Source organism: Bufo bufo, chromosome 3 (genome assembly GCF_905171765.1).
Source record: "Bufo bufo chromosome 3, aBufBuf1.1, whole genome shotgun sequence".
Taxonomy (NCBI): Eukaryota; Metazoa; Chordata; class Amphibia; order Anura; family Bufonidae; genus Bufo; species Bufo bufo.
Window position 1 is genome coordinate 318,748,334 of NC_053391.1, and position 72,089 is coordinate 318,820,422.

The 72,089-nt window shown below is 43.3% G+C and overlaps 1 protein-coding gene across 2 annotated transcripts; it reads left to right on the forward strand.

Annotated features, from left to right (window-relative positions):
• The first annotated feature begins 1,592 nt into the window (after window positions 1-1,592).
• On the forward strand, window positions 1,593-55,899 carry NKAIN1 (sodium/potassium transporting ATPase interacting 1). 2 transcript variants are annotated; one of them, XM_040421900.1, is made up of 7 exons: window positions 1,593-1,836; window positions 45,775-45,912; window positions 48,258-48,338; window positions 48,549-48,746; window positions 51,176-51,236; window positions 52,483-52,564; window positions 54,682-55,899. In XM_040421900.1, exons 1-7 carry the CDS (start codon window positions 1,783-1,785, stop codon window positions 54,689-54,691), a joined length of 624 nt encoding a protein of 207 aa, XP_040277834.1. In that variant the 5' UTR covers window positions 1,593-1,782; the 3' UTR covers window positions 54,692-55,899. The 2 variants fall into 2 exon arrangements, with proteins under 2 accessions (XP_040277834.1, XP_040277835.1); XM_040421901.1 differs by having other exon boundaries at window positions 1,784-1,836; window positions 45,779-45,912.
• The last annotated feature ends 16,190 nt before the right edge of the window (window positions 55,900-72,089 follow it).

Sequence of the window (72,089 nt, forward strand, 5' to 3'; positions counted from 1 at the left end):
ATATTTTTGATCAATATATAGTTGTACAGCACCTCATGTTTATATGTATACTTAATGCGGTATTAGTTTATATACAGGTTATATACTTTATGTTTATAGACTGCTCATATATATTGTTTTCCTTTTTAAATATGGCCACATGCACATGTGTCTTTACTTTATCTTGCAGGATGTGCTGATTAATTTAGTTTTTGTTCTTTCTTTTTGGCATATGCAGCCAACATTTTTATGGACAAGTTGGAAAGCCGAGTATGAATTATATATATGTAACATTTAAGGCTAGTTGCACACTAGCGTTAGAGATTTGGCAGGCTGTTTCGGCAGGGAATAGCCTGCTGGACCTCTGCGCACTCTGGCATTGCTGGGGGTTTGTAAGGCTCCGTCTGGCCCCATTCACTATAATGGAGACCAGCGGATATCCGGCCACATTCTGGCAAATATGCAGAGAATCAGCCGGAAGAAAACTGCTGCGTGGTTCTCCTCCGGCCGATTCTCAGCATATTTGCCGGAATTTCGGGCTCCTCTATTTTTTATTATGAACACTGAGAAAAGTCCCACTGTCTATTGATTTATGAATGGTGGGCAACCCTGACTGTGCTTTCATGGTGAGGCATGTATAAGTTTAGATTCCATAGGAGTGGGAACATCTCATATGAAATATGGCAATCATCTAACTTCAGTGATTGCTGCTATAAGTAGTGTAACCAGGTATTAGATTGAATTGGGCAGTTACTATCTTACATGGTGATGTAAAGGCTGAATAATTAGTTTGTTGTTCCACAATGCTTCAATAATTGAAAGACAATGTTTTGCGTTGACTCTGGTCCCATATACCTAATATTACATGTCTGAAAAGCGCTCATATAGTAGAAGGTGGCATCTAAATGTATACAACAGACTTGGTTAAGAGCTTGTTAAGATTTATTGCAGACACAAAACTGGTAAAAGGTGAAAAGGGGTAAGAAAAAAGTCTCAGTCAGTGGTCTGAAAATAAGTGCCCCTTCTTTCTGATATAAAACAGAGGAAGGGAGAATAATAGACTAAACCGACCTTAATAGATGACAGAAAAGCCTTGTGAAAAAAAGGTCGGGGGTTACTGAGCCATTGCCATTGTATAGAACAAAGCAATTCATGGATAAGATCATATGCTGAGAGATCAGCTCATCCAATGCGATGCTGATGTGAATTTGGGAGAGGGTAAGGACCAATACTCATGTTCTGTATAATGCTGCACTCAATGCACTGAATGGATCTGCTTTTCTTCTGCAATGTAACAAAAGAGCTATTGCAGCTGGCACTCGTTCTCTTGTGGGTATTAAAAAGGGGGGTGGCAAATGGTGTTTTCTGGTCTGCACCCCCCTCTCTGGCTGTCGTCTACCTCCTCCTCCTCCTCCTCTCTCCACACCCAGGGACTGGCCAGGAAGGAGTGAATAGCATGCTCCCTACTATCCAAGAGCAGGGGAGGGTGAATCCTTATAGGGTGGGTGGGTGTGTGGCTTGTCCTCACTGACTGCCACTCCTATCCTCCCCCCTCTTATACACAAAACACACAATAGACCAACACAAAGAGGACATAAGGTTGATTGCTCCTCCTCTCCTATATGGCATGTAGATTTGTAGGGTGGCATTGCTAAACATGGTCCTGTAAGCCATCAGGCCTTTTCGTTACAGGGAAAATGACGAATATCCTAGGCTGAGGAGCTGACATTTGTAGGATTACGCTATCGGATCAGGATTGTCTACACCAAAGCCTGCTGTTTGTGGGATCGCAAGCTGTCCACTATGGGCAAATGTACTGGGAGATGTACCTTGGTTGGAATCTGCTGCCTGCAGCTGGTGAGTTAAAACAATAACCGGTTTGATGGGATTCTGGGAAACATTCACAAAATGAACACATTATTCCTTAATTTATAATAATTATGCTACCCAAATGACTCCACATCATCCGATCATATCCATATTCCCATTGTAAGATTGCAAGCACTCTATATTCATCCTGTAAGGCAAAGTCTCCCTGTCATCATTTGCATTTGCATTATAGACGCCTAGACTTTTATTAATATTTAGATGATTTTAGACACATTCAATAAATACTTATGTTCTGAATGTACATGAATCCCATTGTCACGTGTAAAATACTTGTCTTCAGACTGTATGCTATTTCTATTACTGTATATATGCTATAATGTGTCCACTGACTAGGCACAGATTCATCACAGAAATGGTTATTTTACACAATGAAATGTGCATATTTAACCAATAAAAAAGATTTAATCTGTGTATATCAATTACAATATTTATGATATCACAATAATGACTCTTGGCAGACGCCATCTAATATCCTATGCTAAGTTTGGAGTTTTATGCAGTGCCATTTGTTATAGAGTAGACTGTGCACTAACTTGTCTATATAGACTTTTATATGTTTTTCATGTGGAGTGTATTATTGCAGCTATTACAACCTATATAAAAATACATCTCCAGGTTGGAAATCTGAATCATGGGAGATTTGCAGTTTTGTTACCTGATAATAAGGACAGATTATTTCATCCTACAGAAATGGGATGCATACAGTCTAGAACTTTATTATCAATGTCATGCACCTGCCTTGTTCAATTTATTAGTATCTGAGTTTGTTCCAAGGCTTTTCTTCACCTGGCTTGTTGGCGCCCCCCTGACACTCAGGGCACATGCTCCATCAGCTTCTCTTAGTTACAACAATGCCTAGTCAGATGGAAATCTTGGTCAGGCAATTGTTTGGGTCAACCATTTACACGTGGATGTTTTTTTCAAATGTGAACAATGTTAAAAAAAGGTCTTTCCCATGTTGTAAGATAAAACCCAGCTCTTCCCTCAAAATCAGTGACGATGGCAGTCAAATGCTTTAGCAGATTTCTTTTTTTCTCATCTATTTTCAGTTTAATTCTAGCAAAAGTAGTATTTTATGGACCATGCCTATTCTTCCGAGCCATATAAATGAATAAATTTTGCAGGGCTTCAGCTAACATTTGAAGGCCACACAACCACATCAGTATTTTGGAGATGCCACCATCATGTATGGGACAACATGTCGGTGGGGTCAGGTTGATTCAACCAAATTGATACATACAATATGTGTTGAATAAATGTGTCCCAACATAGAGTGGTGGCTTCTAGGGAGGACCGATATGTGGCAGATACCATTCCCTCTAAGATGTGTGGTAGCACAACTGCACAGCTCAGTAGCTATCCCTGATAATGGAATTTTTGGGCCGACTCTGTAAAGTGTCCACTGTCCACAGTGCTCTTGAATTGCTCTGCCCAAATATACAGAGAACTGTGCAACTGTAGAGTTACAGGTGCACAGTTGTCACTATATCTTCCCTACACTCATCTATAGGACCATTGCAGGGATGAAACAGGAAGCAAAACCATCAGTGTTAATCCTCCTGTTACAACCAGGACTACACTGGAGCTTGGAGGGGTGAGTAACCACTGGACCCCAGGTATGCAACATAATGACATAAATGAAATGTGTATAGGTGGCTTTAGACCTTATAGGCCTTGTATGTAACTAGTTATTTTTAATGGTGGTAGCAGTAGATTTTGCATGTGAATTAAAGGGGTTTTCCAAGATCTTCTGGATAGGTCATCAGTATCTGATCGGTGGGGTCCGACACCTGGGACACCCACTGATTAGCTGTTTGAGAATGCAGCAGTGCTCACGGTATTGCTGCAGTCTTCTCGCAGCTTTCCCTAGGTCATGTGACATTAATTGGTCACATGGCCTAGGCGCAGCTCAGCCCCATTCACTTCAATGCCAAGCACAACCGCTATGAAATGGACGGCGCTGTGGTGAGCAGGGGAAAGGGCGCAGAGCTACTGGGTCCGCAAATGGGTCCGCATCCGTTCCGCAATTTTGCGGAACGGGTGCGGACCCATTCATTTTCTATGGGGACGGAATGGATGCGGACAGCACACAGTGTGCTGTCCGCATCCGCATTTGCGGAGCGCGGCCCCGATCTTCAGGTCCGCAGCTCCGCAAAAGATAGAACATGTCCTATTCTTGTCCGCAGCTTGCGGACAAGAATAGGCATTTCTATAGGGGTGCCGGGCGGGTGTGTTGCGGATCCGACGTGTGAATGGAGCTCATGCACAGGAATGTATTTTCTTTCCGCATCCGTTCCGTATTTTTTTTTTTTAGGACAATGTGCAGAACCATTCATTTCAATGGGTCCGCAAAAACAGTTACTCCGTGTGCATTCCGTTACTGTATGTCAGTTCCGCAAAAAGATTGAACATGTCCTATTATTGTCCACATTATGGACTAGGATAGGAATATTAGATTATAGATAGGACTATTAGCAATTCTATTAGGCCCCTTTCACACGGGCGAGTTTTCCACGCGGGTGCAATGCGTGAGGTGAACGCATTGCCCCCGCACTGAATCCGGGCCCATAAATGGGGCTGTGCAGATGAGCGGTGATTTTCATGGATCACTTGTGCGTTGCGTGAAAATCGCAGCATGTTCTATAATCTGCGTTTTTCACGCAACGGAGGCACCATAGAAATGAATGGGGCTGCGTGAAAATCGCAGGCATCCCCAAGCAAGTGCAGATGCGGTGCGATTTTAACACATGGTTGCTAGGAGATGATAGGGATGAGCAACCCCGGACCCCATTAAAGTAAATTTACTGTATTATTTCCCCTTATAACATGGTTATAAGGGAAAATAATAGCATTCTGAATACAGAATGCTTACTAAAATGTGCCTTGAGGGGTTAAAAAATAAATAAAAAATTAACTCACCTCATCCACTTGATCGCGCAGCCGGCATCGTCTTCTTTCAGGACCTGCAAAAGGACCTTTGATGACATAATCGTGCTCACTACGTGGTGAGCGCGGTGACGTCAACGCAGGTCCTGCTGAATGAAGATAGAAGGATCTTCTGTCTTCATTCAGCAGGACCTGCGCTGACGTCACGTGGTGAGCGTGATTACATCATAAAAGGTCCTTTTGCAGGTCCTGAATGAAGAAGAAAGAAGACGATACCGGCTGCGCAAACAAGTGGATGGGGTGAGTTAATTGTTTTTATTTTTTAACCCCTCAAGCAACATTTTAGTAAGCATTCTGTATTAAGAATGCTATTATTTTCCCTTATAACCATGTTATAAGGGAAAATAATTACATCTACACAGCACCGAACCCAAACCCGAACTTCAGTGAAGAAGTTCGGGTCTGGGTACCACATTCAGTTTTTTATCACGCACGTGCAAAACGCATTGGACCCGCGCGATAAAAACTGAACAACACAACGCAATCGCAGTCAAAACTGACTGAAATTGTGTGCGCACACACGACGCATCCGGAGCAAATCCAGAACGCCCGTGTGAAAGAGGCCTTAGAGTCCAGCTTTCCGTTCCGCAAAATGCACACGGACGTCATCCATATTTTTGGCAGATTTGAGTTTTGTGGACTGCAAAATACATTTGTGCATGAGCCCTAACATGCATAGTTGAGATAATAATGTACAGGTGTCTGTGATTCACAACTTATATGTTGGGGTGTGCCTTACTGATTTCAGTTCAGAATGCATCATTTAATGTGCACCTAATACAATACTGTACTGGATGTTTAATGAAAGTAGCACACAATAAAGAAAACCATATTACTGGGGCTATTCAGCATTAAGGGGACAGCAAGTTATAGAGCAGAAGGAGCTGAGCATATTGCTTTACAGTTTTGTGGGAAAAAGATCAGTATAGCCTGTATTTTAGTCACTATTTTTTTCTGATTAGGAGTCCAGTGGGCGGTCCAATTTAGTAATAGTTACTTAGTGACACAATCTCATTCATGCACAGTTATACAGAGATAGCTGTCAATCACTGATAGGACCCCTCGCTGGATTCCTAATCATAGAATGATCAGAGATTTTAAAGGGCTTGTCTTATCTTGACGTTACTAAGATGAGATGAGACATAGTCCCCGCTGCACTCCGCTGTTTCCTGGCCAGCAGGTGGTCGGGACTGTGTCTCATCTCTCCTTGGTACCAGTGAGATGAGACAAGCCCTTTACTGAATAACATAAAATGTATACTGAATCTTTTCCCATAGCACTATATATCAATCTGCTCAGCTCCTCCTGCTCTATAACCTGCTCCCTGCAGCTCAGACACCATATTCAACATGATAGGTGCATTTTAAGTGTATTTCATGTACAGATGCTAAAGGGGTTTTGCAGGACTTATTGATGACCTATCCTCATTATTGGTCAGTATCAGATCAATGGGGGTCTAACATCCGATACTCCCGCAGATCCGCCAGTGCCAGAAACTATACAGTGTATGGCAGGGCTGGGACAAGGCCATTTGGTGCCCAGGGCGAAGATGGCAAACTGCGCCCCCCCCCCCACCCCCCCCCCCCGTTTTTAAGAAAGAATCAATGTTGTTTCAAAACAAGAATATACTTAAAGCAATAGAACAAAGGACTGTGGGACTTTGAAAGTCACAGACACTATAAAGTTCCCCCCCATCATCATGTGCCAGTATAAAGTCCCCCCCATCATCATGTGCCAGTTTTGTAATAAGCCCCCCCAATGTGCCAGTAACACTATTGTAAAAAAAAACACTTATACTTACCTAAGTGTCAGCGATGCGATGCAGCCTCTTCCTGTGTCCCACGCTGTAATGTAAGGCTCAGGCGGCACGATGACGTCATTGCGCCGGCCTCTGATAGGCTGCCGGCCTAGTGCCTGCAGCCAGGGGCGTACATAAAAATCACTGGGCCCCATAGCAGGAATCTAAATTGGGCCCCCATTCCCCTTTTATAGCCCCTCCCTTTGTTCCATGAACTATTCTTGCTGCTGCGTTTTATAATTTATGCCATCAGGGCCGGAATGGGATTACAAAACAGCCCTGGCACACAAAAGAGGTATAATAGATGCAGATGTATATTATATACAGCAGTGTACAGTTATGTGAGGTACGCGGTATAATAGATGCAGTGTGTACAGGTATATAGTATATTCCCTAGTGTTCTGATATGTGAGGTACAGGGTATAATAGATGCAGTGTGTACAGGTATATAGTATATACAGCAGTGTACTGATATGTGAGGTACGGGGTATAATATATGCAGTGTATACAGTATATACAGTAGTGTAATATGTGAGGTACGAGGTATAATAGATGCAGTGTGTACAGGTATATAGTAAATACAGCAGTGTATTTACACCTCGTACCTCACATATCAGTACACTGCTGTATATACTATATATCTGTACACACTGCATCTATTATACCTCGTACCTCACATATATAGTATATACAGAAGTGTACTGATATCTGTACACACAGCATCTATTATACCTCATACCTCACATATCAGTGCACTGCGGTATATACTATATATCTGTACATATTGCATGTATAATACTGTGTAATATATGCAGTGTGTGTGCATGTATGTGTGTGTGTATATATATATATATATATATATATATATACACAGAGCAGTGTATTGATGTGACACATAGAAGGTATAATACTGTAGATGCAGTGTTTATAGAAATATGTGGTCAGTTATGCATTATAGTCACTGTGAGATACATGAGGTAGTGGTAACTGTCTGAAGTAGTATACATGAGTGAGCAATGAGTAAAAACAGGGCATGGAGGGGGGGGGGGGGTAAATGATGAAAAGTGGAGGACCTCCTCTTACCTCTCCATTCCAGTCTGTATGGATCAATACAGAGCTGCTTGTGAACTTTTAATACTTGCTGTTAGGGGTTGAAGGACCTGTGATGATGTCATCACAGGTCCTGGCAGATGTACCTTTGAAACCTAGGAACTACACCATTTTTGGTGCAGTTACTTTGCTAGATTCTGCAGGACCTGTGATGTTGAAGATGATGTCATCACAGGTCCTGGCAGATGCACTGTTCTAACCTGGGAACTACACTTTACACTGTGCAGTTCCCTTACAGGACCTGTGATGACATCATCAAAGGTCCTTTAGCTTTAGAAAGGTAAACAGGAGTAATTAGGGGGCGGGGCCTCTCCTCCACTTCGGTGCCTGCCTGCAGCCTATCAGAGGAAAGGGAAGGGACACGCCTCTCCCTCCCCTGCACCTCCGCTAGCACAGACAGTTTACAATGGAGATGAGCGCAATGGAAGCGCTCATCTCCCTGTGCCCGGCGGCGGCGGCTCACTTGGGGGGGGGGGGGGTCATTTTAGTTGGGGGGACACATGGGGGGGCACAGCATGATGTAGGGGGGGCCGTGGCTGGCACTTCACCTGCGCCCCCCTCCTGTCCGCAAATGGTAGCGCCCAGGGCACCCGCTCCTTCGGCCCCTGCCTTGTACCGGCCCTGGTGTATGGAGCGGAAGCAAAAGGCCCAGTACACTGTGTGGTTTCCAGTGCTAGTGTATTTCAGCTCAGCTCTCAGTCACTTGAATGTGACCTGCGCTGCAGTTTACTGGCACCAGCACTACACAGTGTACAAAGCGTTCTGCTTCCGGCTCCTTACACTGTGTAGTTTCCGGTGGTTCCCAAAACAGCTGATCATTGGGGTGTCAGACCCCCTGTGATTTGATATTGACTGATGGTCATCAATATCTATGTCCTGAAACCCCCCCCCCCCCCCTTCCCCCCTTAGCTGTAAAATAGTGTTCATAGGTGAGTTTACACTTAGACCTATGGATGGGACTAATACTGAATAAAATGGATTGTCCAAGTTTTTTAAAATCTTGCAAAAATTGTAAAAAATAGAAAATATCCTATACAAACCTGTTTCTTCCATGCCACCTCCTGCACCTCCTCCCGTTCTTAGTATACAAGACTGCAGCAATGACATTGAGGTATATGGCATGAGACTGCTGCAGTCAGTGGCGTAACTAGACCTGACTGGGTCCCACAGCACATTTTTGAATGAGGCCCCTACCTAGCAACCCCCTCCTCCCGTGCAACCCTCACTCCTGCGGCTAGTCAAGATAACTCTCTCAGGGGCGGGCCCCTTCTGAGTTTAGGCCCCTGCTTCCACTATAGCTACTCCCCTGTCTGCAGCAGTCACATTCGTACACCTCAACATCACTGCTACAGTCTTGCATCCAAACAACAGGAAGAGAAAGACCGGAGGTGCGGTGCTGAGAATGGCCTGGAAAAAAAACTGGTGAGCATAGGATTATTTTTTATTTTATACATTTTACTTGCGAGAGGTATATTTTAAACAACTTGGGCAACCACTTTAAATAGAATTCCCTTTGTTCAAGGGGTATGTCCCTACACCATGACACTGTTAGATCAATGCGAACAGTGTCCATGGTATGGTAAAGCCCAGTTCTCAATTTATTCCTACTTTTCTATCAAAGGTGCTCCAGAATTGTTTCATGGGAAATGCAAATATTTCCTAAAACAGGCCTGTTAGTAAAGACGACTGGTGGTGTTACCAGTACAGGGATTTCGCTTCTTATTGGGATTGTCTGACAAGTTATTATGTATGGAGTTAGACCCTTGACGTCTGCCATTGGGGGAAAAAGGGATCGGAGATTTTAGATTTCAACATGGCCAATGCTTTATTTCTCTTTGAGATGCCATGTTTCTGATGCCTTATTCCCAAATATAGATGAGCGAATTTCCTATTTTGAAATTCGTTCACGCTTCGTTTGGTGGTAAAAGCAGATATGCGTTATGGATTCCGTTACCACTGACCATAATGCAATTCTATGACGGAATGCATAGCGGAATGCCATTAGAGGCATTCAGTTATTCATTCCGTCATAATAGAAGTCTATTGGCTGCAAAGCGGATCCGTCCTGTTTCCGTTATGCAGGCCATCGACTTCTATTATGACGGAATGAATAACTGAATGCCTCTAAAGGCATTCCGTTATGCATTCCGTCATAGAATTGCGTTATGGTCCGTGGTAACGGAATCCATTGTTGGGGATGCAACAGCATGTAACATATACAGTATTGTGTATTATTATCACTTGACCAGTAGATGGCGCTGTACATTAAGGTTACCAGTTGTGTATATCTATAAAACTTGTTGGTTTCTCTATCGCTCTCTCTCTTTCTCTCTTTATACCAAGATGGCTGCTCTTACAGTTTGTTAAATAGTTTTGTATGTTTGGAACTTAATCCACACAAGTAAACCAAGTTCTGCCTCATCACAAGCTACTAGTGTCTTCTCTAATACATAACCAACATCCATAACGCAATTCTAATTTTACCACCAAACGAAGCATGAATGAATTTCATAACATGAAATTCGCTCATCTCTATTCCCAAAATTAGGCTTGTTATAATGTGCGAGATAAGATTGGGATCCACTAAGTGCATTTATAATACTGGTGTCTTCTCCTGCCTCAGGCAGCAGGTGACCTCTCATCCACTCTATAGATTCCAGCACTGGCAGGTGCTTGAAACAGCTGATTGGTTGGGGTACCGTGTTTCAGACCACCACCGATCTGATATCGTTGACCTATCCTGAAGATAGATAATCAGTATCTAAGTGCAATATATTATAGTAATGCTTTTCGTCATACTCATGTTGACAGTCTTACATTTTTAAAGCATTTGGCTTTCCCCCTTAACGCAAAAGATTTATGAAATATTCATTGTGCAGGGATGGCTGATTGAGTCGTTCTGGGAATTCTCATTCTATGTAATACTGACATCCCCAGTCTGTCTGTGACCTTAGGCCTTTGCATTCTCTTAAATCCCTTCTCCATTTCATGTCTGACCCCGGAAATAACAGTGGTTAATTTCACTTTTAACAATGTGAAAATAAGCAAAGCAGTCCAGGTCACTGCCCCTCTCCTGGACAGCCTCAAAGTGCACAGGGGATCCAGATAAAATCTCTGAACTCCATACGATAAAGCATCCAACAGACCAGTATAGAAGTCTCCTTATTCATAAGATACCTTCCTACTATACAGAAGCTCATTCAAATACAGGTGTGTTGATGAGATGCTCAAGGACTCCACCTTGCGAGTAGCCCAGCAAACAAAATTCTGAAAAAACAAGACCCCTATAGATGACAGGAATTGTGACTAAATCAGAGCACGGTGACATAATTCAGTACTAAGCAGATCCCATATCAATAAATCAAATTTAACTGTCCAAGAACCCTTGCATTGAAAACAAAAATCCAAAAGGATTCTCTGTTCAGGAATTTCCTGGAGTGGTCACCTCTCCAAACAGGTTTGAAAACCTTTTCAATACCAATCAAAGAAAAATTAGATGAAGAGACTATACCCATTATGGCGTTCCCTAATATGTATAAAAAGCACTGGGCCCCATAGCAATTTTTTTTTAATGGGCACCACCCTCCCCCTGCAACTTCTTCACAACCCTCTTCTCCCATGCAACCCCCACTGCTGTGGCTAGTCAAGATCTTTCTCTCAGACCAGGCCAGCAGCTGCTCCGTCCATATATATATATACGGTATATATATATATATATATATATATAAAATGTCCATATATGTATATATCGTTATTTTATAATACCGTTGAGGGGACCTTGACAATAAAATCTTTTCGTCTCCTCCTGGGTGGGCCCCTTCTGAGTTCTGGCCCCAAAGCGGCGGCTTCCCCTGCAGCCCCACTCCAGATAAAAAGCATTAATACATTTACCACATTTTTATGTTTAAATGTATCACTTTTTAAATGTATCTAGTATAGTATATAGTCCCTTAAAGGGGTTGTCCCACAAAAAATATTCTACAGTTTTCAAACCAGCACCTGGATTTGAATACTTTTGTAATTGTATGTAATTAAAATTTTTGCATAGTCACTGAGTTGTTCAATAAAATGTATCTGTACAGCGCCACCTGCTGTTTGTTTTTTTATTTCTTTGACCTGCTCACTGAGATGGCCGCACGTGCTCAGTTTCATCCTTTAACTGCCTCTTGAGCTGTTATAGGTAGATCTGAGACACGCCCCCTGAGCTGCAGCAGAAAGGACACTCCCCTTGAGCTGTCGGCTTGATATAAATCTAGCAGAGCACTGAATGGGGAGATCTCTGGATCCATGTGAGGTACAGGGCTGGTTCTAGCTTTGTTAGAAAGAGGTTGTCATGTACTATATAACGTCTGATTTTCATTTTTTACATTAGTCATGGGATAACCCCTTTAAGAATCCTTCAAGCATTTTTCCCACAATAGAAGTTAAGCTTACTTGTAACGGTCACGTCCACACACACACAGGGGGAAGGGTAGTGACCACTGCGCTCCACCCTCACCCCTGGCCCTGCCTACTTGCCTCACGAGTCCTGATGACAGGGGACAACTGGACGGCAGTCCCTAACTTAGGATATGTGCAGGGAAGACAGACAAGACAAAATACGGAACATGAACGGACCGGGTCAGAACCAAGAGAGCTACGCAGTACAACTGATTAAGCAAAGAATGGTCAGGAGAAGCCGGGTCAAATACCAGGAGAGTAGCGAAGTACAAGAGGAGTCCAAAGAGAGTAGTCAGGTGGGAGCCGAGGTCACAATACCAGGATGTATGCGCAGTACAGGAGGAGCAGGCAGAGGATCGTCAGGGAACAGGATCAGGTAAATATTCAGTAGTCCAACAAATAGCCAGGAACCTAGAAATTAACAGGCAACCTGTAGCCAGCAGGCTGCCTGTATTTATAGTGGGGAGTGAGGGTCATGTGACGTGGCCAGCGTCACATGACCGACAGACCAACCAGTCGAGCACCGAGTGATCAGCTCGGCGCTCAAGGCAGACTAAGAGCAGGGAGCCACTCAGCTAGTAAAGCCGCCCTGGGAATGAGGTCAAACACAGAACCTCATTCCAAAAGCTAAGCAACAGTTCTGCGGGCAATGGGGGACCGAGTGCACCTTCGGAACCCCGTGACAGTACCCCCCCTTTTACGAGGGGCCACCGGACCCAAGACTTCAGGCGATGGCTTTTCAGGGTGTTCTAAATGAAATTTACGAACAAGTCTAGGAGCATGAACCTCCCTGGCAGGTACCCAAGATCTCTCTTCAGGTCGATACCCCTTCCAGTGAATCAGGTACTGCAAGGAATTACGCACCTTCCTGACATCCACTATTTTAGACACCACATACTCGACAGCATCATTAACAAGAACTGGCGGAGGCGAGGCTTTTGATGGTACTACCGGTTCAAAATATTTTTTAAGCAGAGATTTATGGAACACATTATGAATGTGGAATGACTCAGGCAGCTCCAACCTAAAAGATACCGGGTTAATCACTTCCGTGATCTTATATGGTCCAATAAAACGAGGAGCAAATTTTTTAGAAGTTACCTTGAGAGATAGATTCTTGGAGGACAACCATACTTTATCCCCAACCTGAAAGTTTACCCCCCTTGAACGTCTCCTATCGGCCTTGAGTTTTTGAGAATATTGAGCCTTTTCTAGGTTCGATTGAACCCGGGCCCAAACTGTTCACAGTTCGGAGGAGAGTTTATCAGCTTCAGGGTTAGAGGAGGAGACGGACGACCCAGAATGAAAACCATGGTTACAAAAGAAAGGGGAGACCCCAGCAGAAGAATTGACACGGTTATTCAGAGCAAATTCAGCCAACGGAAGGAATTTGACCCATAATTGCTGGTCATCAGCAACATACAACCTCAGGAACTGTTCCACAGACTGATTAAGGCGTTCAGTCTGCCCATTACTCTCAGGATGGTAGGCGGAAGAAAAAGACAACGAAATTTTGCATCTTTGACAGAAGGCCCTCCAGAATTTGGACACAAACTGCACACCCCTGTCCGAAACAATATTTTCCGGGATGCCATGTAAGCGAACAATCTCTTTCACAAAAATAGATCCCAGGGTTTTAGCATTCGGAAGTTTAGACAGGGGAATGAAATGAACCATCTTGCTAAACCTATCGACCACTACCCAAACCACAGTCTTACCCTCCGCCAGCAGTAGGTCAGTTATAAAGTCCATCGAGATATGGGACCAGGGTCTACTGGGAATGGGTAGGGGTCGTAGGTTACCAGCAGGGCGAGTCCTAGGTGTCTTAGACCTGGCACAAACCTCACAGGCTGACACGTAGGACTTGACATCCCTGGTCAGAGTGGGCCACCAATAAGATCTAGAAACCAGATCCTTAGTGCCCTCAATACCGGATGTCCACAAAAGGCAGAATCGTGACACTCACCCAACAGCTGGAGACGAAATTGTACGGGAACAAACAACTTATCTGTTGGGGTGGATGCCGGTGCCAGATGTTGTTCAGCCTTAATGCGAGCCGAGATATCCTGGGTTAGAGCCGCTAAGAAGATGTTTGCTGGTAGGATGGATTCAGGCGGCGTCTCAGTGGGTTGAAAAGCATGGAAGCTCCGCGATAATGCGCCTGCCTTCACATTTTTACTTCCCGGCCTGAACGTATGGAGAAATCAAAACGGGTAAAAAACAGAGCCCATCGGGCTTGTCGAGGATTCAACCTCTTAGCGGACTCGAGAAACATTAGGTTTTTATGGTCAGTGACAACAGTTACTCGATGCCTTGCCCCCTCCAAAAAATGTCTCCACTCCTCAAATGCCATTTAATGGCCAACAGCTCCCTATTCCCTATGTCGTAGTTTCTCTCCGTGGGAGAGAATTTCCTAGAGAGAAAGCACACGGTCTCAGGTTAGTGAGGCTAGCAGGACCTTGTGAAAGGACTGCTCCTGCGCCGTCCTCGGACGCATCCACCTCCACAATAAAGGGTCTCTCCTGAGCAGGCTGGATCAGAATGGGAGCGCTACTAAATGCCTTTTTTAATGTTTCAAATGAAGAAATGGCCTTGGTAGACCAATTCTCCAAATCCGCCCCTTTCTTAGTAAGGTCGGTCAATGGCTTAGCAATTACAGAAAAATTCATGATAAATTTACGGTAGTAATTAGCGAAACCCAAAAACCGTTGTAAAGCCTTTAAGGATGAAGGCCTTACCCATTCCTTAATTGCTAAAACCTTACCAGGATCCATCTTAAAGGCGTGAGGAGTCAAAACATGCCCTAGAAACAGTGTCTCCTGTACACCAAAGACACATTTCTCTTGCTTAGCGGATAGCTGGTTCTCCCTCAACACCTCTAATACTTGTTTGACATGGGACACATGAGATTCGAAATCAGGAGAGAATATCAAAATGTCGTCAAGATAGACAATAATAAATCTACCTAAGAACTCCCTAAGAATTCGTTCATTAAGTTTTGGAACACAGCTGGGCATTGCTGAGTCCATAAGGCATCACCTGATATTCAAAGTGTCCTACTGGAGTATTGAACGCTGTCTTCCATTCGTCTCTCTCCTTGATTCGGATTAGATTGTATACTTATTAACCCCCAGAGAAATTGTTATGGGTACCAAAAGCTTACCTTTAGAAAAATCAGGATGTACCTGGCTTTAGGTTGTCTTGCCTTAGAAGACTTGTCAGAGAGAACCCTCTTAGGACACTTGTTGATCCAATGGCCAGGATCTCCACAGTAGAAGCACTCTCCGCGTCTGCGACGAAGATTACCCCGGGTCATGCCAACCTGCATGGGTTCCTCGGTGGAGACCTCAGTGTTGTCCCTGGAAAAGGCCTCTGGCTGGACCACCATCTGAGAACAGAACTGTCGTTCTTGTCGTCTCTCTCTAACTCGTCTGTCAAGTCGGGACAACTAGGGTCATCATCTCCTCTAAGGTCTCAGGAATTTGGTAATTGACCAATAGATCTTTTAAATTATCAGATAGACCAGACCTAAACTGACTCTTCAGGGCTGGTTCATTCCATCCTGAGGGGACACACCATCGTCTGAATTGGGTGCAATACTCCTCCGCAGGGAGATGGCCCTGAACCAGTGCCCTAAGAGCTGTCTCGGCTACCAGGGCCCTGTCTGGTTCGTCATAGAGGGTACCCAGGGCCTGAAAAAAAAACCTCCACAGAAGTTAGACAACTGGCCCCAGGAGGTAACGAAAATGCCCAGTCCTGGGGATCACCCTGTAGTAGAGAAATGATAATCCCCACGCGTTGGCTCTCGGGACCGGAGGACACGGGGCGCAAACGGAAGTAGAGTTTGCAATTCTCCTTAAAGGAGAGAAACCTCTTCCGGTCTCCAGAAAAGGGTTCTGGGAGCTTGATCTGGGGTTCAAAATATGGACTGGAGGACAGAGGAGTGGAAGAACCTTGCCCTAACTCACAAGAACGGAGTTTCTCTCCTAGCTCCTGCACCCTCTGTGTCAAATTAGAGACTTGGTCAGTCAGGGTAGTAAGAGGATTCATGATACAGTGGTTATTGGGGCCTGTTAATCTGTAACGGTCACGTCCACACACACACAGGGGGAAGGGGTAGTGACCACTGCGCTCCACCCTCACCCCTGGCCCTGCCTACTTGCCTCACGAGTCCTGATGACAGGGGACAACTGGACGGCAGGCCCTAACTTAGGATATGTGCAGGGAAGACAGACAAGACAAAATACGGAACATGAACGGACCGGGTCAGAGAACCAAGAGAGCTACGCAGTACAACGGGATTAAGCAAAGAATGGTCAGGAGATGCCGGTGTCAAATACCAGGAGAGTAGCGAAGTACAAGAGGAGTCCAAAGAGAGTAGTCAGGTGGAGCCGAGGTCACAATATCAGGATGTATGCGCAGTACAGGAGGAGCAGGCAGAGGATCGTCAGGGAACAGGATCAGGTAAATATCAGTAGTCCAACCAAATAGCCAGGAACCTAGAAATTAACAGGCAACCTGTAGCCAGCAGGCTGCCTGTATTTATAGTGGGAGTGAGGGTCATGTGACGTGGCCAGCGTCACATGACCGACAGACCAACCAGTCGAGCACCGAGTGATCAGCTCGGCGCTCAAGGCAGACTAAGAGCAGGAGCCACTCAGCTAGTAAAGCCGCCCTGGGAATGAGTCAAACACAGAACCTCATTCCAAAAGCTAAGCAACAGGTTCTGCGGGGCAATGGGGACCGAGTGCACCTTCGGAACCCCGTGACATTACTGTCTAATTACCTGGGAAAGCCCTAGATTAGAGCCCTTGTTTTTACATTTACCCTTATTTAACTTAGCATGCAATATATCCCTGTAGATCCCTTTTTAATTAGCCCCGTTATTCTATACAAACATTTACCTTCATGTAATATGGAGACAAATATGGGTAATGAGGTCTTCACCATAAAGCTCAGGATTTGTAGGAATGGGTGGGTGCAATGGCGTGATGTTTTTTCACGCATCAGTTCTGCATGTGTGAAAAACGCAGCATGTTCTATATTCTGCAATTTTCACGCAGCCCTGCCCCATAGAAGTGAATAGGCCTTCAGTGAAAAACGCATTGCGTCCGAAGCAAGTGCGGATGCAATGCGTTTTTCACTGATGGTTGCTAGGAGATGTTGTTTGTAAACCTTCAGTTTTTTATCAACGCGGTTGAAAAACGCATCAAAACGCCTTGCCCCCGCATGGAAAAAAACCTGAAAACTGAACGAATCGCAGACAAAACTGACTGAACTTGCTTGCAAAATGGTGCGAGTTTCACTGAACTCATTCGGACCTAATCCGTCTCGTGTGAAAGAGGCCTATGGGTATATGTATTGCTAAATAAACCTCACATATTAATTTACAGAAGGGTCTACTATGTCATGAAGGGAGGATTTATGGCATAGGGGAATGTACTGGGCATTATACAGTCCTGATCAAAGTTAAAGGGTTTCTACCACCAGAAATACTGTTATGTAGCTGACTGACATTAGCGATGGCGCTAATGTCCGCACTACATAACAGTATGTTTCTAACATTAGTCCCTGCAGCCGTTTTTGTTAAAAAAGCACTTTTATAGATATGCTACTGAGCCTCTAGGTGCTATGTGGGCTCATTAGCACCTAGAGGGCTCCGTCCACTAACCATTTCAGCTGCCCATCGCGTCCCTCCAGCCCGCCCCCGCTCCTGTTGATTGAGGGTGAAACTTCTCAGTATCTCGACCAATTCCCGCGCCTGCGCCGTGCGCTTCTGTATTCGGCGCAGGCGCAGTGAGTGAATGCTGCGCTCCTGGTGCCGGCTTCCTCATTGGTAACGTAGTTGGCGCAGGCGCAGTGAGGAAGCCGGCGCCGGGAGAATACAGAAGCGCACGGCGCAGGCCGCGGGAATTGGTACGAGATACTGAGAAGTTTCACGTCAATCAAGCAGGAGCGGGGCGGGCTGGAGGGATGCGATGGGCCCCCTGGAAATGGTTAGTGGACGGAGCCCTCTAGGTGCTAATGACGCCCACATAGCACCTAGAGGCTCATTAGCATATCTATAAAAGTGCTTTTTTAACAAAAACGCTGCAGGACTAACGTTAGAAACATACTGTTATTTAGTGCTGACATTAGCGCATCGCTAATGTCAGTCAGCTACATAACAGTATTTCTGGTGGTAGAAACCCTTTAAGACCACTTGAAAAATGGCTCAAATCATATTTAGCATGGCTGGATCTTAACAAGGTTCCAAGTGGAGCTTCAACATGCACCAAGAAGAAATGGGAGGTGAGAAAAAACTTTTTTTGAGCATTCAATTTAATGAAAACAACGAATAAACTGAAACAGGCTGTTTTTCAGCTGATCAAAAGTTGAGGACCACACCTCCAAAAAAACAAACGAAACCCCCCCCAAAACAGAAATCCAACTTCCAAACATGAACTCAGTAATGAAGCAGCTCCGCCGTTATTGTTTATCACTTCAAAAATTTGTTTCGGCATGCTTGATGCAAGTGTTTCCATGAGGTGAGTGGAACATTTCTCCAAGTGGTGAAGACGCCGCACGAAGGCCATCTACTGTCTGGAACTGTTGTCCATTTTTGTAAACTTCCCTTGCCATCCATCCCCAAAGGTTCTCACTTGGATTTAGATCAGGGGAACACGCAGGATGGCAAAAAAGTGATGTTATTCTCCTGGAAGAAGTCCTTTCTTTGTCGGCGGGCATGGTGTACTGTAGCGTTTGGTGTCCTGTTTAAAAACCCAGTCGTTACACACAGTCGAGGGCCCTCAGTCATGAGGAATGCTCTCTGCAACATCTGGACATAGCCAGCGGCCGTTGGACGCCCCTACACTTCCTGAAGCTCCAGTGTTCCACTGAAGGAAAAAGCACCCAGACCATTATGGCGCCCCTCCACTGTGGCGTGTAGAAAACATTCTCAGGTGGGATCTGCTTGTCAATGCCAGTAACGTTGGAAACCATCAGGACCATCAAGGGTTACATTTTTTCTCATCAGAGAATAAAACTTTCTTCCACCTTTGATGTCCCATGTTTGGTGCTCTCTTGCAATCGTAAACGAGCAGTTCTGTGGCGTTCATGGGAGACGAGGTCTTTGAAGACGTTTTTTGTTTTTGAAGCCCTTCAGTTTCAGATGCCGTCTGATGGTTATGGGACTGCAAAGTCAGCACCAGTAAGGGCCTTAATTTTGGGTCGAGGGTTCGTCCAGTGTCCTTATGGACAGCCAATTGGATCCTCCGCTCAGTGCTGATGAAATTTTTTTGGGTCTTCCACTTAAATATTGTTCATAACCCTCAGGATCATTTAAGAATTTAAGAAATTCCAATGACTCTTTACTGCGTCCCACCTCAGCAGTATGGCGCGCTGTGAGAGACCCTGCTTATGCAGTACAACAAACCCGACCACGTTCAAAAAGGGAGAGTTTTTTTGCCTTTGCCATCACAAACGTGTGACTACCTGACAGAAAATGACAATGAATCCACATCTTTGCACAGATTTGATCTGCTGAAAAAACACTTTTGATCAGCTGAAAAACAGCCTGTTTCAGTTTATTCGTTGTTTTCATTAAATTGAATGCTCAAACAATGTTTTGTCTCACTCCCATTTCTTCTTGTTGCATGTTGAAGCTCTACTTGGAACCTTGTTAAGATCCAGCCATGCTAAATAGGATTTTTTGCCATTTTGCAAGTGGTCTTAAACTTTTGATCAGGACTGTATAAACAGTCTTTACTGCCTAGGAGTATTTATTGGCTTTATATTATTGTGGCATTTTAAGGCTTCAATGTCACTTAGTTTTCAGAGATTTTACTGCTACATCAGTGTCCTAAAATAGAAACAAACACCCAATTGTTAGGTTTATTCCTGTTAATAGCCAAGAAGAAATAGAATGAAAGAACCAGTAAAGGCAAGTAAAGCAAATGCCAAAAAGCCTGCTCTGGGTGGGATGGCATATAAAATATAAATTGTGAGACGCTAGTGTGCACAGCATGAAATGAACAATCATTTGGAGGAAGTAAGTGACATTGCTGACATTTGCTTGCATCGCTCTTGAGTAAAATGATATAGTTAAGCTATGGGTACCTATATACAGTATATATAAATATAGTCATTTTAATTTAATATAAAGCGCCGTTTATTGCATTTTAACGATAGACGCCACAGTGGTTACAACCATCTGCAATGGAGTCTATATGTTCTCCCTGTGTTTCCTCCGACATTTAAAAAAAAATACGGATAGATAAATCAGCCCCAGCAATGTGTGAGCCCAGGAACTGATGTGATCGATGAAAATATACTTGTATAGTGCTGCAGTATATGTTGGTGATATATAAACAAGGGAAATAATTCAATAGAAGTTCAATAAATGTCAGCTGAAAGAGGTTTTAGAACACTCCTTTCAAAACTTATACATTTGCAACATGCAGCCTGCAGGACAGAGTGCTGTGAGGAGAATGGAAGTGGCACTGATAGGAGTGAAAAGTGGTCCACGGTGGCTGTCCTCACTCTGGTGCTCCCTGGGGCCATGCAGCAGTGAATAGAGGGCACACCCTTCTTCCTCAGGACACACCCTGGTATCGGGAGGCTCCTGCTTGGTGTTAGTGGGTGCCCTTGATGTTAGGTAGATGGGTGCAATGCAAGGCTCCCTTGGGATGCTTGTGAGGCAGAGAAGGTGGTGAATGCAATAATAATAAAAGGCAACAGAGGCCAGTTTTGGTAAACAGGTAGCTTAGGCAGTTCATAACACAGGCAATGATAATATCCAGTTCAGTCTCTCCAAGATAGATACACAAAACTTAAAAAGCTGAACATGGGATAACTGGCAGTGGAGATGGCTGACTCTGAGTTTCTCTCTTTCACATCCAGACTACTTTAAAAATCAACAGAGGGGTGCTTGTTCACAATATGTACTACAATTCCTGTAGCAGGGTGTAATAAAAATGTTATTCTCTGCAATGTTACATGATGTAAACTGTAGTGAAGGTAATGTTCTTACCAATGACTGTATTTGTGAGTTATCCCCTCACTTCTGATCCTCAGCTGTGTCATGTGACTGAAAATTTGACTCTCCAAATAAAGCCTCATGCACACGTCCGTGGAAACATGGACCTTGTGATACCGGCCTGGATTTCTTCTGAGTGCAGGAGCGCACGGCGTCATTGGTTGCTATGACGCCGTGCGCTTCCTGCTGCCGCCGCAGTACAGTAATACACTGTTATAGGTCATACCAGTGTATTACCTGTACTGCGGCGGCAGCAGGAAGCGCACGGGCATCATAGCAACCATGTTTCACGGACGTGTGCATGAGGCTTTATTTGGAGAGTCAAATTTTCTGTCACATGACACAGCTTAGGATCAGAAGTGAGGGGATAACTCACAAATAGTCACACACTGCCTGTCCAAAAAAAAGTTGCCATCTGGATTAAATAAGCAAATAGGTAGAGCCTCCTATTGGATAATTACTGCATGGGCGATTATCTTCCAGCTGGCAATGTTATTTAACCCCAACTGGTGCAATGAGTTGTTTCTCCTTTCCCTAAACAACCATGTCGAAAGACACATCTCGTGGGTTGTGGAAAAGATGTTAGTCTGTTTGAGAAGGGTCAAATCATTGGCATGCATCAAGCAGAGAAAACATCTAAGGAGATTGCGGAAACTACAAAAATTGGGTTAAGAACTGTCCAACGCATTATTAAAAACTGGAAGGATATTGGGACCCATTGTATTCGAGAAGAAATGTGGCGGGGAAAAAATCCTGAATGATCGTGATCGGCGATCACTTAATCGTTTGGTGAAATCAAATAGAAGAAAAACAGTAAAACTCAGGGCTATGTTTAATAGTGAAAGTAAGAGCATTTCTATAACGGGGCGCCAAAGGCGCACTCGGTCTCCATCAGCCGCAGACCTGCTGCTTAGCTTCGGGAGCGAGGATCTGTGTTCAGCCTCGTTCCCAGGGCTGCTTTTGCTAGCTGGCAGGCTCCCTGCTCCTAGGGTCTGCCTTGAGCGCCGAGCTGATCACTCGGTGCTCGACTTGTTTTGTCTGTCGGTTATGTGACGCTGGCCACGTCACATGACCCTCACTCCCCACTATAATACAGGCAACCTGCTGGCTACAGGTTGCCTGTGATTTTGGTCCCTTAGGCTGTGTATATTATTGTTATTTAGCTTACCTTTGGGATTTGACCCTGATCTGCTTCCTGACACCCTCTTCTGCCTGCTCCCTGAACTTGACGCTAACTCTCGGATTTTGACCTCGGCTTGCTTTTGGATTTTGTCTTTGCCTCTTCTTTTGTACTGACGTGACCTCCTGGACTGACCCCGGCTAGTTGATCCGCCTCGCCCTTCCATTTTTGGTGGTACCTTGCTTGTTCCACTTCTCTGTCCGCTCTAGTGCTACCTCTCTTTGGCTGTGCCGCTTCCCTTCTGTCTCTATCTCTCTGCTTGCACTTACTCAGGTCAGGGGACTGTCGCCCAGTTGCCCCCCATCACCTAGGGCGGGTGGTGCAAGTAGGCAGGGACAGGGGACCGGGGTGGCAGCTCAGGGGTGGGGGGTTGCACCTCCGCTCTATCTTTATACCCGCGACTCTACCTCGTGACAATTTCCACATGCATAATGCGAAGGGAACTCAAGGGATTGGACTGAACAGCTGTGTAGTCGTAAGAAAACCACTAATCAGTGAGGAAAACCAGGGAAAAAAAGCTTCAATTTGCTAGGGAGCATAAAGATTGGACTCTGGAGCAATGGAAGAAGGTCATTGTGGTCTGATGAGTCCAGATTTACCCTGTTCCAGAGTGATGGGCGCATCAGGGTAAGAAGAGAGGCAGATGAAGTGATGCACCCATCATGCCTAGTGCCTACTGTACAAGCCTGTGGGGCAAGTGCTATGATCTGGGGTTGCTGCAGTTGGTCAGGTCTAGGTTCAGCAACAGTATGTGCTCCAGGAATGAGGTCAGCTGACTACCTGAACATACTGAATGACCAGGTATTCCATCATGGATTTTTTCTTCCCTGATGGCACGGGCATATTCCAAGATGACAATACCAGAATTCATCGGGCTCAAATTGTGAAAGAGTGGTTCAGGGAGCATGAGACATCATTTTTACACATGGATTGGCCACCACAGAGTCCAGACCTTAACCCCATTGAGAATTTTTGGGATGTGCTGGAGAAGGCTTTGCGTAGCAGTCAGACTCTACCATCATCAATGTAAGATCTCGGTGAAAAATTAATGCAACACTGATGGAAATAAATCTTGTGACATTGCAGAAGCTTATCGAAACAATGCCACAGCTAAAGGCTTTTTTGTTGGCGGACTTTTTTTTTGGACAGGCAGTGTAAATGTGGGTCAGGAGCCAGTCTCTCTATGTATTCCTATGGAAGCCTCAAAGTCAGTCTCATAAGAATGAATAGAGAAGTAACTGACTTCCTGTCCTGTGTCAGTTGGAGATCAGAGTGTCGATCACATGACACAGCTATGGATCAGAAGGAGGATATAACTCACAAATACAGTCACCGGTAAGAAGATTACCTTCACTACAATTGACATCATGTACCTTTCTAATGGCCAAAGAAAAAAGATTTTTGTGGGAGTGCTTATTTAACATTAACAATGGACTTTAACCCATTAGTACAAACACATTTTATATTTTTTTTCAGTATCCCTCGGAACAATTATTTTTTTTGCAGTATCCCTCGGGAGTACTGCACATTGTGCTATGGCCTTGTACAGGGCCAGAGTCCTTGACACAGCCATTCAGGGAAAAACACAAGTGATAATCCCTGTGTTTCATGCCATAACATGATATATCTATGTTGCCCAGAGTGTGACCAATTTCACCATCAGAATGCAAGATTGACTCTAATGTAGTCTAATGTGCATGTTCATTTTGTGCATGGGGGAAAAGTGGTTGTCAGAAGCATCTGGTACCATTAAAGGGAACCTGTCATGTGGATATTTGATTATAATCTAACTAATTATATACAATCATAAACTACTAAAAAGTACCTTAGATGTATTCACTTACTGGTGTGACAGATGGTTATCTCATAATATACACACAAAGATGCCGCATGCTGCATGCTAATGAGCTGATTTGGGTCTGTGTGATGTCATTGAGTCCACGTTTATTTAATTAACAGCTATAGCCACTCCCCGGCCCACCTGCTGCTGATTCATATGGAAAATACTGTCATCAGCAGCAGGTGGGCAGGGGAGAGTCAGGAGCTCATGAATATTCATGACTCATCATTATCAGCTGGAGCTTTTCAATACAAGATGTTGGCAGATGACTGGGTCAATTAAAGAAAGTGACCCAGCATTGTGCTAAGAGAATCAGTCACTTATTTATGTTGCCGCCCGTAGTAGGACACCAGAAAACGGTGACAGGTTTCCCGTAAGTAGCTCTCCACAAATTTTCAAGCATAGACTATTATTGAAAAATAATGCTGGGGGATCCGTGTTATGTCTGGTAATACCCAGTTTTAAGAGTGCCCTGTTGGCCATGTATAGGTAGTCAGCCATATTGTTGCGTCCTTCAGCTCTGATTATTGTCCCCGAATGCATCCTATATTTCCAAACCTAAAGGATGCAAGTGATAGATTAGGCATATAGAACTTCTGTACCCCTAATTCACTCTGCAGTCCCAGTATTTCTAGTGATTCAGCTTCAGCCGTGTCTCCCTTGCCATCTGCTTGTGATAGGATTCTACTTGTCAGGCTCTTACAAGCAGGAGGTAGAGGAGAGAAGTGGGACGCTGCGTCTTATAGAAATACAGTGGGAGAGTAGACCCACAGCACACACAGATAGTACAGACATTTAGGGACCTTTTACACAGGCTTGATGATCAGGAACTTTCATTTGCCCAATCAGTACTCCATTTAAACTTGCTGCTTATGATCCAACAAATGAGCCAAGCGCCATTATTTCATGCAGGCATTATAAATGCGTATTTGTCAGCAGAAGGGCTGCTCCATGGTAAACAGGGGGCATATACTGCTGACGATCAATGAAAAAAACTGGGGAAAAACAATGTTACCAATTATTAATCCCCATACTGAAGATATCTGCCACACATAAATGGCATGTAACAAGCGTCAATGAATATGCTGTTATCATTACTGTATTTGCAGCTAATTTTATTAGACTCACTTACTATAGTATTGCACTCCTGGTTTCTTAGATAGGGCAGACATTATAAGCTTCAGTAGCACTCCATGGGCCAGATTATCATTACTCTGACAGCTCACTCCACTTTCACATATGGCTAATGTCAGTTTTTGCCAAGTCAGATATAGATCGGCCCTTTAAGACTGTAATAAATGTGGTTTGACGGTAGCAGTTTATCCGTCAGTAAGCAGCTTTACAAAAGGTCGCACATCTTTACGAAAAGTCGCACGTCTTTACCAAAAAGTCACATGTTCTATTAAAAAGTCTCATAGATAAGCAGGTCCTCACTGGAGTGAAATTGCGCATTTTTTTGCGACTTTTTGTCCGACTTTTTAATAGCCCAATAGTAAATCTGTCTAGAGATTAATTTACATAGAAAAACACTCCCACTTTCAGAAAACTGGCGAGCATAGTGCAGAGCAAATTTGTGCGCAGTTTTATGCGTTTGCGCATTTTTTTGGCGACTTTTTCACTCCATTATTCTGACTTGAGCTATGATAGAATCTGGCCCTATGTATGCAGTAAAGACTAGAGTGTATGGTGTTTTAGGTCATGTAAAGAGGGTATGTGACGTAGATTGGTAGTGGTAATAGTAGCATTTAGGAAAGTGCTGAGCTTGCAGAGGCTATGAGGCTTGTTAAAGGGGTGTTCCGACAGGGGTTTTTTTGTACTGATGACCTATCCTCAGCATATTCATCAGTCACATGGCCTAGCACAGCTTAGCCCCATTGATGTGAATAGAGCTGAGCTCAATACCAAGCAACAGCCTTTATACAATGTACAGTGCCTGGTAAGCTTAGAGAAGCCCGCGGCGCTAGCGCGAGCGACCGTGCTTTCTCCAAACGAGCTGATCCAGAGGATAATCATCATTAATAAACTGTGGAAAACCCCTTTATTGGGGGGGGGGGGGGGGGGGGGGGGGCTTCTGTGTGGTTCTTGTATGTGTTAGGATCAGTATTGGTGTAGGATCTTTACATACATCTCCTGTGAGGTTTATTTTTTGGGCTGGTGGACATGGACTCTGAAGATTATTGGGGGTGTCTGATTCAAGTAGGGGCCCATACATTCTAGACACAACCATGGTGGCCCATACTGAAGAACAAGGAGGCTGGAGCTTGGGTGAGGAGGAAGGTGTCTCAGCACCCCCAGGAAGGATTTATAAGTTATGCACTCCTGCATTCACAGTAAAGTCCTGCACACAGTAGAAATTGATCTTCTGTTTACATAGGACAGTAAGCTCTGAACTCTTGGTCAGATTAGCTATCAGATGACACAGCTGGCCAAAATCTATGGATGGTGATTGAGCTGGAAGAAAAATGTACACTCTAAAATAATGCTGGTGAGGTATAGTATATGCAAAAGCAAATCCTAAGTGTTCCGTAATCTTAAAATAATATACTTTGACAGGACTGACACAGACAAAACACAAACTATATGTGATCACCTTAACTCTAATTATATTTGCATTTTCATATTAATGTGCTAACAGGATTGGGTAAAAAGTGCAAAATTCCAATGTGTGTCACAGTGTTATGTATATCAATTACTTAGTTCCATATGTCCTCATTTTGGCCGACTGACCAAGCAATTTGGGCTGTCCCTGGCCAAAAATACAAACCGGAGTCCAAAAAAGTTGGGACACAAAACAAATTGTGAATAAAAACTGAATGCAATGATGTGGAGATGGCAAATGTCTATATTTTATATGTAATAGAACGTAGATGACAGATCAAACGTTTAATACGAGTAAATGTAGTCATTTTAAAGGAAAAATACTTGATTCCAAGTTTCTCACGGTGTCAACATATCCCCAAAAAGTTGGACAAGTAGCAATAAGAGGCTGAAAAAGTTAAATTTGAGCATAACGAAGAGCTGGAAGACCAATTAACACTAATTAGGTCAATTGGCAACATGATTGGGTATAAAAAGAGCTTCTCAGAGTGGGCAGGTCTCTCAAAGCCAAGATGGGTAGAGGATCACCAATTCCCACAATGTTGTGCAGACAGATAGTGGAGCAATATCAGAAAGGTGTTACCCTCGAAAAATTGCAAAGACTTTGCATCTATCATCATCAACTGTGCATAACATTATCCGAAGATTCAGGAGGAATCTGGAACAATCTCTGTGCGTACGGGTCAAGGCCGTAAAACCATACTGGACGCCCGTGATCTCCGGGCCCTTAAACGACACTGCAACCGCAAACAGGAATGCTACTGTAAAGGAAATCACAGAATGGGCTCAGGAATACTTCCAGAAACCATTGTCAGTAAACACACAATCCACCGTGCCATCCGCCATTGCCAGCTGAAACTCTACAGTGCAAAGGAAGAAGCCATTTCTAAGCAAGATCCACAAGCTCAGGCGTTTTCACTGGGCCAGGGATCATTTAAAATGGAGTGTGGCAAAATGGGAAGACTGTTCTGTGGTCAGACGAGTCACGATTCGAAGTTCTTTTTGGAAATCTGGGATGCCATGTCATCCGGAGCAAAGAGGACAAGGACAACCCAAGTTGTTATCAACGCTCAGTTCAGAAGCCTGCATCTCTGATGGTAAGGGGTTGCATGAGTGCGTGTGGCATGGGCAGCTTGCATGTCTGGAAAGGCACCATCAATGCAGATAAATATATTCAGGTTCTAGAACAACATATGCTCCCATCCAGACGTCATCTCTTTCGGGGAAGACCCTGCATTTGTCAACAAGATAATGCCAGACCACATTCTGCATCAATCACAACATCATGGCTGCGTAGGATAAGGATCCGGGTACTGAAATGGCCAGTCTGCAGTCCAGATCTTCAGCCTATAGAGAACATTTGGCGCATCATAAAGAGAAGGTGCAACAAAGAAGGCCCAAGACGATTGAACGAGTTAGAGGCCTGTAGTAGACAAGAATGGGAGGAGCATTCCTATTTTCTAAACTTGAGAAACTGGTCTCCTCAGTCCCAGACGTCTGTTGAGTGTTGTAAGAAGAAGGGGGGAGATGGCCACACAGTGGTGTAAATGGCCTTGTCCCAACTTTTGGGGATTTGTTGACACCATGAAATTCAGATTCAACATATTTTTCCCTTAAAATGGTACATTTTCTCTGTTTAAACTTTTGTTCCGTGATTTATGGTTCTATTCTGAATAAAATATTAGAAGTTGGCAACCTCCACATCATTGCATTCAGTTTTTATTCACGATTTGTATAGTGTCCCAACTTTTTGGGAATCCGGTTTGTAACTGGGGTTAACAATAACCTTGCCCCATTAGTGGGCATTCCTGGGCGGGTGTCAATGTCCCCGAATTTACCAGCTTAAATGTTGCTAAGTATGCAGTTAGAGGGGAGCTGTTTGTGGTGTAAAACCGATCTTGTAGTAATAGTCCAAATGAAAAGTAGAGCTATAGCTACAAATTTACCTCCTAAATGCATATACAGTAGTTTGCTTCAAGGTTCACTCTGGAATACAAAAGATGATAACTTTATGATGTGCAGTGTCAATAAATAAAGTGTTTCTTTAAAGTGTAAGAGCAGGGGTGGTACAAGATGAGTAAGGCTGTCCTAGCCACTGCTATGCCTTTGTATGGCTTGGATGAAGGACATTTTGTTTTTCCCCTCTGAATCTTAATTCTATAATAACACATCACACTAATAGGCAGTGGCGTTAGAGCTTAGAGCCCCAGCACCCCCTTTCCCCCCTGCTGGCAGCAGCTCACCTAGGTCAGGTGCACCCCACTTTCGCTGGCTGACCGAGACACCAAATGCTGTTCAATTTCTTCTGGTGACCGCTTCTTCGTGTGGTCATCGTGTTCTGACCTGTGCGGATGAGTCCATGTAGGGGACGTCCATCAAGCTCCGCCCTGCCGCCGCTGACGTCCCTTCAGTCTCCTTCACTGAGCCCTGCCGACCGACCCAAGCGGTAACGGTGGTGGGGGGGTTTGGGTAGTAAACAGACCGCTGACGTGGGGGGGGCTAAGCAGACAGATCGCCCGATGGGGCGCGCGGGGGGGGGGGGGGGGGGGGGGCGTCTCATTACACCACATTCTCAGTACTATATAGCTGGCATATATGTACCATCTTGTCTATTGATCAGCACGGGGCCTGATTTCAACGGAAACAGCCGGCATACATGCTATAGGAATTACCTGGGACAGGTGCATTGATATAACGGACTCATTGCCCTATTCTTTATTAGAGGTCTTATATTGTCATTTATGTACATTGATTTTAGGGGATGTGTTTTTTAGGTCAAGATAAATTGTACATCATTGCTTTTTCAAGTGAGCCCTGTGGGAGGTTAAAATACCCCTATATAGTGCCCCCAGTTAATTCCCCCATATGTCTCCTCTCCCCCCTTCCTCCTAGTGCCCCCCATAATGTAACAGTATAAAATGCCCCATATATAGTGCCCCAGTAGATGCCCTCAGTGTCCCCATAATTTGCAAGTAGTAAGATATCCCTTCTTAGTGTCTTGATGACCCCCATAGTACTCCTCTCCCCCCTTCCCCACAGTACCCACCATAAGTGTCCCAGTATAAAATGCTACTGTACAGCACACCCCATATAAAATACCCCGTCGTTGTGCCTCAGTAGATGCCCCTATAGTGGCCCACCAATAATGTGCCAGTAAGAAGTACCCCCAATAATGTGCCGGAGTAATAAGTACCCCCAAAAATGTGCCAGGTAAAATGTGCCTCCATAGATGACCCCAATCATGTGCCAGTAACAAGAGCCCCCAATCATGTGCCAGTAACAAGAGCCCCCCCCCAATCATGTGCCAGTAACAAGAGCCCCCCCCAATCCATGTGCCAGTAACAAAGGGACCCCCCCAATCATGTGCCAGTACGAGGCACGCCCCATCATGTGCCAGTAATAAGAGCACCCCCCCATCAGTGCCAGTAATAAGGCACCCCCCCTCCTTCATGTGCCAGTAATGAGAGCCCCCCCATCATGTGGCAGTAACAAGAGCCCCCCCATCGATGTGGCCAGTACATGAGCCCCCCCACATCATGTGCCAGTAACAAGAGCCCCCCACATCATGTGCCAGTAACAAGAGCCCCCCACATCATGTGCCAGTAACAAGAGCCCCCCACATCATGTGCCAGTAACAAGAGGCCCCCCACATAATATGCCAATAAAAGTATTCTACATATATAACAAAAAAAAGTTTACTTACCTCCATGTCAGCGCCGCACCCCCCTTTTGCAACACCACTGCTAATAGGGGTTCAGATACTTTATTCATATCTGCATAAAAAAGACTAATGCAGATTACTATTTATTTACTGCTTTTATAGGTCTGCCCTATTAGGTCTTTAATAGCCTAAACATACATATCCTGTGTCATTATTGGCTCAGGCTGCAACGCTATCCCTCCTCTATATCCCTCATGTAGGGGTGTGGAGTGGTTATGGTCCACTGTTTTCTGGTACTTCTTGGCGCAAAGTCACGACCTCAGGAGGTTATGAATAAATCCTTTATTGTTCGTATATGACAACGACTTTCGGAGTTGTAGACACTCCTTTCCCAAGTCTGAATTCTAACAACGAACACAAACAATAAAGGATTTATTCATAACCTCCTGAGGTCGTGTCTTAGCACCAAGAAGCACCAAAAAAACTGTGGACCATAACCACTTCACACCCCTACATTGTTTCTCCATTGCTGCTCCAGAGGACTGGCAACCCTACAAACGAGAGGCGAACTGTACTGGCAGCAGCAACCACCTTATAATTATAACTAAACGCCTACACTAGTGTTGTGCATATGCATGCACAACACGAAAAGGTGAGTACAACTGATTATATTTACTCTTTCAGTCATCCACAACGAAACTATTACTGAGCGCCTCTCCCTTTTCTGCCACAATTGCTATATGCCTCATGGCTGCCATGGATAAGCACAAGCTCTGCACATGTACCACAGGATGGCAGTGAATAGAGAAATAAATTAAAGATTTTGTCTCACTTCAGAAAAAAAAAAATTAAATTTTATGTAGAGAAAGTTAATACAAAGCAATTACTAATGTATTGCCTCCTTTGCTGGCTAATTATTTTTCCATTGCATTATACACTTTCCATGGTTACGACCTTGCAATCTAGCAGCGGTGGACGTGCTTGCACAATATAGGCAAAGCACAGGCTGCGACCTAGGGAGTGCCCATAGTCCAGCACTTTTTTCTATAGTGTACAAGCACGGCCACTGCTGCTGGATTACAGGGTGGTCATAACCATCAAAACGAGCAGTGTAAAATGCAATGGAAAAAATGAATTCCATAATTTAGTGCCTTATATTAACTTTGTCTACATGGTAGACAACCCCTTTAACCTAGCAAGGTATATAATAAGGTTACTACTGAGAAAAAGTAGTACCTGCCACACATATACAGAGCCAAAATGTATATCATTAGGTGTTGGGGGAGGGGAGAGATGGTGTGCTTGAATTAATAAATATATAACAATATATAACAATTTACAAATATAGAAATCTCTTTGTTCCAATTGGCATTAAGGAGTTATCACCTGCCACCACCATGTGTAAATGGGCAGTGGACCCACTGTACAAACCAAGCAATTTTAACTTGGGGCTAGTCCTAAGGGCATTATCCTGGTGCTCCCTGATTTCACCCTTAGCCCTATGCAGGATCTGTCCTTCGCTGCAGGTGACCCATCAGGCTGCTACCTCTTGGAATAGTTCTGGTATGTAGTTGACAGCTGACCCATATGGGATTAGGGACACCAATGCGTAGCACCAAGGGGTTAGGCAATACTCATAGTCAAGTAAACAAGACAGAGGGTCAGGGTAGTAGTTTGTACAATTCCACTAAAACAATTTGAGGTCAGGGCCAAGACAGCAAAGGGTCAGTATGTAGAAAGGTAAGGAAACCTGCTCACCTGGGATTTAGTGTATAGGCTGGGGACATGGGCTGTAGATGCCGCATAGCACATCCGCAATACCCAGTCCCCATAGCTCTTGTGTGCTTTTATTATGTTAAAAACCGTTTTGATCAATATGCAAATGACCTGATATCAGTCCTGTATCCGGAGATGAGTCAAGCGGAAAGGAGCCCAGCACCGCCCCGCGTCATCCGAATCTCCTCCTTGCTAGCTGACGTCACAGAGCTGGAGCGCCGAAATCTCGCGATGCGCGAGCTAGCTCTGCGCAGTGTTCGGCATCATGTTCATTCCTGTGCTGGCATCAGCACAGGGAACGAACTAAGCATGCGCTAGCTCGCACATCGCGAGGATTTCGGCGCTCCAGCTCTGTGACGTCAGCCAGCAAGGAGGAGATTCGATGACGCGGGGCGGTGCTGGGCTCCTTTCCGCTTGACTCATCTCCGGACACAGGGACTCATATCAGGTCTTTGCATATTGATCAAAAAGGTTTTTTAACACAATAAAAGCACACAGAGCTATGGGGACTGGGTATTGCAGAGTGCTTAGCGGCATCTAGCAGCCCATGTCCCCAGCTCTATGCAACAAAATCCTGGTGACAGGTTCCCTTTAAGGCCAGGGCAGGCAGCGAAGAATTAGTCAGTTTAAAGGGTCCATTCACACGTCCGCAAATGGGGTCCGCATCCGTTCCGCAATATCGAGAACGAGTGCTGACCCATTCATTCTCTATGGAGCCGGAGAGATTGCGGGAGAGCACACTATGTGCTTTCCTCATCCGCATTTCCCGGAGCGCGGCCCGAACCTCCGGGCCGCGGGCACGGCAAAAAAAATAGAACATGTCCTATTCTTGGTCCACAATTGCGGACAAGAATAGGCAGTTCTATGGGGGGTGCCGGCCGGGTGTATTGCGGATCCGTAATACACACGATGTGTGAATGGACCCTAACAGGCAGAAGTTCGGTACAGGGGGCAATCAGGAGGATTGAGACGGGTCAGTACAGTATTTATAGCAAGAGCTGATTAACAATTAGAAGCAGCCTTGCAACTGCACACAGAGCAAGGGAGAGGGAGGGGAGTGGTGGTGAAGGCAAAAATGGGGAGTACTAGTAGTTCAATGAATAATGTTCCTAATAGAAGTAGCGGGCCAGCAACAGACACAGGTTTCCGATGTAACACCCAGTCTGCATTTCTCACATTCCCTGTGACCAGATTTCTCTCTCTGTGTACAATTCTCAGCCTCTTTCATTTTTCAGTCAATTGAGTTTTTTTTGTTCTTTTTTTAATTCCAAAGATTTTTTATTGTTTTCAACATAGCAGTTGCAACCATCCAACAGTCTCATATTGTTCAGCATGAGAATCATCAAGGTTACACAGGTTTTGCATTACAGAACTGAATCACAATTATGTCTTTAATTCAGAATCTAACAGTAGAGTACAAACCAGAACATAAATAATAATTAAATGAAAACCCACAGTGGTGAGTGCATCTAAAAATGTGAACATGACCAAAAAAAAAAGGTGTCCAAGTGATTGACAGCAATTTCCAAGGACAGAGTGTCCTAATGGTCAAGATCTGGCGAGTGGTCAGCATTTAGAGGACGACGAAGGCCTAGTCCCCGCTAGTGATTGATCAGCTAGGTCACATACCAGCAACTTGACATCCATGCCATTCATATAGAGTGGAATTTTGACATGGAGGACTGCTGTGTAGAGAACATTTTCTCGTACATACAAGTGGAATTCACCAGATCAACCACCTCAGTTAAGGTGGGAGTTTGGGGGCTTCTCCAATGTCGGGTTATGACCAGTTTAGTCGCCATAAGTATATGAGTTCTCACTATTCCATACGGGCGAGCTATGCTGTCGATATCGATTAACAGAAGTACGATACCGTCTCTGGTGTTATTTCTAGTCTGTGGGAGGTAAATTCAGCTATCAGAGCTTTAGTAAGGTTCTACAGCGGGGAAATCTTAGGTCAGGACCCAGGGCCGGTACAAGGCAGGGGCCGAAGGAGCGGGTGCCCTGGGCGCTACCATTTGCGGACAGGAGGGGGGCGCAGGTGAAGTGCCAGCCACGGCCCCCCCTACATCATGCTGTGCCCCCCCATGTGCCCCCCCAACTAAAATGACCCCCCCCCCCCCCCCCAAGTGAGCAGCCGCGCTCTCCATTGTAAACTGTCTGTGCCAGCGGAGGTGCAGGGGAGGGAGAGGCGTGTCCCTTCCCTTTCCTCTGATAGGCTGCAGGCAGGCACCGAAGTGGAGGAGAGGCCCCGCCCCCTAATTACTCCTGTTTACCTTTCTAAAGCTAAGGACCTTTGATGATGTCATCACAGGTCCTGTAAGGGAACTGCACAGTGTAAAGTGTAGTTCCCAGGTTAGAACAGTGCATCTGCCAGGACCTGTGATGACATCATCTTCAACATCACAGGTCCTGCAGAATCTAGCAAAGGAACTGCACCAAAAATGGTGTAGTTCCTAGGTTTCAAAGGTACATCTGCCAGGACCTGTGATGACATCATCACAGGTCCTTCAACCCCTAACAGCAAGTATTAAAAGTTCACAAGCAGCTCTGTATTGATCCATACAGACTGGAATGGAGAGGTAAGAGGAGGTCCTCCACTTTTCATCATTTCCCCCCCCCCTCCATGCCCTGTTTTTACTTCATTGCTCACTCATGTATACTACTTCAGACAGTTACCACTACCTCATGTATCTCACAGTGACTATAATGCATAACCTGACCACATATTTCTATAAACACTGCATCTACAGTATTATACCTTCTATGTGTCACATCATACACTGCTCTGTGTATATATATATATATATATATATACATCAGCACACACACTGCATATATTACACAGTATTATACATGCAATATGTACAGATATATAGTATATACCGCAGTGCACTGATATGTGAGTATGAGGTATAATAGATGCTGTGTGTACAGATATCAGTACACTTCTGTATATACTATATATGTGAGGTACGAGGTATAATAGATGCAGTGTGTACAGATATATAGTATATACAGCAGTGTACTGATATGTGAGGTACGAGGTGTCAATTACTGCTGTATTTACTATATACCTGTACACACTGCATCTATTATACCTCGTACCTCACATATTACACTACTGTATATACTGTATACACCTGCATATATTATACCCCGGTACCCTCACATAACAGTACACTGCTGTATATACTATATACCTGTACACACTGCATCTATTATACCCTGTACCCTCACATATCAGAACACTAGGGAATATACTATATACCTGTACACACTGCATCTATTATACCGCGTACCCTCAACATAACTGTTACACTGCCTGTATATAATATACATCTGCATATATTATACCTCTTTTGTGTGCCAGGGGCTGTTTTGTATCCCATTCCGGCCCTGATGGCATAAATTATAAAACGCAGCAGCAGGAATAGTTCATGGAACAAAGGGAGGGCCTATAAAAAGGGGAATGGGGGCCCAATTTAGATTCCTGCTATGGGGCCCCAGTGATTTTTATGTACGCCCCTGGCTGTAGGCACTAGGCCGGCAGCCTATCAGAGGCCGGCGCAATGACCGTCATCGTGCCGCCTGAGCCTTACATTACAGCGTGGGACACAGGAAGAGGCTGCATCGCATCGCTGACACTTAGGTAAGTATAAGTGTTTTTTTTTACAATAGTGTTACTGGCACATTGGGGGGGCTTATTACAAAACTGGCACATGATGATGGGGGGGACTTTATACTGGCACATGATGATGGGGGGGAACTTTATAGTGTCTGTGACTTTCAAAGTCCCACAGTCCTTTGTTCTATTGCTTTAAGTATATTCTTGTTTTGAAACAACATTGATTCTTTCTTAAAAACGGGGGGGGGGGGGGGGGGGGGGGGGGGGGGGGGGGGGGGGGGGGGGGGGGGGGGGGGGGGGGGGGGGGGCAGTTTGCCATCTTCGCCCTGGGCACCAAATGGCCTTGTCCCAGCCCTGTCAGGACCACAGTATGTGAAGGAGATATTCCCTACTTCCACATCCTCTCCAGCAGTCAGGAGGCGAGGCAGGGAACATTATATGGAGTCTGGTGGGTGTGTAGTACCATCTCAGACTGGTTTTAAATATTGCTCCCTGGTGTGCTACACAGCGGAAAGCAGTGGTAATAGTACGAAAGGGAGTATGCCATTGGTCAAATGAGAAAGTCTTTTGCAGGTCGGTTTCCCACTTCACCAAAGTAGATGGCTTGTCGCATTCTTTTCCCTGGACGAGGAGATTATAGAAGAGAGAGATACCCCCCCTAGGGAATCCCTCATGGAGGTATCTTAGGGCTACTTTAGGGATGTGTAGTAAGGTTCCCTCATTTCTCCCCAGAAAAGATCAAATCTGAAGGAACTTATAAAATTCCCTATGGGAATCTGGTAGGTCTCATGTATGTAGGAGAAGGACAATATGTTGTCTGGACTCATCATATCCTGGGATTTTTTTAATGCCCTGGGTAGTCCAGGTCTGGAGATCTAGTCCCGGGACATGGTCTGTCAAGCAAGCTGTAGATATGGTGGATGCAGGTATGGTCCCCCTATCAACTGACACGTCTAAATAGTTTTTCCAGGCTGTTACAGATACCTGCACCGCGGACAGGGGGGATGTATATAGACCTAACCCCAATGCCATCCCTATCAGTGGGGAGCGAAGGGCAGAGAGGTTAAGCGAGGTCTTCTCTATCAAGACCCAATGTTTGTCTTCAGAGTCTTGCCACCAGTGGACTAGTTGGTCTAGTTGACAGTCTCTATAGTAGTGTTTTAGGTTCGGTACCCCCAGTCCTCCCCTAGTTTTAGGCATGGTTAGAGTCAGGTATGCCACTCTAGGGTGTTTAGAGTCCCAAATGAAATCCATCATTTGTCTTCGAGCTTTACCAAAGAAAGATTCTGGGACTTGGATAGGTAAAGGAGCTTGGACAGCATTTTGTACGCTCCCACCCTGCCAAACCACGAGATCAATTTTGGTTGTTGAGATCTGCCCACCTTCTTGGAGGTGGGTGCTCATAGAGAAACAAGTCAATATGTTGGAGAAAATCTATGGTACACCACTTATAATGATATTAAAGGTTGTAGCTTTATTCATTCATTTTGAACACTTTGTGTCACATTACATATAATATTATTTCAAGGCATAGCATGCTATGCCTTGAAATAATATTGGATGTAATGTGACACAAAGTGTTCAAATGAATGAATAAAACTACAACCTTTAATATCATTATAAGTGGTGTGCCATAGATTTTTCCTCTTACAAACCACGAGATCAGGCAGGACTTCATGTCCCTGATGTCTTTCCTGCAGTCCCTCGAGTAGGGGGGGAAATTAGTGTAGGAACGTCCGTGACGTGGGGTAGGTTAACTGGATTCCTAAGTATGATATACTTTCTCGTTGCCAATCTAGAGGGAACAGGTCTTTGAGCTGCAACAGCTGAGCAGGGGGAATATTTACCGGTAAGCTCTGGGACTTACCTAAGTTCAGTTTGTAGTAGGAGATTCGGCCAAAGGTGTCTAATAGGCTAAATACTCTTTGAAGGGAGGTCCTAGTGTTGGTACAGATGACAAAATGTAATCCGCAAAAAGTGCAAGCTTGTGCTCTTTAGGTCCCACTGTGATGCCCGATATATCCGGGTCCCGAGGGATTAATTCTGCCCACGGGTTCAATAGATAGCACCGAAAAACAAGGAGGATAGCTGGCACCATTTGTCAGGGAAAAGCAGTAGATAGAGCCCTGTTGGTAAAAAACTTTGGCACAGGGGTTAGAATATAGTGCAGCAATGGCCGAGTAAATCGGGCCAGTGAACCCGAATTTCTGTAACACCGAGAAGGCATAAGGCCAGTTATTCGGTCAAACGCCTTCTCGGCGTCCAGCGTCAGGAATGTAGTCGGGGTACCTGAGGTTTCTGCAAGTTGCAGAAGTGACAGAAGTCTCCTGGTGTTATCCGGAGCCTGTCTTCCCCGATACAAAACCAGTTGATCTATCGAAATCAATGAGGGGATGATTGACAAGAGTCTGTTCGCTAGAATCTTTGCATAGATTTTAACCTCACAATTCAGTAGTGAAATTGGCAGTAGCTGGTAGTCTGTAAGGACGATTTACCTAGCTTCGGTGATAGTAACTATCAGTGCTTCCAGCATTTCTGGTGAAAAGGAGCCTGATTCCATTGCTGTAGAATTCACAAGAAGGAGATGAGATGTTAATGAGAAGAGGGCCATACTTTTTGTAGTATAGGGAAGAAAAATCCGTCGGGACCCGGGAGCCTTATTAAGAGGGAGCGAGCGATCACCACTATTATTTCCTCAGGAGATATTGGCTTGTTAAGGGTGTCCAATTGATCTGGAAGCAGCTGGGGGAGGTTAATCTCATCCAGGAAGGAGTTTATGTCCAGTATTCCGATCCTCACCTAAATTGTATAGGCCCTCCACCAGTCAGGTCTCCACCTGCACCTATAGAAAACCTATGGCAGGGAATACCACACTATATGCGACATCCTGTCATCCAAAAACACGTAACTGCCAATATACCCAGGGGGGAATTAATACGTGCAAGAAGGATTTGCACGGAAGAAAAAAGTTTTTTGATGAAGCAAAAAATATTTCCAATAGACTGGGTTAAAAGAGCTTATGGCATCAAACATGTAGAGGAGGCTATACAACAGGTCTCAACCATTGAAAGGGGATCCCTCCTTTATCCTAGACAAGAAAAATCCTCACAAGAAGAGGGTTCACCATGCAATACAGGTAAAAAGAATATAAAAATAAAAATCATAATATCAATGCTAGTGGCAGGACAAATAAAAACAAACATTTCTTTGTAACTCAATATAGCACGGAGTATTTGCAGATATGCCAAATAGTAAAAAAACATTTCCCTGTCCTGGCACATGATAAAGAATGGACTGACATAGTTGCAGATGGGGTTAAATGTGCAGCCAGAAGAGCGCCCCACCATCGCAAACTATGTCAGCCCTAGCCTGTATCAGGAGGAGAAAAAAATCGCAACCCAGTCTGGCTTAGGACCAAGGGGAGTTTCAGGTGTGGACACCACAGGTGTATTTGCTGTACACACATGTTAATATCCAAGGACCTTTGTCTCAGCCTCAAATAATAGAGTTTTCCCAGTGAAAGCATATCTTAATTGTAATACAACCCATGCTGTTTACTTAATTACATGCAAAAAATGTAACATTCAATACGTGGGTTGTACTATCAATGCAATTAAGTCCAGAATACGGAAACACATCTCTGATGTGCCCCACCATAGCAATCGCAATGTATCTGCAGCTAGTCTGCACTTTGCTATTTGCCATGGTGGGGACACATCAGACATGGTGGTACAAGGCATAGAAAAAGTTTTCTTGCCTAAACGGGGAGGAGATCATAGAAGGAAACTATTAAATAGAGAATCTTTCTGGATTTTTTCTTTGAATACACGCCAACCAGACGGCCTAAATAAACGTCTAGATCTGATCCTGCAGTAATAATTCACACTTTATTTTCTGTGTGCAACAATTTCATGTTTTTTTGAGAATATTTCTAGGAAATCTTTTTCCCTGTTTGCAACATGACTTTTACTACACTCCATTATTTTTCAGTAACATAATGTTGTGTGCATTTTCATAAAACATTATGTGTATCCCCTCATATCTATTTCTTTGCATAGCAATTTCCTACTATGTATATGTATGGTTCAATGTCTTTCTTGTGTTTTTTCTTTTATTTTTCATGAGTAGAGTTATTTGAAGGTGTGGCACCTTTTCTTGGGGGCGGTTACAGGCCTGTGAAACAATTAGTGAAAGACAGGTGCACCCTCCCTTTAAAAAGGTCTAATTTTTAATATCTTACTGTGTCATGAGGAAGGGCTGAAATTTGTCCTTTGGTAGCCCGAAACGCGTAGACAAGACTGCTATTTTTGTAACTGATGGATGAGATTTTACCGCAAGCAAAATAAATGTATTTTCCTTTATCAAAGTGGAGCTGGATTTCTACAACCAGGCGGCAATAGTAGTCTCGGAAAGCGTTGGCTATATCTCTAGGGGCAGAAGCTGGGTTCCCCTGTTGTGGGGTAATGGAGACATTGTATCCTCGATTTTAATGTTAGGGACTTGAGCCGTTTCGCTAGGAGCACTCCAAATTTGTTAATCTTGTGCATAGTATTGGAATTTGAGAGGTCGAAGGGATTTCTCTTACGTATACATGAGGAGGTTTCTCAAATGCAACCTTGCTCTAGAGAGGCTCTGTCAAGTGATTCTCAGAGAGGGTCTGTTTCTTCAATGACTCGAGCTTTTGGATGGTTTGCATAGTGTTCTGGATGTCTTTATCCCTTTGCTTGTGCCATAAACTACTCTGTTTAATGAGAACTCCCCGCATATATGCCTTATGACAGTTCCATAAAGTAAAGACTGAACCTCTGGGGTGTAATTCATAATTAAAAAATTCCTTAAGGGAAGTCTCCACTTCCCTGCTGAAAGACGGCATGTATAGGAGGTAAGTATTGAGTCTCCACACATAATCCTAAATTCTAGAGGGGGATTCAGATAATGTCAACACAATTGGAGCATGGTATGACCACTGGATAGATCAATTTGTACAGTGGAGGTCCTGTCTATAAGGGATCTGCCCACCCCAAAACATATATTTGAGAGTAGGTTTTATGGACCCCAGAGTAGAAGGTGTCATCCTTTTCATTAACATGCAGGAGACGCCATATGTCATACAGATCATGGGCCCCATACCAATTTCGCCACCAAGATCCTGCGGGACGAAGGGCCGCAGTAGAGTCTAGGGAGGCATTACAGATGGCATTAAAGTCACCACAGAATCACCATGTTGCCCTTCTGCATTTTTTTGCAGTTTACACAGCAGGCGCCGAAGAAAGCGTTCTGTGTGTGAGTTGGGCGCGTAGACATTCACTAGGGTATATTCAGATTATTGATGAGACAATGTACAATTATGTATCTGCTATGTTGGTCAATCCAGGTTTGGTATATCTGGACTGCCACTAAAGCTTTGAAGGCGATAAGCACTCCTCTCTTTTTCTTAGGAAAGGATGAGTGAATGATAAGAGGGTAGTCCCTGTGGTGGAGCTTGGTGGGTTGGAGGATGAGATATGCGTCTCCTACAAACAAGCAATATCACAGTTTTGGGATTTCAGTTCCTGCCACATTACAGACCGCTTAAAAGGGCTATTCAGTCCCCTCACATTTAAAGAGAGCCACTTAAGTACCATATTTAGTTACAAAAAAGAATATGAATATAAGCTGGCACAAGATCTCACAGTTTGATGGGGCTGTCTAGCTACATCAGCAGGCATGGCATGGTAAGGACACTCACTTGAACACATGTCTACATAAAGAGCAGCAAAGTTAAAACAGAGAAAATAAACGTGGAGCAAACCACTGTAAAGCAATAGTCGTACCCAAACCATGAACTTAAGCATAGTTCCATATGTAGGTACCTGTCAAACTGGGGGGTGAAAACAGAAAGCATACACAATTAGCTCAGGCTGAATTCTGCCATCTCCCTCGCCCAAAACATAAAACTGCAGAGAAAAGGCAAAAAGAAAAAGATGTAAGAAAAAGACTAGTTCCGGGTATGGGGCACTACATGCCACTCCGCATCCATTCTTGCAGGGGAGGCGCTCTTGGTTGTTGGAGGGTCCTCTTCTATAGGATGCACCATTTGGTCAGGAGGACCTTGCCTTCTTCCACCGAGGCAGCTGCATGGAAAGTTCCTTTCCTATTGATGAGAATTTTGGTGGTGAATCCCTAACGGTATGGTATAGCATGTTGTCTCAGTATAGTTGTGAGCGCAGTAAGGCATCTACGGGCCTGTAAGGTAGCAGCCGATAAATCTGTAAACAGCTTCAAGGAGATATAGGGCTCAGGTAGCGGCTGTTGTTTACGTGCAATTTCCATAAGCTTCATCTTAACATGATAGAAGGAGTATCTGGCCAAGACATCCCTAGGCACTAAGTCCAGGATATTGGGTGGTGCTCGATCTATGCTGAGTTCATAGTCAGCACAAGCAGGGAGTAGTACCTTAGTTAACTGTTGCAGGTATGCCCGAAGTTCCAAGCCCGGAATTGTGTCTGGGATGTTGCAGAATTTAATGTTGTTTCTGCAGTTACGATCCTCGTACGCCACCAATTTTGCCTGCAGTGCGTCCACTCTGTCATCCAGCGAATTGTGGGAGTCCATCAGCTCATTATGCACCCCAACAAAAGACGCCATTTTGGATTCTACATGGGAGACTCTGTCCACTAAATCATTAAGCACAGAGTGCAGCGGCAGCAAAAGTTTGGAAAAGTCCTTATGTAGGGAAGAACGCAGGGCCAGCAGCATGTCCTTCAGTGTATTTTCAGAGGCCGCCTTATCTGAGATTTGGAACGAAAATATCAGTATCCTATATAGGGGTATTAGGGAGTGAAGAGGCAATACCCTGGTCTGCAGCGTGCATGTACTGTCGCTGCTTCTGGGGGCTAGCAAATGCTGAATCCTGGTCCCCTATGGGAGTGGAGGTATGGCCGCCCTTCCCTCCAGGCGCCGAAGGGTGTTGAGGCCTGTGTAAGGCTGCATGTCTGCGACCCGTATTATCATCTCCCTTGGTCCCGCATGAGAAAGACGAGTCCCAATCGCCATTCAGGGAGAATTGTTGGGCAGCGGAGGAGATCGGGGCTGAGGCCGCATCAGGGTTTACTCATTGCAGCGGGAGATCTGCTGGGGCAGCTCTGAGCACCCATGGTCTCTCAGCGGCGCCATCTTTGCTCACCTCCTCTCCATAGAGAAGTGTTCCAGAGGCATCAAGCCTTTACTATTCGGTGCCCTTTTTCTTCCCTATCTGTTTCGCTGCCATATCCGAACAGGTAAACGTGCTGTAAGTCGCTCGTGAAGTCGCTTGGCGAGAGAAAGGAGCTGCGGGTCCCAGAGCTCACACACTAAGCGGCCAACTTAGGTGCAGGCCAAGCCACTCACCCGCCAGTTAATTTTTTTCATCTTCACTCTTTTCAATCTCAATCACTACTTGTCTCCAATTTAAAGCAAGGAGAAGAGCAAGGATATAAGGAGTGTGGAGATAAGGGTCAGTACTAAGACTGTAGAACCCTTAAGAATAAATTGTGTCTGTTTCTGTATTAACTATATCATTGAGGATCGTGCAGTGTGAATGTTCCACATGCTGGTGGACTTATGTCAACTAATACATAGGTGACCCTTTTCCACATTTTGGGACTCCTCCATGGCTCTCCACTTACCCATACTGCTGCAGTAATTGTTAGAATACTCACCAAGACTTGGAGATGTTTCATTTCAGTGCTCTACTAAATTTCACTATTAGATTTTGCATCTATGGCTGGAAGGCTTATCTAATATGTCTGCAAATGTAATTATACATATCAATTCAGTGTCATTTAAAATGTCTGATAGCACGTGCTTATTTTCTAATTTAATATAAAATTTTCCTATACACCTATCAGCTTGATGGACATTCTATTCAAAATCATAGGTGTAAATAGAGAGTTGGTCACATTTTAAGGCTATAATATCTTTCAATATGATTATAGAGTCTTTCTGTGGGGATTTGTTCCCATTCAGTCAAAAGAGCATTTGTGAGGTCAGACAATGATGTTGGATGAGAAGGTCTGGCTTGCAAATGGTGTTCCAATTCATCCAAATGTGTTTACAGGGGTTGAGGACAGGGCTTTGGTGTGGAAGAACTCGAGAATCCTGCACAAACTCTTCAAACCAAGTCTTTATGGATCTCATCTTACCACGAATTTTAAAACAGCCCACCTACAGTATTTTGTTTTCTAGCTTAAACCTAGAAAACAGCCACATACCACTATCCCTCTTCCATCATATTTTATTGCAGGTACTATGAAAGCAATAGGTAGCATTCTTTGGACACCTTCCAAACCCAAATTTAGACTGACAGTAAGTGAAATGTAATTCTTCAATGCAGAGAATGTTTCCTCTGCTCCAGTGGCAGCATCCTTTCCAGCACTCTAGCTGAGCCTAAGCATTGGGCATAGTGATCTTTGGTTTGTGTGCAGTTGCCTGACCAAGGAAACCCATGACATTAAGCTCCAGATACACAATACTTGTGCTGATATTCCTAGAGGAAGTTTGGAACTCTGTAATGAGTGATACAACAGAGTAGAAGCAATATTTACTTTACGTTCTTTAGCACTTGAGGCCCCACTCTATGAGTCTAGTGCTTAAAGGGGTTGTCTCACTTCAGCAAATGGCCTTTATCATGTAGTCAAAGTTAATACAAGGCACTTATAATGTAATGTATTGTGATTTTGCTGGCCTGATTCACTTTTCCATCACATTATAACATTATACACTGCTTGTTTCCAGGGGTTACGACCACCGCTTCTGGATTGTAGGGTGGTCGTAACCCCCGAAAACAAGCAGTGCTTGCACATTACAAGAAAAGGCTCTGGCCTCTATGGTGGCTGGGACCGCAGTAGTGTGCATAGGCCGACGCTTTGCTGGATTGCGGGTGGTTGTAACCCCTGGAAATGAGCCGTGTATAATGTGATGGAAAAATAAATCAAACCAGCAAAGAGGCAATATGGACAAGCACAATACATTAGTAAGCGCTTTGTATTAACGTAAATGCCATTTGCTGAATTGAGACAGCCCCCTTGGCTGAGCTGCTGTTACTCCTAGATTATAGTTGACCAGGGCAGATTTAGAAGATCAGGAATTTAACAAATTTACACACAGCAGCTTTGTTGTAGAAATTCCTACAACTGATAAATCCATTCAGTCTTAGAGTGGTTGGTAGTATCTGGTATGTTGCATCTGGGCAACCACTTAATAAATAAGGAGTGCAAGGAAAACTTCAAGGCATCATGTAATATCATGCATTAAATGCAGTGAACCCCAGGCATCTCTCAGACGCATGCTTGGCTGTTTCCATAATGGAGATAGGCACAGTTACCTCCTCTCCTGCTATTTCAGGCCACCATCAAAGGTCTTGGATTGAAAAATGAGGATTTAGCTACATCTATCAGACATTTTTTTCCAATCTGATATAATTGTTTTGAATACAATATTCCACTGCATGAATACTAATGAGAGAATTATAAGGGTATGATACTTTAAGATGTCCTGTATGTGTCTGCGTGCAAATATATGTGAGTGCATTTCTGGTGCTTGAATATTTTCTGTTCAATAATCCAATTAAAACGGCAAGCTTCTGAGGTTAAAAGCTTTTTAATTACCCTATGCTTCTTCAATATTATTGATAGTATTGTTTTAACCCTCATGTTACCCTTCCCTTTGCAGCATCATCTATAATCCCTTTCAAGTATGCACGTGTTGCCCTCATTCAAAAGCATTTTTAAAGCCAGGGGAAAGGCCCCATAAATATTGAATGAAATGCTCAGTTGTGAATCATCATTAGGTCACTTTGTTCCCTTCAGCCCATCAAATCATAATGTTTGGCCACTTTACTGCCTTGAGAGACTGACCATGTACTTCATGGATTTTTGTATTCAATTATGACAGGCAGCAGCTCTACAGAGGCAAATATTTGACTTCCTCGGCTACCAGTGGGCTCCAATATTAGCCAATTTCCTGCACATTATGGCTGTCATCCTGGGGATATTCGGCACTTTACATTACAGATCTAGATACTTGATCTTGGTAAGTAATATATTTGCCTATAAGATTTTATGTAAAAAAATAGCACTATTTTAGAATATACTGTAGATAAAATACACATAGCTGCAATTGATCATAAACTTCTTTTGTACCTTAAAGGTTTATTCCAGGATTGACTTATTTTGTAAATTCCACCCTACCCCCTACTGCACTTTGACCTGCATGTAAACCTCTGGCATGGACAGGGTCACATGCGTTGCTGCAGCCAATGACTGACCTCAGCTGCAATGTGACCCCAAGCGGTACGTGATTCTGCAGTGACATGCCACTTGGAAAGATGTGACTACTGAGGCCAGCACATATTACCCCTGGAAATTTACATGCAGGGAACAAAGCCTGGGACCAATGGAGCCGAGCAGCGGGGAACAGGTAAGCATGTTTCCCTCCACAGGTCCGGAATATAAAAGATAAGTCAATCCTGGAATAACCCTTTAAAACACCTAGACACAGAGGGGTGGATTTACAATGAAAATGCTGTTTGCCACTTTATTAACTTAGACACTTTTTGTGGCTCGCTCAGTAAGTGGGTGTGGCTTTACAGGAAAGTGGGCATGGCTTAGTAAGAGGGGCGTGGGTGAGGTTTCCAGAATGACTCCAGAGTCTTTTTTGACATAAAGTAAGTCTTATAGACAGTGGCGAACACAGAGAAGTAAGGGCCCCCTAGCAAGGATCAAACCAGGCCCCCCACACAGGACAGAAGGGTTTCGCCTAAACCCCTTTCAATGACCCTTGGGCCATTTTTCCACTGCTTCATTTGCCAAAAGTTGTTCCTTTAGAGCAGGCATGGCCAACCTGTGGCTCTCCAGCTGTTGTAAAACTACAATTCCCACCATGCCCTGCTGTAGGCTGATAGCTGTTGGCAGTCCGGGCATGCTGGGAGTTGTAGTTTTGCAACATCTGGAGAGCCTCAGGTTGGCCATCCTGCTTTAGAGGGTAGAGTCCTGACCAAGTTTTCACCTTCAGTAGAAGAGGGGATAATCCCAACTAAGACTGGGCCCCCTCTTGCGCTGGGCCCCATAGCAGTTGCATGGTCTGCATTTGCCACTGTGATAAATCTGGCACATATTTAGACTGTCTAGTCTAATTATTAGACCGGACTAGTAAATCTGCCTCAGTGCTGCATAGCAATGTGTCATAAATGATGTAATGGCAAGCAGGTCGAAATCAGTGTTTTTGTGCAAAAAGGAACAGATTGCGAGGACTACATACCGTACGTACTAATACTAAATACTAATGCAAATATTTTACTAACATGGCCTGATCCTTTTTGGTTTTATATATTGTGTTTTCCAGGATTATGTGCTTGTAAAACTGCCTAAAACGTTCATATGATAAATGTCATATATTTAACTTTTAAAATAGACTATATTCCCTGTCCCTGCAGGACTGGTGACAAGAGGGTGAAGGCCAGTCACAGGCTGCTGCAGTGACACTGGATGGCTGCAGCAGACCTTGAGTGGCCACTATGCTCTTGTGATGTGTCCCTCCATGCCCTGATGATATAGATATCCTCACTTACACAGGCAATTGTATAGAAACACAGCATTACCGCTTTAGATTCTGGATTCTGGACAGTGTTTATCTCTGTGGGACATTTATACATTACAATTTCCTTTCCCCACCAATTAATGTAAGTGATAGTCGATTAGAGGAATTGTTATAAGATGGATGTTTCTATCACTACAATCATGTTTGTAGATTTCTTTGTATCTTTGTTCATACTAGTGATGGTAAATAAGAGCTATGTCAGAAAAATAAAATTTACATTTCATAGTTCAACCTCACCAATGAAAATTATAATTTATAACTCGTTATTAAATATCCCTACGTTATTTACTGTCTCCCATTGGTCATAGATAGTGTTGAGCGAAGCAAGCTTTGGATGCTTCATCCGAAGTCGCTTTGTTCAAAACTTCGGAATAATACTGTACGGAGATTTGTCTCCGTACAGTATTAGAATGTATGGGCTCCGATGAGCCATAGTTAGTTATACACAAGGTTGCTCATGACTTCATTGAATAACTTCGGTAGTTGATTTTTAAATTGGAATTGGAAAACCACTTTAAAACTTGAAACCAAATTCGGCTTCGGTTCTGAGGTACTAGTCGGAACCAAAGTCGAGTTTGGTTTCAACTTGGAAGTTCGGTTGCCCATAGAAACCAATCAGATTCCACCTTTCATTTTTAACAGCTCTTTTGGAAAATGAAAGGTGGAATATGATTGGTTGCTATGGGCAACTAAGCCAGTTCTACTTGACAACAGTTTGATAAATATCCCTGTAAGTATTTGTTGGCCATTCATGTTCTATCTATTCTATTTTTATGCAGTATTCTGTATGGCTGGCATTATGGGTGGCATGGAATGCCTTTATAATCTGTTTCTACTTGGAAGTGGGGCATTTATCACAGGTAAGACATTATCTACCATCCTTAGGATGTTAAATTCTGTTATCGCCATATAACGCATTTCTATATTTGATATCACTGGGTTTAATACGATCGTATGCCATCCTGTGAGATCACAAAAAACCTTGTTCTTGGATCTATATGTACAGTTCTTGCACAGAAACATAACATTGCATGAATCTAGAGTAATTTGTGTTATTGATTTGTTTCCAGCACAGGGACCTGATAATGAATTTTAACACCTCCCTGCATCGGTCATGGTGGATGGAGAATGGACCGGGCTGCCTTGTGACACCTGTTCGTACACCACCTCTGTCACTGGCAGATCATCACATGGTCACAGTGACTGGCTGTCTTCTCGACTATCCCTACATTGAAGCGCTGAGCAGTGCACTACAGATCTTCCTGGCAGTGAGTATGAATGAAACCATGAGAACCATTTTAGCTTTGGAGGTCAACATTATTAATTATGGACTTGACTATAATTGCTGCCAATTTCCCAAACCCCATAATTATTCTTCAGTAATGCCTGCAATGTCCAAGAGGGATCTAAATTAGAGAAAATTGTTACTGCTGCCTCGCTATTTTTCGCTTCCTATACCCCTTCAAACAACAGTGACAAAGACAAAGGTTCTCAGCAGGAACTCTCCCATTGCTTTTGTATAAAAATCAGACTTTGAAAAGAGTGAGGGTCATAATTGTGTATCTAACTAAAGCCTTAAAACATAACAGTTGAATTCATTTGATTAAAACCATAAAATAGTTATTATCTGAGGTGAAGAGAGCAGAGATGTATGGGGTCAGTGTATCAAATGCAAATACCAACTAAAATAACTACAAAAATATATTTGATATTTGCATTCAGATTTTTCCTATATATCATAGGAAATATCTATAAAATGTCTGTAACTCATATACATGATATACAACCAGATTCAAGGATCAGACATGTATTAGGCATGTGTAGGGAAGATCAGATGTGCTTCCCACAGTTAGAAAATCCTGGTGCTATAAACTCAATTCCACCCCTATGGAAAATACGTTTTTAGCTCATGAGCAACCCAAAAACATGAAGCGAGCAGGGAGGCCTCTCATTGGATGTCTGAAAATGATGTTATCACCATAGCCATACCGGAATGAACCTATCCCCTTTTAGACAGCCTAGGAGGGGCCTCCCTTCTGACTTTGTGACTAATGGGGCAATAAGGGAGGGACCTGCAGTAAAACGCAGTGCCTCACTGGCATTTAGGGTGCATCTTTCATTTAAATACGGTGCATCCTGGACCTGGACCCAGTGTGCTAGACTGACATGCTTCTGGTCCATACAGCCACCCATCCATGTTTATTTAACCTTTTTTCTTTTACTACATATGACTAACACTTTGCCTCTCCTATCCCCCTGATTAACACATAGGGGCAAAAAGTTTGAGGTCCTAGAGAGGGTCAGTTCTGATGAGTTAGGTCGTCCTTAATAGGGTAGCAGCTTGATGATCTATTAGGGTAAGAATTTCTGAGGGTTTAGCATTAGGGGACTTAGGCTCATACAGCAGAAACAAACACATTACAAACACACATTCTTAGCTTCTCTCATTACTAACCAGCAGAAGTGTCCTCCATTCTCATTAATTTGTGATACATTACTTATTTTTAACTGGTACTAATAAAAGGTACATTATAGTTAACACTTTAAAACACCTTTTTAGCAATAGCTTTCATGTATAGTGTCATTCAGCCCATGTGAAATGTGATAGTTATAGTGCTTAAAGGGGTTCTCCAGGAATTTTTTAAATTGCGATCCTCCCTATGATATGCCATCATGGATGAGCAGCCTGACAGGAACACTGACTAATATGTAGTATATGCAAGTGCCAGAGCATAGTTTGTAGTGAGGTCCTAACACACACTTCCCTAGACAGCTGCAAATGGAGGCAACCAGTCCTGCTCACATTCTAGGTCTGGTTGCTGGTGGCCATTTTCAATAATTCCCAGAGACCTCCTTTAAAAATGCAAAGAACCATCCCAAGTGCAAATATTAATTTGCCTTATTGTGATTGTGGGTTATATGGACATAAGGTTTTATATAGTAGCTACTTAGCCTACAAGCAGAACTAAAGGTACAGTACTTCATAATGTTCCCAAAGCCATTAAGTTTACAAATTAAAGGGTAACTGTCATTTTTTTTTTTTAAGTAATTGGCTTGGTCTCACTAAGTACACCTTAGTTCCCTAGTCAATACTTTTCAATAGGTATTGAATTACCTAGTAATTGCAGCTTGCTCTTTGCTCCCCCAGGCATTTCAGTGGTGCGGCTAAAACAGCGTTGCTAGGTGTCCTTCGTCTCCTATCTTCTATATACAGAAGACGGAGGACTTAGCAGTGGGCAGTCCTGAATGCTGCATGCGCGCTCCCGTTCGACCGCTGAAGTGACTTGCTTCTAGAGCGATGTAATTCCCGCTCTAGGGACTAATAAAGCGCCAAGCGCACTCAGGAGTAAGAGGGCGTGTTTAACTGTGGGAAAAGACCATTGGTTGGGGTAAGGCTGCGGGTTCCCGAGATGATCCTAAGTAATTCTGGGTAGTTAGGGAGGGCGGTCTTAGCCTCAGTGTAAGGGCATCAGCGGCTATCTTTAGAAGATTATCAGAAAGAAGTCTTGTGAGGAACGGTTGCTATGGACGGAATCTTATTAAACAAGTGGTATGTGAACACAATAATTAGTGATTATGGATTATCACCACAGCAGCAACAACATATATGAAAATTAAATTTTGAGTGAAAAATTAAAAATGTGTCCTCCTTATTCATATTCCATAATTTTTCTTTCCTGTTTTTGCCTACCCACAGCTCTTTGGCTTTGTGTATGCCTGTTATGTCAGCAAAGTTTTCATGGATGAAGAAGACAGCTGTGAGTATTGTATATAAAGTGCCTTCATAATATACAAGGAGAGATGTGAACTTTTCAAAATGCAACAAAGGAAAGAAGTTATTCTATGCAATATGTCATTTTATTACGACAACTCAAGTTTGTCAGGAAAAAGATGGAGTACCTCTGAAATGTGGTCACACACTAGAATAATTGTTTCTCAGTTTGTGCTCAAATACTTGGCATAAGCAATACTTTCATACGATGCATAAATTAAACTGCCATACATTGTACACATCATACCACCATATGCTGTTTAAATGATGCTGCCGTATAGAGCACATATGATTCTGTCATACAGCTAATAAATTATATTTCCATTAAGTGTACATATATATGGTAATTACATACATTATGGGGAATTTATCAAATGTTTGATAAATTTTACTTATCCTTAAACCTAACACTTTTGTCTTAGAAAGCTTTGGTTTGTGATTTTTTTGATTTATTAGCATAGCTAACCATGACCACTTTTACACCCACATTTCAAAGCTGGAGTGAGTGGTGTAAAAAGGCAAAAAGTTGCAAAAGCCCTAATTTCTTACTGTCTGAAGTCAGAATTCTGGAGTGAAGGCATGATACATCAGGGCCACTGTATTAATAAAAATGGCATACATCACACAATTGTTCATATATTACATATGCGAATATGATATGAAATTGATTCGGAAGATATGTAAACCTACTGGTATTAGGGGCCACAACAATGTCACTACCAGCAGAGGTTGTCTACATGGAGGGTTCTACATGCCACAGACCCTTCTGGCTGTGTGGAAGAGACAGAGGAGTTCTAGTGTGGATGGTGGAGGCCCCTACAACAGAGTAGCCACATTATACAGCATTCAAGTTTTGGGTAACTGCATTGTTTGTTTAGGGCTAAAAGCAACCCTGGCAGGAACATAATTGTGTCCCAAGTTTTTTATGATTACAATGTTGGATGACACCTTGATACATGAGTAACTGTAGTAAGCAAACTAAAAAGGTAATTGCCTATGTATATTGAAGGCAAAAACATAAAGGTAAAACACTCCAAGAAAACTGATGGATAATTACATTGTGGACCATCAATCACATGAACATAAGAAAGTGTGAAGCACAATGGAGAAAAATATTAGAGCTTCAAAAAATAATCTACACTGAACTAATAGGTTGTTTAATTTACAATTTTTAAAAATCCATTTAAATATTGTTTATTAACTACACGTCTACCTTGTCTATTTCTATTAAGTTGATTTCATTGGCTCCTATGATTCCTACGGATATCAGGCTCCCATGAAGACATCACACCTCCAGTTGCAGCCACTCTACAAGTGCGTGTGTTAAATTTGCTTTATATGAACGTTTCGAGAGATATTTCTAGCTCGTTGTTCTGAAAATGTTAGATCACTATCTAGTAAGCCCTTCTTCAAAATGAAGGACCATCACCCATGTTCAACAGCAAAACAAGGAAAGCAGTAGTGTCAGTCGCACACCAGCAATTTAAGGCGGGTACATGTCTGTATTACAGAAATTGACCTTATTGGTCTCGACAAGAGCTTGACTACTCCACTCCAATTGTAGTGATCCATATACCCTATAATATGACTGGATACATTTAGGGTCCATTCACACGTCCGTAAGTGTTCTGCAGATCTGCAAATTGCGAATCCGCAAAACACGGACACTAGCAATGTGCATTCTGCAATTTGCGCACCGCACATTGCCGGCACTATAATAGAAAATGCCTAATCTTGTCCGCAATTGCAGACAAGAATAGGACATGTTCTATTTTTTTGCGGAAACAGAAGCACGGATGCGGAAGTGCGGATCCGCGAATGCGGATCAGCAAATGCGGATGCGGACAGCACATTCCGGCCCCATTGAAAACGAATGGGTCTGCACCCATTCCGCAAAATTGCAGAACAGATGCGGACCCATTTTGCGGACATGTGAATGGACCCTTAAGCATAGCTATGGTTTCTCAGCGTTTTAAAGGTTTTTTTGAGAATAATTTATTTTTATCTAATGCCCACTGCCTGTCTCTTGAAACAGAAAATTTATACTTACCTCCTCACTGTCAGTCCAGTCCTCCGCGCTGGCTTAGGTGTGTCCATGTTCCGGTCCTGGAGTGTTTACATCTGGCACTGCAAGGGCAATGACTGCCCTCAAAAGTGATGTGCTGCTTGTGGCCACGTTACTGCTGATGCTACAATGTACACACTCTGGAGACCAGAAAATGGACACAGCAGAGGCAGTGTGTAGGACAGGAGCGTCGGGGAGCAAGTATGAATTTTCTGTTTCAGGAGGCAGGCTGTGTGCATTAGAATTAGATAAAAAGTAATTCCTTGAGAACCCCTTTATTTTTAGTACCTACGTGCCTTAATGCTGTTTCTTAAATAAATACAGTAATAATTCAGGTTTGCTTTGTGTAATACAGTACTAGTGAGTCCATATGGCATTGCACAGAGTCAATTTGGCTCCTTAGTACAGAGCTCCACTATCTCAGTGCATTACTGTAGACTACCAATGAGAATACTGATATTGATCCATTCACTGCCCTAGACCACAAGGTATACTAACATTAACTTTTCTGACATTAAGGCAAACACTAACCATTTCACTACCCTACACCACCAGAAATTCAGATAATAACCCTTTCCCTGTCCTAGACCACCAGGCATGTAGGCAATAACCTTCACTCTGGTAGAACTTGATGCTGTTTAATACTATTTGCCCGGTTGGTATGTGACACTGTACCTCTAGCTGCTTTAAAGGTAATTATTAGGGTGTTGTATTTATTTCATATAGTTCTGTATTTTCTGGTGTAAAGCAAACATTGCCCACATTGCAGCAGAAAGTTAAGAGGGTTGTGGGTGGATGGCTGTGAGGAGGATTTGCAAAGGGGGGGGGGGGGCTTGGGGGAGCTGAACTTTTGTATCAGGGCCCATGAACCTTTAGCTACACTCCTGTCTACTCTACTATTATATAAAATTCTTGCATGCAATCCTACTCATATACAGGTAAAACTCAAAAAATTAGAATATCGTGCAAAGTTCATTTATTTCAGTAATGCAACTTAAAAGGTGAAACTAATATATGAGACTCATTACATGCCAAGCGAGATATTTCAAGCCTTTATTTGTTATAATTTGGATGATTATGGCTTACAGCTTATGAAACCCCAAAGTCACAATTTTGAGGTCCCCTTTGCTCAGGGGGTATGGATTAATTAGCTGACTAGAATGTGACACTTTGAGCCTAGAATATTGAACCTTTTCACAAAATTCAAATTTTAAGCTGCATTAATGTAATTCCTTTTCATTTGCTTTACTGAAATAAATGGACTTTTGCGCGATATTCTAATTTTTCGAGTTTCACCTGTATATCTTGAAACTATAATCAATATTATACTTTCACTAAAAACATTATATGTCTTTTTTTTCTGCAGGCCTGGCTAGAGCTACTCCATGAGTCTTCATTCACTACACATTTTACCCAGTCGATGCCCTTCCTGTATCTCTTCACATCTCATTTAGGTTCCCCACTTATATTCCTGATCAGTGGTCGAAATGCCTTAAAACACCTTAACACAGCAGTAGCAATGTTCAGATGTATCTGGACTGGTTGCACGCATTTAGCATTGCAACTATGTTTTTAAATATGGATTGCAATGACTGGCAGTACAGTGGTATGCGTTGGCTGGTTTCATCATAACTAGCTATGTGTCAAACACTGATCCCTGGAAAGTAGAGGTAGTAATGGCAGCCCAAGAGGTTAGGTAGATAATACAAAATTATTTGTTAGAAAAAGAAAATCCATGTCAATTAGACCACTCTTAGACTTAGTATGAAGAGGAGATTTAAAGTTTTTGTTTAAGTCTTTTTGTTTTCAATTCAGGAGGAACAGTAGACCTTGCCAAACAATATAGTGTTGAGGGATTGTCATATTTTAGATATCCAGTTATCACCCATCAATACGTTAAATTCGTCAAACCATACCAAGTTTCAGAAAATGTGTAGTACTTCCTAGAACAGGACTATAGGTTGACACACATGTAGTCATAGCACTTTTCCGAGAAGCGAGTGAAAATCTACAACTCTGGAACATTGCTGAAGACCCAATAATGAATCAAAATAGCTATTTGGCTATTTGACTGTGTACCTTCACAAACTAGCTTAGCATCTACTGTTCTTTTTTGTATATGTACCATTACATCGGTGCACCAAGGTCAGTTGTAGAACTGCAAGAGTTATATATAGTATATATGCACTTTTATAGCCATACTTTTTCAACTTTGCAAATAGCCTTCATTTTAAAATGAAATCCTTCAGTTTTGTGTATTCCGTTACTATGCAGACTTATTTGTCTCTTAGCATACAACTACAAGGGCAAATAGCAATCAGGATTAATTTGTAGTCTGTAACCATGGAAACAAATACATCTGGATAAAGGGTGTATACACAAAATAATAGAATTTTGTTTTTAATTGGGAGTATTTACAAAGTTGCTAAAAATAAAATGGCTACAAAAGGGCATTTTAAGTATTACAAAAATGTGTAGGTTATCACAAAATATGTGGTTGCACTGTCAATGTCTATTTACGATAGCTAAAAACTTCAAACGAAGACATAGTTGGAACAATGGTCAGATAAGAAAACTGTACATATGTTTTAGAGTTGTTCTATCTACAATGTAACCTGACATATTCAAACCACTGTATTCAGATAGGAATTTTCAAAATACTCTGCAATGTTCGCAGTTAGTAGAGAATGCAATAGGTGCTGCATTATAGATTGGAAGAGGTGGAACACAACTCCAAGACCTGCTTCTACAAGGTTCTAGTAAATAGGTGCTCAGTGCTGACTCATTGTTCTACTACACATTTATTTATATAGGAACAGAACAACTAATCCTTGGTCAAATAAATTGCATAATTTTATGACGTTATTACAATGGCAAGGAAATATCTTGGCCAGCTCCGATGAAGATCTACAACCTTGAATGGAAAATGAATAGGAGGATGCACTTAACTAAACTCAAAAGTATTTTTAAAAGGTCACTCTTACTAGGAAGCAAGACCTCTGGTAAAGGAAATGATAAAAATCATCCCTTGTTTTACAAGGAGTTGTAGATGGGTAAATTCTACAAACTCAGGTGATAGCGAGGCAACAGACAACGAAACTACACTTGGCAATACCCTTGGAGGGCACTTTGTCCGGCACTGGGAGGAAATTAGTGGGAATACTTTATGTACTTCCTGTCTTTTTATTTGTTTGATATATATGATGTGCAAACCTACTACTGTACAGTTTGAATCAAAATGTCATTTTTAGCCTTAATGGTACTTTATGGTCCATCGCCACAGCTGGAACATTTCAGGAAAGTAACAATTTTAATGTTAACGACAAGCAGTTTGTATAGATATCTTCAAGACAGCAATATCGCATATTCCATTTACAAATTCAATTAGTTCATTTCTACCCACGTATTATTATTTTGTTAGACATGAATTTTCTACCACTGTATGAAGAGAACTTTAGCATGGTGTCTCTGTGGCCATGATGTCATAATGTAATAGTGTGTGCACTGTCGATAACACAGGGGTAGAATTGAGAGATGGCAAGAAGGCATCAATAATCAATTATGCTGGTCTGTAATGTTAAAATGGACGAATAGCAGAGCACAATAATTGAGCTTCCTTAAAAGGGGTTGTCTCACTTCAACAAATGGCATTTATCATGTAGAGAAAGTTAATTCAAGGCACTTACCAATGTATTGTTATCATCCATATTGCTTCCTTTGCTGGCTGGATTAATTTTTCCATCACATTATACACTGCTCGTTTGCAAAAGTTACAGTCACCGCTCCATTGCATATACGAGGTGTCCAGGATGGGAGCTGCTGCACATGAGTGCCTATGTACACTCCCGCAGTCCCAGCTACAAGAGAGGCCGGTGCTTTTTCCTATAGTATACAAGCGCGGCCACTGCTACTGGATTGCAGGGTGGTCATAATAACCCCTGGATATGAGCAGTGTATATTGTGATAGACAAACCAGCAAATGAGGCAATATGGAAAATCACAATACATTAGCAAGTGCCTTGTATTAACTTTGTCTACGCGATGAATGCCACTTGCTGAAGTGCGGCAACCCCTTTAACATTTATGATGGGGAATATTGGCACTGGTGTTGCACCTGCACTGTGAATGCAATAGGATTGCAATTGTATGTAATGGCCATAGTGGCCGTGCCATTGTAGGAACATTATAACATACATACAGCACAATATGGACACCATAATGTGCCAATACCGCTCCTGTATGCGTGTTATGTGTGCTAGTATGAAGGAGATGTTTGTATTCATTTTAGTTTTTGTGAAGTCTAAACGCTCTCACAAACCATATACATTATGAGTGTAGAGTGTGATGGTGAGTGCTAGAATACCATAGGCCTTGGTACATAGGATCATAGATTTCATCATCTAAAAGAGATCACAGCAATGTTACCTCATAAAAGACTAAGAACAACAACACATTCAGTTTTTTATATGCAGTTTTTGAAGCCAAACTCAAAAACTAAAGGATAAAAACTATTAATGACAGATATTACGTTGCTTCTTCTTTGAATCCACTTCTGGTTTAGGCTTCAAAACTGCATTAGAAAACCTACAAATGTGACTATACCCTTACAGGTCCTTCTGATTCCCAGGAATGAGAGAAAATGTACCCTGGTCTAATTTAATGTATGTATGGGATTTCTTTTATAATGTACCTCAGATTATGTCCATTTTTGTATATTTGAATTAAACAGTGTTTTGATTCTTTCTCTTGTTGTATTATTTGATAGATTTTGACATACCAAATATATGGTGTTCAAATGTTTTTACTCAGACATATACTGCACTGCAAAAAAAAGTGGATTAGGTAAAAAATATATTAGCATTTCCATTACAGACCTGTGGATGCTGGGGCAGACTGGGGACTTAAAGTGGTCCTGGAAAAAATAAAGGGGACCAATGTTGTAGATTGGTCCAAATTAACAGGAGGCAAGGCCGACACAAGTTAGCAGGGACAACTCAGGCAGGTGGGGTCAACAATACATGGTGCAGCACACAATACCTTCCCAGCAGAAGCAAATGCCACTTTCACACAATGCTCCCTAAAAGCTGCCCCTGTATGGTGGGACAGGAAGCCATCTGAGGCTGCGACCAGGTATATAAATACTGGAATTTCGCAGCGGTAACTAATGCTATGAGTGTCAGGTTGTTATGTACCTTGCTGGGAGCCATGAGGAGGACTCAAACGACTCCCTGGACATTGTCTCAACGGGATGTTTCCGTGTAGGGTCTATGGACAGTCCGCCCGTGTGGACGTTTCTTTTCTCTTTTATTTTAGATGGATCAAGACATATTGGGGAGATTTACTACATAGTTACATAGTTAATACAGTTGAAAAAAGACATAAGTCCATCAGGTTCAACCAAGGGATAGGGAAGGACGTGAATCCCAGAAGAAAGTGAGAATGATTTCTACACCTTTTCATAAGCATTAATGTCATTTACTTTTAGGAATTCATCTAAGCCCTTTTTAAAACTGCCCAATGTTCCTGCTGTGACTATGTACTGTGATAGTCTATTCCACAGATTCACAGTTCTTACAGTAAAAAATCCTTGACACCTCTGGAGACTGAACTTTTTCTTCTCCAGATGCAGGCAGTGCCCACTTGTTTTTTTTGTGGGGGTTTTATATGGAACAGCTTTTGTCAAGTCCCCCCTTCTCAAGACTAAATAAATGTAATTATCTTAATCTTTCCTCATAACTAAGACCCTCCATGCCCCTTATCAGTTTAGTTGCTCTCCTTTGTACTTTTTCCAGCTCCACTTACTAATGTATTGTGATTGTCCATATTGCCTCCTTTCCATCACATTATACACAGCACGGTTATTACCACTGTCTAATCCAGCAGTGGTGGCTGTGCTTACACACTTTAGGGAAAGGCTGAAGTGCGCATAGGACAACACCTTTACCTATAGTGTGCAAGCATGGCCACTCCTGCTGGATTACACTACTTTTTCTACATGATAAATGCCAATTGGTGAAGTGAGAAAACCCCTTAAGTGTGCTACACTTAATAGGGTTAGGCATAAATGTAATCCATGCGCCTGGGAGAGATGGGATGTGTACACGAATGAATAAAACTACACTTTAATATCATTCAAAATTGGTGTGCCATAGAATTTCTCTCTCACATATGTGCAGCATGTGACATATGCATCAGTGGCATGTGAGCCATGTATAAGTGTCTTGTGTCCCACATCTGTCCAATGGGTGCTTGGTGTGTGCTGCATGTGTCTTGTTTCTGACTAACTTAAGTGCAGGATATCCATATGTGTGTAAATTCTGCCACATGTATGTTTGTGCATTTTGCTGTGAATGTCTGCCATCATACTTCCTCTTTAATATTTCTGTTATCACTGTAAGTGCTCATGAACATGACTGTTGGATGTTTTGCAGTCTGCAAATTGCAGATCTGCAAAACATGGATACCGGGTGTGTGCATTCCACATTATGCGGAACGGAACAGCCTCTAATAGAACAGTCCTATCCTTGTCTGTAATGCCAACAATAATAGGACATGTTCTATCATTTTGCAGAACGTCCATGTGGACATACAGACACGGAATGCACACAGAGTATATATTTTTTTGCGGCCCCACTGAAGTGAAGTGAACAGTACGGACATGGAAAGAAAATAAGTTAGTGTGCAGAAGCCCTAAGGTGGACCCCCAGATCAGTTACACTGGTGGGCCCTAAGTACCCCAGTACGACACTGAATATATTTATAATAAAGTAGTATTTAAGTATTTTCATTTTCTTAATTCCTGGAAAACCCCTTTAATTTGAAGGGCTCCAACATAAAGCTATTTTATTCACACTATTATTTTTCCCTCCCTGTGACTGGAATCACCATCCAGTTCTATTTCACACACTGCCCCCCACGTAGCTCTATGGCAGGAGCTGTTGAAGCTTTAGTTTCTCCCTCCTAGTCCTGAAGTACGCCAAAAGAGGAGCTGCGCAATGCGATATTTAAGGTGTGTAGGTCCAGGTGGAGGAGCCCGGCTCTACACATCATACAGAGAGGGGAGGGCCTGCCCGGGCTGCACTGCCTGCTTTACGTTTATATAATAGACAACAGCAGGCTACAGTGAGGAAGCTCCTCCCCTCTCCTCCCTCCCCGGATCCTACTGAATCCCTCTGCCCCATTTTCAGCCACCACCATGCTTATAACTGCCCAGCTCTGAATCCTCCTTCTGCAAATGGCAGGGGGAGGAGCCGGAGCATCTCCTCTCCTACATAGTGCCACATAACTCTTACATCCAGTGATGTCAACTTTGATGCAGACATTCTCTTTCCTCATCTTCTCAATTCAGACCAGACCGCCATGATGATTTTTCAGCCATTTCCCATCTCTGCAGAGATTGACAAACAGACATTAGTTTGCCACTTTTCCATCGACTTCACATCTTCTGAATACCCCATTCTGCCCACTTTAATACTGTGCTCTATATTGCAGAAACAGTCCCCCTGAAAATACTAGTACCACAGAGCTAGTGCCCCCTTCAATAATTATTGGCACACAGTGCGCTAAGAAAAATAACTGCACCCAGTAAATTGTATCCCGGACACTAATAGTGCCCCCAAAAAATTATTTTGCTAAGCTGATACTGTGCCAGGGTGCAAAACAAAGTAACTGTGCTCCCCAAATTCCCACCAATAGAAATAATTATCTGCCAGAGCACACTTAGTAGTAATAATGCCCCCATAGTTCCCATACTAGTAATCATGTTCCCTATAGCCCCCCAGTAGTAGTAAAGCTGACCATAATACCCCCTAGAAGTAATAATTCTCCTTATAATATGACCCCATAATGTATGCAGGTATAAAATACCCCTATATAGTGCCCCCAGTAAATGCCCCCCTTATTAAAATTAGAAAAAAGACGACTGAGGGGAGATCTAATTACTATGTATAAATATATCAGGGGTCAGTACAGAGATCACTCCCATCATCTATTTATCCCCAGGACTGTGACTGTGACGAGGGGACATCCTCTGCGTCTGGAGGAAAGAAGGTTTGTACAGAAACACAGAAGAGGATTCTTTACGGTAAGAGCAGTGAGACTATGGAACTCTCTGCCTGAGGAGGTGGTGATGGTGAGTACAATAAAGGAATTCAAGAGGGGCCTGGATGTATTTCTGGAGTGTAATAATATTACAGGCTATAGCTACTAGAGAGGGGTTGTTGATCCAGGGAGTTATTCTGATTGCCTGATTGGAGTCGGGAAGGAAGTTTTTTCTCCTAAAGTGGGGAAAATTGGCTTCTACCTCACAGGAGTTTTTTGCCTTCCTCTGGATCAACTTGCAGGATAACAGGCCGAACTGGATGGACAGATGTCTTTTTTCGGCCGTATAAACTATGTTACTATGTTACTGTTACTATGCCTCCATAGTGCTCCTCACCCCTTCCCCATAGTGCCCCCATAATATACCAGTAAAAAATTCCCCTTCTTAGTGCCCCCAGCAGATTCCCCTATAGTGCTCCTCTCCCCTATAATGTGCCAGTAAAAATGCCCCCATAGCGCCCCCCATAATGTGCCAGTAACAAATCATATTCCACCTTTCATTTTTCACAGCTCCATTGGAACTAAGCCAGTTCTACTTTACACCAGTTTGATAAATCTCCCCCTATAATCCTATGTTGCTATGGTTTTTAACCTACCAGATGTCGTGGTCATATTCTGTCTATGGATTTCACAGAATAGGTAAAGCTATGTGAATGGATGCAAAATCTGCACACTTTTGGGAAATTCCAATATGCAAGGGCAATCCACTCCAAATAGTGTAGATTTTGTTGATGATTTTGGTGCGAAAATGCTGCGAGTTCACGACAGATTTCACCCTCTACTTTGAAAAGGTGCAACCACATGTAACCTGCTGCAGAATTAAAATCCTCAACCTGGCATGTGGGTGAGATGAGTGGATAGCATTTTTCTCTGTATACAGTTGCAAGAAAAAGTATGTGAACCCTTTGGAATGGTATGGATTTCTGCACAAATTGGTCATAAAATGTGATCTGATCTTCATCTAAGTCACAACAATAGAAAATCACAGTCTGTTTAAACTAATAACACACAAAGAATTAAATGTTACCATGTTTTTATTGAACACACCATGTAAACATTCACAGTGCACGTGGAAAATGTGTGTGAACCCCTAGACTAATGACATCTCCAAGTGCTAATTGGAGTGAGGTGTCAGCCAACTGGGGTCCAATCAATGAGATGAGATTGGAAGTGTTGGTTACAGCTGCCCTGCCCTATAAAAAACACACACCAGTTCTGGATTTGCTTTTCATAAGAAGCATTACCTGATGTGAATGATGCATCGCACAAAAGAGCTCTCAGAAGACCTACGATTAAGAATTGTTGACTTGCATAAAGCTGGAAAGGGTTAAAAAAGTATCTCCAAAAGCCTTGCTGTTCATCAGTCCACGGTAAGACACATTGTCTATAAATGGAGAAAATTCAGCACTGCTGCTACTCTCCCTAGGAGTGGCCGTCCTGTAAAGATGACTGCAAGAGCACAGCGCAGACTGCTCAATGAGGTGAAGAAGAATCATAGAGTGTCAGCTAAACACTTACAAAAGTCTCTGGCATATGCTAACATCCATGTTAGCGAATCTACGATACGTAAAACACTAAACAATAATGGATTTCATGGGAGGATACCACAGAGGAAGCCACTGCTGTCCAAAAAAAACATTGCTGCACGTTTACAGTTTGCACAAGAGCACCTGGATGTTCCACAGCAGTACTGGCAAAATATTCTGTGGACAGATAAAACCAAAGTTGAGTTGTTTGGAAGAAACACACAACACTATGTGTGGAGAAAAAGAGGCACAGCACACCAACATCAAAACCTCATCCCAACTGTGAAGTATGGTGGTGGGGGCATCATGGTTTTGGGCTGCTTTGCTGTGTCAGGGCCTGGACGGATTGCTATCATCGAAGGAAAAATGAATTCCCAAGTTTATCAAGACATTTTGCAGGAGAACTTAAGGCCATCGGTCCACCAGTTGAAGCTCAACAGAAGATGGATGTTGCAACAGGACAACGACCCAAAGCATAGAAGTAAAATCAACAACAGAATGGCTTAAACAGAAGAAAATACGCCTTCTGGAGTGGCCCAGTCAGAGTCCTGACCTCAACCCGATTGAGATGCTGTCGCATGACCTCAAGAAAGCGATTCACACCAGACATCCCAAGAATATTGCTGAATTGAAACAGTTCTGTAAAGAGGAATGGTCAAGAATTACTCCTGACCGTTGTGCACGTCTGATCTGCTACTACAGGAAACGTTTGGTTGAAGTTATTGATGCCAAAGGAGGTTCAACCAGTTCTTAAATCCAAGGGTTCACATACTTTTTCCACCTGCACTGTGAATGCTTACATGGTGTGTTCAATAAAAACATGGTAACATTTAATTCTTTGTGTGTTATTAGTTTAAGCAGACTGTGATTGTCTATTGTTGTGACTTAGATGAAGATCAGATCACATTTTATGACCAATTTGTGCAGAAATCCATACCATTCCATAGGGTTCACATACTTTTTCTTGCAACTGTATAAGGAGATGGAAAAATGCCTGAAAAAAACACCATTGTTTCAACATGCTGCATTAAAAAAACACCAGAGACAAAAAAGGCTACCAAATGGGAAAAAAACAACTGTAACAAAGCATATTAAAAAAAAGCTTGTATGTCCAGCATTTCATATTTCCCATAGACTTTCAACTAACATAAATATCACACCAAAAACCACATGTGCAAAAAAAATTCAAGAAAAACCAAGACAACAGTGCTGAAAAACATCACTAAAAACTATATGAACGCCACTAAAAACTATATATATGCATAGGTCTGATTAAGGGTACTTTCAGACTTGCGGCAGAGAATTCCGGCAGGTGGTTTCGTCACCAGATCCGGCAATCCGGACGCAAACTGATGGCATTTGTCAGATGTATCCTGATGCGAATCCGTCTGACAAATGCATTGAAATACCGGATCCGTCTCTTCGGTTTCATCAGAAAAAACTGATCCGGTATTAATTTGGTTTGCATTTTTAAAGGTCTGCGCATGCCATTTTGCCAAAACACTTAATGCCGGATCCGGCACTAATACACTTCAATGTAAATTAAGTGTTCAGAATTTTTGGCCGGAGAGAAAACTGCAGCATGCTGCTGTATTTTCTCCGTCCAAAAAACGTAAAAGGGACTGAACAGACGTTCTTCAGAACCTCCTGCTTGAGGTTCTTTTGTTTTGCTTTCCTTTTGTCATCTCGTTTCCCTCTCTCAGCTGTCATCTAGTTGCACTGATTGCATCCCTTTAAATCCCCTCCCATACTGCATCACTTTGCGGTTTATACAACTTCCTGGAGTGTGCTGATGCTAGAAGCTGTTACTACTGCATCCACAAGATAAGTCTGTTTCTTTATTTCTGTTTTCCTGTGGGCTTGATCTTAGGTGACCCTGACTCCCTCCGTATTAAGTGTAGGGAGCCGGTGGTCGTGTCCCCTCACTATTATAGGGTGTTCAGGTGTCATACAGTCGAGGAACGAGGGTATGCAAATTTCTACCATTGAGATTTTTGCATAGGCTGAGCAGTAAGGGAGAGAGCTAGCATTGTTACAGGGCTTACCCTTTTGTTCCTTAGTTTTAGATCAAGTCAGTCGGATCTTCATTTGTGTCTTCTAGTTTTCTGTAACACCATCCGTGACATTATAAACCGCCAAAACCGTCTTAAACATGAATCCGGTTTCAACCTTGATTGACCGCATGCAGGGTCTTTCACTGGAGGTAGCAGATCTCCGGAAAACTGTCTCTCAGTTTGAGGTGACCGTTTCTGCTTGCGTTCATGGAATTTGTTCTGAGCCTAAAATATCGCTTCCGGATACGTTCTCCGGGGGTAGTGAGAATTTTGTTCGTTTTAGAGTGGCTTGCAAACTCAATTTTCGCCTACTTCCCCATTCCTCTGGTGATGAGGAGCGGAGGGTGGGGATCATCATCTCGCTACTCAGGGATAACGCTCAATCCTGGGCCTTTTCGCTGCCGGTGGGGGCCCGGCCCCTCCGTTCAGTGGATGAATTTTTTTTAGCCCTGGGTCAGATATATGATGATCCGGATCGTATTGCTCTGGCTGAGTCTAGACTACGTCTTTTATGCCAGGGTAAACAGTCCGCAGAGATATACTGTTCAGAATTTCGGAGATGGGCAGCTGATACTGGTTGGAATGATGCTGCACTCCGAAGTCAATTTTGCCATTGTCTTTCAGAGGGATTGAAAGATGCATTTGCCTTTCATGAGAGACCTACCTCCTTGGACTCTGCCATGTCTCGGGCCGTTCGTATTGACAGGCCCATGCAGCTGGGTTTGCTTGCCTCTGACAATAGAAGATTCAGCTCTCAGAGGAGGGTTTGTTTCTGTTGTGGAGGTATAAATTATTTGGCAAATGTTTGTCCCTCTAGGAGATTCAGGCAGTTTTTTGAAAGTAATAAAGAAACAAAAAGAAAAAAATCCTCTAAAAACGTTCCATCTGTTACTATTGGCAAGGTTGATGCGGAAATTGAAGGTTTTCCGTTTGCTTGTAGTTCCCGTTTTGTCCTACCTGCCATGGTGGCGCTAGAGAGCAAGAACATTTTTTGTGAGATTTTTGTAGATAGTGGAGCAGCTGTCAATCTCATTGATAATCAATTTGCTATGACACATGGTTTCCAGGTATGCACTTTGGGAAAGGATATACCTGTTTTTTCTATTGATTCAGCTCCACTTTCTCAGAAATCGTTAAAGGGCATAGTTCACAATATCCGTTTGATTGTGAGTGATACTCATGTTGAGGATGTGTCATGTTTCGTCCTAAGCGGGTTGCCTACTCCTCTAGTGTTGGGGCTACCCTGGCTCACTAAACATAACCCCACCATTGATTGGCAAGCGAGGCAAATAAATGGTTGGAGTGACTTTTGCAGAGAGAATTGCCTCACGACATCTGTTTCAGAGGTTTCTACTAAGACTGTACCATCTTTTCTCTCTGAATTTTCGGATGTGTTTTCTGAGAGTGGTGTTCAGGAGCTGCCCCCTCACAGGGAGTACGATTACCCTATTAATCTCATCCCAGGCGCCAAGCTGCCTAAATCTCGTTTATACAATCTCTTCCAACCTGAAAGGGTCGCTATGCGTACTTATATCTCTGAGAGCCTGAGAAAGGGACACATCCGACCCTCGAAGTCACCTGTTGCTGCTGGTTTTTTTTGTTAAGAAAAAAGATGGTTCTTTAAGACCTTGTCTGGATTTCAGGAAGCTGAACCGTATCTCTATTCGTGACCCTTATCCGCTTCCTCTGATCCCGGACCTGTTTAACCAGATTGTTGGGGCTAAAGTTTTTTCCAAGTTGAATCTAAGAGGGGCATACAACCTGGTCAGGGTCAGAGAAGGAGACGAATGGAAGACGGCCTTCAATACCCCTGAGGGCCATTTTGAGAATTTGGTTATGCCTTTTGGTTTGATGAATGCTCCAGTCTTTCAGCATTTTGTGAACAGCATTTTTTATCATTTAATGGGGAAATTTGTACTAGTGTATCTAGATGACATTTTGATTTTTTTCTCCTGATTTCAAAACTCATAAGGACCACCTACGTCAGGTCTTGCTCATCCTGCGGGAGAATAAATTGTACGCTAAACTGGAAAAATGTGTGTTTGCGGTTCCAGAAATTCAATTTCTGGGGTTTCTTCTCTCCGCTTCTGGTTTTCGCATGGACCCCGAGAAGGTCCGCGCTGTGCTTGAGTGGGAGCTTCCTGAGAATCAGAAGGCGCTGATGCGTTTTTTGGGTTTTGCCAATTATTACAGGAAGTTTATTTTGAATTATTCCTCTGTTGTTAAACCACTCACTGATATGACTAGAAAGGGGGTAGATTTTTCCTCCTGGTCGGTAGAGGCGCGTAAGGCCTTTTCTAGTATCAAGGAGAGTTTTGCTTCCGCTCCCATCTTGGTACAACCTGATATCTCTCTGCCCTTCATAGTTGAGGTGGACGCTTCTGAGGTGGGTGTGGGTGCGGTCTTGTCTCAGGGTCCCTCTCCTGCCAAATGGCGACCGTGTGCCTTTTTCTCGAAGAAACTCTCCTCCGCAGAGAGAAATTACAATGTGGGAGATAGGGAGTTGTTGGCCATCAAGTTAGCTTTTGAGGAATGGCGCCATTGGCTAGAGGGAGCCAGACACCCTATTACCGTGTTTACCGACCATAAGAATCTGGCCTACTTGGAGTCAGCCAAGCGTCTGAACCCGAGACAGGCCAGATGGTCTTTGTTCTTTTCAAGGTTTAATTTTGTTGTCACGTTCCGCCCTGGGGTTAAGAATGTGAAGGCGGATGCCCTGTCGCGTTGTTTTCCGGGAGGTGGGAATTTTGAAGACCCGGGTCCCATTTTGGCTGAAGGTGTGGTGGTCTCTGCTCTTTATCCTGAATTGGAGGCAGAGGTTCAGGCAGCCCAGGCAGAGGCTCCTAATCTTTGTCCTCCTGGGAGGTTGTTTGTGCCTCTCGCTTTAAGACACAAGGTTTTTAAGGAGCACCACGATACTGTCCTTGCTGGGCACCCGGGGGGTAGAGCCACAGTGGATCTCATCACTCGGAGATTCTGGTGGCCGGCGCTTCATAAGTCGGTTGAGGGTTTTGTGGCAGCCTGCGAGACCTGCGCTCATGCCAAAGTCCCTCATTCACGGCCATCAGGTCCTCTCCTCCCGTTACCCATTCCTTCCCGTCCTTGGACACATCTGTCCATGGACTTCATAACGGACCTGCCTCGTTCCTCGGGGAAGACTGTGATTCTGGTGGTTGTGGACTGTTTTATAGCAAAATGGCGCATTTCATTCCTTTTCCTGGGTTGCCCAATGCTAAGACGCTGGCGCAGGCATTTATTGATCACATTGTCAAATTGCATGGTATTCCTTCAGACATAGTCTCTGATAGGGGCATGCAGTTTACAGATTCTGGAAGGCTTTCTGTTCTCGCTTGGGGGTTCGGTTGTCATTCTCTTCTGCTTTCCACCCACAGTCGAATGGCCAGACGGAGCGCGTCAATCAGAATCTGGAGACATATCTGCGCTGTTTTGTGGCGGAGAATCATGAGGATTGGTGTTCTTTTCTTTCCCTTGCTGAGTTTGCTTTAAATAACCGTCGTCAGGAGTCCTCTGATAAGTCACCATTTTTTGGTGCATATGGGTTTCATCCGCAGTTTGGGACATTCTCTGGAGAGGGGTCTTCTGGTTTACCTGATGAGGAGAGATTCTCCTCGTCTTTGTCATCTATTTAGCAAAAGATTCAGGATAATCTAAAGAGCATGAGTGAGAGATATAAGCGTGTGGCGGATAAGAGACGTGTGCCTGGTCCGGACCTGAATGTTGGTGATCTGGTGTGGTTGTCTACTAAGAATATCAAATTGAAGGTTCCCTCCTGGAAGTTGGGTCCTAAGTTTATTGGGCCTTACAAAATCTTGTCCGTCATCAATCCTGTTGCCTACCGTCTTGATCTTCCTCAGACTTGGAAGATCCATAATGTTTTTCATAAGTCCCTATTAAAACCTTATGTCCAACCCATTGTACCCTCCATTTTGCCTCCTCCTCCGTTTGTGGTTGATGGTAATCTTGAATTTCAGGTCTCTAGGATTGTGGATTCTCGTGTTGTCCGCGGTTCTCTCCAGTACCTCGTTCATTGGGAGGGTTATGGTCCTGAGGAGAGGATGTGGGTCCCAGTGACGGACATTAAGGCCACTCGTCCTGAGAAGGTAGGCTCTGAGTGTCCGGAGTCCACTCGTAGAAGGAGGGGTACTGTCACCGCCAGACATCTGAGAAGCTCTGACAGACGTTCTTCAGAACCTCCTGCTTGAGGTTCTTTTGTTTTGCTTTCCTTTTGTCATCTCGTTTCCCTCTCTCAGCTGTCATCTAGTTGCACTGATTGCATCCCTTTAAATCCCCTCCCATACTGCATCACTTTGCGGTTTATACAACTTCCTGGAGTGTGCTGATGCTAGAAGCTGTTACTACTGCATCCACAAGATAAGTCTGTTTCTTTATTTCTGTTTTCCTGTGGGCTTGATCTTAGGTGACCCTGACTCCCTCCGTATTAAGTGTAGGGAGCCGGTGGTCGTGTCCCCTCACTATTATAGGGTGTTCAGGTGTCATACAGTCGAAGAACGAGGGTATGCAAATTTCTACCATTGAGATTTTTGCATAGGCTGAGCAGTAAGGGAGAGAGCTAGCATTGTTACAGGGCTTACCCTTTTGTTCCTTAGTTTTAGATCAAGTCAGTCGGATCTTCATTCATGTCTTCTAGTTTTCTGTAACACCATCCGTGACAGATGCATACGGAACAGAATACTCACCATTCAGAATGCATTAGGATAAAACTGATCAGTTTTTTCCCCGGTATTGAGCTCTTGTGACAGAACTCAATGCCGGAAAACAAAAACGCTGGTGTGAAAGTACCCCAAGAGCTCTACTGGATTATCTTCCTATAACAATCATTAATATTATCTGGAGTAGCAAAATTTGCAATAACTTGGAATGATGTGAACAAGACACAGTTAAAGGCTTGTGCATATTTTAAAACAAACACAAGATGTCACTGATGAGCAGAATGTACACTGATGAACTATGCTTTGAAATGGCACAGTTGCTCTTGTATCAAGTTAACTGTGGAATTTGTCTTCATGGTAATATTTGAAATCAGTTTTTCTTGAGTTTGTGTTGGTGTACTTTGTGCAAAATTTATTAAACGGCGGACCTTGTTTGGGAAATTTGGTGCATCTTTAAAACCATTAAACACTTTTGTCTAGAAATGCTACTCTAGTTTTCAACACCACCTACCTACTGGAGTGATTTTTGTCTTTTTAGTGACTTTAAAAAAAAGTTGCAGTGAAAAATCTGGAGTGAATAATATACTGTATTTTTGCTCTATAAGACGTAGCAGACCACAAGAGGCATCTAAGATACAGTGGAGAAAAATAAGAAAAAAACTTTTTTTCATCAGACGACCAAGTTCCTTAAGACTTCAAATCAGACCCCCGTTAATTTCTTAGGCTTCAGATCAGACCTCCAATCCTCCTTAGACCTCATATCAGATCTCATCTCACCCCCAAGCTCCATCACAGATCAGACCCCCAAGCTCCATCAGACTCCCCTTCCTTCCTTGACCTCAGATCAGATCACTAAGCTCCATCATACCTCAGATCAGACCCACCATTCCTCTTCAGACCTCTCTATCAGACCCCCATTCCTATTTAGAACTCAGATCAGACCCCAATTCCAAGTTAGATCTCAGATCAGACCCCCACCATACCTCCATTCCTTCTTAGATCAGACCCCCATTCCTCCTCATACCTCATATCAGACCCTCATCAGACCTCCAAGTTACATCAGACACTGGTCTTGGTCTTCATCTGGCCTGCGCTGCACTGCGACTGTGACATCACACAGCATCAAGTCATAGTGTGCGCCTACATGCACTGCATCCTGACACTGTACGTAATCAGGATACGTTCAGCGCCGGGAAGAAGACAAGGGAGCAGTGAGTACAACCAGCACAGCGCTTCACTCACCGTTTCCCGTGCCTCCTGCATACTAATAACTAGGGATGAGCCAATCAACTTCGGATGAAACATCCAAAGTCGATTTGCATAAAACTTTGTTTGAATACTGTATGGAATACTGTACCACTTGGAACCGAAACAGAGTTCGGGAAAAGGTTTTTAATAGTAGAAATAGTAGAAATTTATTTTTGAAGTTATTACTCGAAGTCTCGTGAGACTTTGCAAAGTAATAACTTCAGCTCATCTGGGCCAAAACATTCTAATACTTTACAGAGTGCTCGCTCCGTATTCAAACGAAGTTTTATGTGAATCGACTTCGGATGTTACAATTTTATTTTAGGTGGTAAGGGTATGAAAAAAACTGTGATTACTTAGGCCTGTGATTATGTAATGATACACTATAGGCACATCCAGAACTACAGCCAGTGACCTCAGATACTACTGCTAGTCTTCCTAAACCATTTTGGCTGGTAGGAAACTAAGGCTATCCTTAGGTATTCACCACATCCCGCTGTAACGGAGGATAGACTTTGCTGCTAGGAACCCAGGTTACATCTGTGGATTAAGAGTGCAAACTTCCTGGAATTAGATCTGCCATGATGACCAGGGGTGCAAGGAATAATCAACAAGCAGGGTCAAAATCAGGAGAGACAGATAGAGCAAAATCAGTGGTCGAGAGGTTAATCAAAAAACAAGCCACATTCAGGATACCAGGAATAATCAGAAGATACCAAAACAGCAGACAAGAGGTTAATCTACAAAACAAGCACAGATACCAGGAGTTTAAATGAAGGACCAGGACTTCAAGAAAGAAAATCACAGGCAAGTCAATTAGAGATCCATCAGTCGTAAATCTGCCACTGAGTCAGAAACCTAATTGGTTGGGCTTCAAGTCACACTGTCAGGTCGACCAGCCGGGACTTGGCTGGTCAGCATAGTAACCTTCCCAGCACAGTCCTGCACAGTGATTTGGTTGGGTGAACTCCTGACAAAAAGATCCTTCTCTGAGGGTTTGGTTACTCACAAAATCAATTTTGAGGGGTTATCCAATGATTAATGTAAAAAATGAAACTCAGACATCATATAGTACATGAAAATCTCTTTCTGGGTAGAGATACATGGAGCTAAAAACAACAATAAATTACTAATAGGAGTTTACTATAAACCACC

Excerpts from the sequence above, each read along its gene's own strand:
- NKAIN1 (XM_040421900.1), top strand. The coding sequence starts at position 1,783 with ATGGGCAAATGTACTGGGAGATGTACCTTGGTTGGAATCTGCTGCCTG. Across the intron at positions 45,913-48,257 it reads GATCTAGATACTTGATCTTG|TATTCTGTATGGCTGGCATT; the intron begins GTAAGTAATATA and ends ATTTTTATGCAG. Across the intron at positions 51,237-52,482 it reads CATGGATGAAGAAGACAGCT|TTGATTTCATTGGCTCCTAT; the intron begins GTGAGTATTGTA and ends ATTTCTATTAAG.